Below are 72,089 nucleotides of genomic sequence, written 5' to 3'. Positions count from 1 at the left end.
AAAAGTCTGAGTACATCTCGCTAGGGTTCATAAACTTTGAACCTGTCATTCCGTGTTAGTCTGGGAAGCAGTCAGTAAAAGAATGAAAGCAATATTGCTAGCCGTTATTATGACAATGCTTCCAGATTGATTAAGCACTTAACATTGCACCTGATCTAAAGTGAAAACGAAGTTACATTTTAAAAGCTTCTCTTGCAGTAGCTTTCTGGGTAAATCTCTGGTTGACACTTTGACCTGGGGAGCCTCCTCTGCTTCTTTCTTTCCCTGTCCCATAGAAAACCATCTTGATTTTTTTTAGATGATTTGCATTTCACCAGCTATAAAAGTTAAAATTTCACATTTCCAAGTGCAGTTTGCAAAGGAACTTTCCCCTCCACCCAACTAACCCAGAAACATCACCATCTTCATTCCTCAAGCAATTTATTTTTTCTCTATGTAGGCCTGAACAAAGGCAGGGGCTGCTTAGGCAGTAACATAAGGGCATTTAGAAAAACAACTCCACTAACTAGAGAACATCTTGTTTAGTACTTAACGCTACATGATGAAGAAAAACTTCATCCTGGAGTTTGCTAGGTCTACTTTCTCCCACCATTTCCATCTGTTATCTGGCTGTGATACTGCCAGCAGCTCAGATGGCTAAGTGCTCATCCCGGGCTTCTAGATTAGGGTCCGTCTGTTAACCCATGAGTTTTGATCAGTCACTCATAGACTCCATTTCTTCAATGCCTACAAAAAAGTTTCTTAGGTTGGACATAGTTAACAAAGCAAAGCTTTCCTTTTTCTAAGAAAAAGGACTAAAATTAGCCTATCTCTCCTTTTCCATTGGGCAATGACATGAACCCCCAGATCGGGTAACATCTGGAGGTTCATGTTTACCAGCACTAAGTCACTATGACCTCTTTCAAAAGCATTCTACTAAATTAAATGTCTTTAACCAGGCAAAGTGGCTCATGCCTCTAATCCTAGCATTTGGGGACACCAAAGTGGGAGGATTGCTTGAGGCTAGGAGTTCGAGACCAGCCTGGGCAAAAAAGTGAGACCCTGCCTCAACAAATAATTTTAAAAATTAGTCAAGTGTGGTGGTGCATGCCTGTAGTCCTTGCTATTCAGGAGGCTGAGGTGGGAGGATCGCTTGAGCCCAGGAGGTCAAGGCTGTTGTGAGCCATGATTACACCACTGCAATCCATCCCAGGTGACAGACTCTGTCTTTCTGTCTCAAAAAAATAAATTAAGGCCAGGTGCAGTGGCTCATGCCTGTAATCCTAGAACTTTGGGAGGCCCAGGTGAGTGGATCACCTGATGTCAGGAGTTCAAGACCAGCTTGGCCAACATGATGAAACCATGGTAGAGAATCAAAAATACAAAAAAAAAAAAAAAATTAGTTGGCTGTGGTGGCAGGCACCTGTAATCCCAGCTACTCAGGAAGTTGAGGCAGGAGAATCACTTGAACCCAGGAGGTGGAGGTTGCAGTGAGCCAAGATTGTGTCATTGCACTCCAGCCTGAGCAACAAGAACAAAACTCCATCTCAAAAAAAGTAATGTTTTCATGTATTATTATGCATTATTTATAGATTTATAGATATATGGGTTTATTTTAGATTATTATGATGCTCACAGAAAGAACTGAAAGGCTATTCACCAAAATGTTCACTATGGTTATTTTTAGATGGTGGAATTACCAGTGTTTTTCTTCATTTTATATAATAATATTTTCTAAGCCTTCTACAATGATTACACATTTCTTATGAAGTAAATGGAAAGGCATTTGAAACTATAAATTAAATACCTACTCTTTCTCATATTTCTAAGAAAGTTACAAAAAGGAAAAGAGAAACTAAGACATTTTCCCAGGGTACTCCATAACCTTAATAAATTAGAAAGCCAGGTCAAAAGTAGTCTAGCTTTGGTTAGATCCAATCATTTCCTGCTGCTTTCCTGTGAGTGCATGTATCTTTGTAAATTTCATCTTGCTGTGCTGTCCAATACGCTAGCCACTAGCCACAAGTAGTAGTTAAGTTTTAATTAAATTTAAACATAATAAAAATTCAAAATTTAGTTATTCAGTGTCACAAGCTATATCTTAAGTTTTCAATAGCCCCATGTGACTAATGGCTACCAAATGGACAGCACAGAAATATAAAATCATACAATTGCAGTAGATTTATGGAACACTGCTGGTGTTAGTGCTAGGCTGCTAGCTAAGCACAATGTTACAATCAGCCATGAGCAACTCTTGAAAGGGAAGCCCTCTACACATTTATGTGAAATAGAATGCATGACTCTACTTATACCTGTTTCTTTCTCACACTGCATTGAGAGTGACTAGAAGTATACTCAAGGGACCATGTGCTTAGTACAGGGTTAAGCCACAGACCTTAATTTGAAGAGTCTCTGAGCAACTATGAAACCTAAATAGAAAATACAGGAGTCAGGAGGTTCCAGTGGAAATCTAGACCATCTGCCAATTCCAAATTATAAGTGGCTTTCCAGTTTAGCTATGTCTTAACAGTGCACAACAGTGGAAGCCCATTCCCTTCTCCACATAGCAAAATGCAGACAAGTTTTCATGCACAAAGAATAACATGCAGTACGGTGAGGGGAAAATGCACAAGGAACATAAACATCCTCAGAGATTGCTATACCACAGAGGTGAGAAGAGAATAACTCTTTGAGCATAGAGTAGACTATACTTAGAACTTAGTAATTAAATCTCAGCTTATTTTATGTCATGTATCCTTGGACTGTCATTTCCGTTCTTGCCACACAATATGTGATCCTTGTCTTAGAAACATCAGCATCACCTGGAAACTTAGAAATGCAGAATTTCATGCTCTACCCCAGACCTGCTGAGTCAGAAACTCATTTAAAAGAGATCCCAGGTGAGTTATGGGCACATTAAAGGTCCAAGGTCACTGATTTATCTTTTTCTCAATTTACTTTCAATTTCTAGGTTGAAGAGAAGACTCAGATCTTCTAACCAAATTTTGTGCCATACTCTCGACCTGGCATGTTTATTAAACAGAATGAGGTTTAATACACATTTATTGATTAATTGAACATCTGAGGACTTGACTTTCAAAAAAAGAAACCAGCATACTTTGAATGAAGTGTCAAAAATATCCTTAAGAAATCATGTGAGCACTTTGGTATTTCATTTTGGTTTAAAATGCAAAAAAAAAAAAAAAAGATTATCATATGGTAATACTAATAGCAAATAATAAACCATTCATGATTCCTTTGTTCTTTACATTGTTTTCTATAAGGGTAATCATTTTTAAAAGCTTTTATTGGATAGCTTGTGCAGAATCATGCCCTAATTATAGTCTTCCTTTTTATTTGCCATTGAGAGAAAATGCACCAGATGAAGCTGTTTGAGACTCTATGGTTTGTTCAGCTGTATTAAATGCTTCTAAGTGCTGACTTTTATTGTTCTTAACAAGTCAAGACCAGACTGAATGTCTTTGAGGATAATTGTTTTTATTCATTTCCCTTCTGTATTGCTGAAATGGAGGTATTATGTAAACTAAGGGAAGAGACTTGGATTCAGTACTGCCCAGACCTCTCCTGGTACTCAGAAAGAAGCAAAACCAAATCTCCTCTGCTTAGATTGTTTCATGCCTCCACGATCAGTGGGTTTGCCTGCAAAATGGACTAAATTTCTTCATTCTTCAAGGTGGTCTTCATGCCACTAAGTTGCATAACTGACTTGTGCATAGAATCCATTCCAAAATTTTTTTAAAAAACTGTCTTTTTCTATGTCAATGCTTCTAACATTTTGTTCATATCGATGTAGTCGATGATGCAATTAGTAGGATTACAGTATGGCAATTACTAAAGGCCAGGATTCAGACTTTCTGGATATTATTCTTAATTCTACCATTTATCTTCAGTATGCCCTTGAGATAAAGAAATAAAAACATTTGGCAATGTCTGGAGACATTTTGATTGTCATGAGTTGGGGCAATGCTACTGTCATCTAGTGCATAGACGTCAGGAATGCTACTAAACATCCCACAATGAAAACGCCACAACAAAGAATCATCTGGTCCCAAATGTCAGCGGTGCTCAGCAAGATCAACCCCATACATAAAGAACCTATTATCATCACCACCATTCAGCACTGACATGCTCAAACAAAAATCACAGTCTACCAAAACACCAGAGACTTTGAACTGTGGAATACTCAAATCAATAAACAAGGATTCACTGAGTTCTTACTTTATGCTCAGCACTATGTTAGGTATCATGGAAAACACAAGATTGAAAGGCATGGTCTTTTGCTTATTTTTCCAGGAACTAGAAATTAGAATAAACTATTCAGGCCTAGTAGGACAATTCCTCATTGATCCATTCCAGTAGTTTTTTTCTGCCTCTCGCCATGGTGCCCCGTCTAATTACAGGATGACTCCCTATTCCCCTGGGATGCCACTTTTCATTCTCATTCACTTCCTTGTTCTGAAGGAACAGCAATTTGCCACTGAATGGTTATTAGCCTTTTTCCCTTTAAGAAACTAAGAAGGAAAAAAAGCCCACAGGATAATTTTAAAAGTTGTTGCTCCAGTTTTTCTCCAACTTTAGAAATCTCTGTTGGCTTTTAATTAAGAACTTGCATTTAGACTGTGAGATGAACCAGATTTGAAGGATTGTGGTTTTTTTTTCTTTTAATGAAATGGCACTCATTTCCCTAGGAGGGGTTTTCCCCAGATTCTCATTGTTCTACAAAAGATGATTTACGTGGGCATCTGTGGAAGTAGCTGAATCTTTGATTGGAGTGGGAGGCCAGGGTAGGCACACTGCGACTTCCCTCTGAAAAACTAGGAAATAAACACCCTGGGGACACTGAGCCGAGATCCTCACCAACTTCAGTGTTAAATGGCCTAGAGGTGGAGTAAGTCAGAGTGGCAGCAAGAACTATATGAAATAAGACTCAAAAATATGCCATGAATGTGACTGAATGAGTCAGCTGTTTCAGAAATCTGCAATGCACATTTTCAGCCTACTCCCTCTCCTCACTTGGCCTTAAAATATCTTGCGCAAATTCAGAAGGAATCAATGCTAAAGTACATCTATACATACAATTATTGGGCACTCACATTTTGAAGTCCCTTAAGGCTTTTTTGTCTTCTGAGTCACCTGGCTAACGATCAGGATAAACGGATATTTCTCTTTATTGGAATTAGTAGAAAAAAAATATAATAAGGACAAGATATTTGCAAAGCCTCAAAGTATCTCTCCCAAAGATACTTATGAATTAAAAAAGGAAAATAGAAGGAACTAAAAAAAAGGGTAATTTTATAATAGATAAATTTGGCAGACATTATCTTAATTAAGCAAGTGATCAAGGCCAACATCATCAGTAGTAAGATATATCAATATCTCATGCCATTCCTATGATGAACTGAGGACACAACATCATTTCTATGGTATTCTTATCCAAAAATATGTAATCCCAGGCCAGGTATGGTGGCTCATGCCTGTAATACCAGCACTTTGGTAGGCTGATGAGGGTGCATTACTTGATCTTAGGAGTTCGAGACCAGCCTGGCCAACATGGTGAAACCTCATCTCTACTAAAAATACAAAAATTAATAGGGGCATGGTGGTGGTCGCCTGTAATTCCAGCTGCCTGGGAGGCTGAGGCAAGAGAATCACTTGAACTCAGGAAGCGGAGGTTGCAGTGACCTGAGATAGCACCGCTGGACTGCAGCTGAGGTGACAGAGTGAGACTCCGTCTCAAAAAAAAAAAACCAAAACAAAAAAAAAAAACAGACACACACACACACAAATATATAACGCCAATCTTATAACGAATAAAACATCAGACAAACTCAAATTGAGTAACATTATACCAAACAACTAACCCAAATCTTCAAAGGTGTCAGAATCATGAAGGACATGGAAGAGTGAGAAACTAGCACAGAGTATTGTAGACTAAGGACACATGACAGCTAAGTGCAATGTTCGATCCTGGACAGAACCATGGACCAATAAAGAAGACATTAGTGGGGAAATAATGAAATGTAAATAAGGCTTTCAGACAAATGAACAATAGTCCATTGTATCAGTGTTAATTTCCTGGTTTTCCTAACTTCTATGATTACATCATAATAATATTAATGTTAGAGAAAACTGCATAAAGGATAAACATTCTCTGTACTGTTTTGCAACTTTCCTCTAAATACAGACAAATCTCAGATATAAGGCAGGATTAGTTCCAGGTCCCTGAAATAAAGCAAATTGCAATAAAGCAAGTCACACATTTTTTTTTATTTTCCCAGTGCATCTAAAAGTTATGTTTACACTATACTGTAGTCTATTAAGTAATAACATCATGTCTATAAAAACAATGTGCATACTTTAAATTTCAAATACTGCTTAAAAGTGCTAACAATTATCCGAGCCTTCAGAAAGTCGTGATCTTTTTGCTGGTAGAGGGTCCTGCCTCGATGTTGATGGCTGCTGACCAATCGGGGTGATGGCTGCAGGTAGTTAGAGTGGCAATAGCAATTTCTTAAAATAAGACAATGAAATTTGTCACATGGATGGAATTTTCTTTTCATAAAAAATTTTTCTGTAGCATGCAATGCTGTTTTATAGCATTTTACCCAGTCAGACTTCTTTCAAATCTGAAGTCTATCCTCTCAAATCCAACCGCTGCTTATCAACTAAGTTTATGTAATATTCTAAATCTTTTGTTGTCATTTCAACAATGTTTGCTGCATCTTTATCAGTAGATTCTTCATCTCACGAAACTTACTTTTTTTCATCCACAAGAAGCAACTCCTTGTAGTTCAAGTTTGATGATTAGATTGCAGCAATTCAGTAACATCTTCAGTCTCCACTTCTAGTTATCTTACTATTTTCACCACATCTGCAGTTACTTCCTCCACTAAAGTCTTGAACCACTCCAAGTCATCCACAGGGATGAAATCAACTTCCATCAAACTCCTGTTAAGACTGATATTTTAACCTTCTTTCGTGAATCATAAATTTTCTTAACGGCATCTAGAATGATGAATTCTTTCCAGAATATTTTCAATTTACTTTGTCCAGATCCATCAGAGAAACCACTAGCTAGGGCAGTTATAATCTTATAAAATGTATTTCTGAAATAATAAAACTTAAAAAGTCAAAATTATTCTTTGATCTGTGGTCTACAGAATGGATGTTGTGTTAGCAGGCATCAAAGCAACATTAATCTCCTTGTACATCTCCATCAGGGATTTTGGGTGACCATGTACATTGTCAGTGAGCAATAATATTTCAGAAAGGATCTTTTCTTCTGAGAAGTATGTATCAGTAATGGGCTTAAAATATTCAGTAAACCATGCTGTAAACAGGAATGCTGTCCTCCAGGCTTTGTTTTTCCATATATAGAGCACAAGCAGAGTAGACTTAGCAACATTCTTAATGGCCCTGTAATTTTTTTATTTTTATGTATTTATTTATTTTGAGACAGAGTCTTGCTCTGTCACCAGGCTGAGTGCAGTGGCACGATCTCGGCTCACTGTAACTTTGAACTCCCTAAGTCAAGCGATTCTCCTGCCTCAGCCTCCAGAGTAGCTGGGATTACAGGCACACACCACCACACCCACCTAATTGTTGTATTTTTAGTAGAGATGGGGTTTCACCATATTGGCCAGAATGGTCTCAATCTCCTGACCTCATGATCTGCCCACCTGGACCTTCCAAAGTACTATGCCTGGCCTGGGCTTTATAATTTTTGGAACAGCAAATGAGCATTGGCTTCAACGTCAAGTCACCAGACTCCAAGAGAGTCAACCTGTCCTTTGAAGCTTTGAAGCCAGCTTTGAAGCTTTGACTTCTCTTCTCTACCTATGAAAATCCTCAAAGATGGTATCTTCCTCCAATAGAAGACTATTTCATCTCCACTGAAACTTTGTTGTTTAGTGTGGCCATGTTAATCAATGATCTTAGCTTGATCTTCTGGAGAACTTGCTCATGCTTCTACATCAGCACTTCCTGCTTCACCTTGCCCTTTTGTGTTATGAAGATGGATTCCTTCCATAAACTTCATGAATCAACCTCTGCTAGCCTCAAGCTTTTTCTTCTACAGTTTCCTCACATTCCTCAGCCTTCATAGAACTGAAGAGATTTGGGGTCTTGCTGTGGATGAGGCTTTGACTTAAGGAAGTGTTGCAGCTGGTTTGATCTTCTATCCAGACCACTCAAACTTCCTCTATATTAGCAATAAGGCTATTTTGCTGTCTTATCACTCATGTGGTCACTAGAGTAGCACTTTTAATTTTCTTAAAGAACCTTACCTTTGCACTTACAGCTTGGCTGTTTGGCATAAGAGGCCTAAATTTTGGGCTGTCTCAGCTTAGGACATGTCTACCTCACTAAGATTAATCATTTCTCACTTTTGATTTAAAGTGAGAGACATGCAACTCACCCTTTAACTTGAACACTTAGATCTCATTGCAGAGTTATTAATTGGCCTAATTTCAATACTATTGTGTCTCAGGGAAAGGGAGGCTCCGTAAGAGGGAGAGAGATGGGGAATGACTGGTTGGAAGAGCAATCAGAACACACACAACATTCACTGATGAAGTTTGCTGTCTTACATGGGCATGGTTCTTGACACCCCAAGAATCAAAAATCAGTGATCACAAATCACCACAGCAGGTATAATGAAAATGAAAACATTTGAAGTAGTGCAAGAATTACCAAATGTGATGCAGAGCCAAGAAGAGAGTACAACTTGTTGGAAAATTAATGTGTACTCTCTTAGTGCATGCTTGTGGCAACACAGAGTTTCCACAAGATTTCAGTTCTAAAAAATGCAGTATCTGCAAAGCACAATAAAATGAAGTGTAATTTGTATAAAAGCATTTTAAAATAAATATTTAAAATACATAGGCAGAAAATTGCCCACATCAATGCTTAATTAATGCAGGGATATAAAAGAATCAGTTGGTCCTTCTAGAAAGCCAGAAAATTGGAAGAGTGTAAATGGGAAAAGTAAGTATGTAGAATGGATCTTATGCAGAGCAAGGTGGAGTAAGAAGTAAGGGAAATTAGATTGATGAAAAAATTTACTTCTGAACCAGAAAGAACCAGGGATTTTTATGTTATTTCAGAGTGAAACACAATGCACTAAGAAATTCTTTCTCCAAATCCAAGCAGATCTTTGCTCTGCCTGCATAAACCTTAATGCCCAGTGAACTAGGGTTCTAGGACTCTGCAGGCTTTAGGTAAGCATAGACTCCCACCTTTTGCCCAACCATCATTTCCCAAATGCCAAAACACATAAAAACACCTGTTCAGGATCAGAGTTTTTAAATATAGTTACAAACTAATATTTTGTGCTTGTTTGGCAGCAAACGTTTTTCCCAATGAAATCTTATGGGGAACTACAATAAGTTAACTAACTTTTAATAAGCAAAACAAGAAAAGCCAGAAATAATAGTAATAACAGTTGTGATGGTTAATATTGAGTATTGACTTGATTGGATTGAGAAGGTAAAGTGTTGTTCCTGGGTGTGTCTGTGAGGGTGTTGCCAAAGGAGATTAACATTTGAATCACTGGACTGGGAGAGGCAGACCCATCTTCAGTCTGGGTGGGCACCATGTAGTCAGCTGCCAGCATAAAAGCAGGCATGGAAAGAGGAGACTTGCTGAGTCTTCTGGCCTTCATCTTTCTCCTATGCTGTATTCTTCCTGCTCTTGAACATCAGACTCCAAGTTCTTCAGCTTTTGGACTCTTGGACTTACACCAGTGATTTGCCAGGGTCTCTGGGGCCTTCGGCCACAGACTGAAGGCTGCACTATCAGCTTCCCTACTTTTGATGTTTTGGTAGTCGGACTGGCTTCCTGACTCCTCGGCTTTCAGACAGCCTATTGTGGGACTTCACCTTGTGATTGTGTGAGTCAACTTTTCTAATAAACTCCCCTTCATATATACGTCTGTTCTATTCTGTCCCTCTAGAGAACCCTTACTAATACAACAATTAATATGATTATTAATATAATAAGTTCAAACACGTAGTGGGTACTTACTCGATATGCCAGATACTGTTCTAAGCCTTCTACATGTGTTATTTCAATTAACTCTCAAAATAACCCTATATAATAGGTTTTATTATCAGGTACACATTACACATGAGCAAACTGCAGCAGGGAGATATAATTCCCTGCTCCCACTGGCCCTAGTATATTTTAAGAGAGGTTTATTGACTACCATTACATACAACAAAGTCTACTCTTTTTCAGTGCACACTTAAATGAATTTTGAAACATGTACATGTATATAGTCCTGTAACTACTATCACATAGATATAGACTATGGTCCTATTCCCTAAAAAATTTCCTTTGGGCTCTTTGTAATCAATCTCCCTCCCACCCTAGACTCTAGAAACCACTAATCTGTGTTCTGTTCCTATACTCTTGCATTTTCTAAAATTTTACATAAATGAAATCAAACAGTATGTAATATTTTGTGACTGATTTATTTTACTTAGCATATACTTCTGAAGTCTGTCAAGGTTGTTGCATTTATTGGTTGCTCAATTGCTGAGGAGTAATCCATTGCATGGATTTATTACAATCTGTTCAGCTATTCACCAACTAATGGACAACTGGGTTGTTTCCAGTCTGGAGTTACTGTGAATGACGCTGCTGTCATCAACATTCACATATGTAGCTTTCTGTAGACATATGTTTTAATTTTTCTCACCTAAATACTAGTTTGGTACAAAAGTCATTGAGGTCTTTGCCATTAAAAGTGTGGCATGTGCCTGTAATCCCAGCTACCTGGGAGGCTGAGGCAGGAGAATAGCTTGAACTTGGGAGAAGGAGGTTGCAATGAGCCTAGATTGCATGACTGCACTCAAGGAGAGCAAGACTCCATCTCAAAAAAAAAAAAAAAAAAAAGTATTGTATTGAAAGTAATGCCATTAAAAGTAATGGCAAAAATCGCAATTACTTTTACACGAACCTACCTAATCTAAGAGTGAGGTTGCTGGGTCTTATAGCAGGTCAAGTCTATGTGTAAATTAATAGGAAACTGATTAATTGTTTTTCAAAGTCACAATATGATTTGCATTCCTACCAGCATTGTATGAGACTTCCAGCTGCTTTATAACCTTGTCAGTACTTGGAACTCTCCATTTTTTTACTTTTAGCTTTTCTAGTGGATATTTAGGCATAGCTCAATTTTAATGGATTTTAATTTGCATTTTCCTGATGACTAATGATGTTAATCATTTTTGTGTGTGTTTCTGACCATTCATACATCTTATCTATTGAATTGACTATTGATTTTTTTTAATCAAGGATTTGTCTTCTTACTATTGAGTTGTAAGAGTTCTTTGTATATTCTGGATACAAGTTCTTTATCAAATACACATTTTGTAAATAGTTCTTCCCATTCTATTGCTTATCTTTTTATGTTTTCAACAGTGTTGTTCAAAGGGTAAAATTTTTATAATTTTAATAAAGTCTAACATCAATTTTTTCTTTCATATTTTTATGTCCTATCTAAGAAAGCTTTGTCTAACCCAGATTCACAAGGATTTTCTCTCATACCTTCTTCTAGGTAAACGTCGATGAAGTAAATCAAGCCAAAGCTTAGAGAGATGATTGAGAGGATCTCTCAATAAAAGTAACCTCTCCAAACACACACACACACAAACACACACACAGCCTACATAATCATCAAGTTGAAACAACAATCTTAGTCCTACATTTTCACTCTAGCAATTGATTTTGAATTAAGAAAGGATTAAATTTCTTAAGGTATACTCTATATCAGTCTTGTCCAACCCTCAGCCTAAGGGCTGCATGGGGCTCAGGATAGTTTTGAATGCAGCCCAACACAAACTCATGAACTTCCTTAAAACATTATGAGATTTTTTTTTTGCAATTTTTTTGAGCTCAACTATTGTTAATGTTAGTGTATTTTACATGTGGCCCAAGATAATTCTTCCAATGTGGCCCAGGGAAGCCAAAAGATTGAACACCCCTGCTCTATATTGTCAGCAAAGGATTTGATTACCTATTTTAGAAAAAGAAAGCTTCAATGTGGTAAAAAATTTTTAAGTAGCTCTTGGGGTATCAAGAAAAACATTGTTGAACATAGCATTTCCCAATACAGTTATATAAATTATGAATGATAGTGTGTGCAGATCTGTGCACGTGTGTATGTGTTTCTGCATTCATGCGTGTATATATGTTAGGAAGCACCCAATGGTGTGCTGCCATCAACTCATACAAGCTCTTGAGAGCTATTTTGTACATCGTTGCTTAACACCACATTAGAGACATCTCACAGGTAGTTAGAAATCAGCCATGGTGGGAATATTTACATGACCAACATTGGCAATAGCTACATATTGAGACTTTTTTTCAGGAGATCTGATTATTAAACACTTACCAGCATACAATCTGATGAACCCATGCACATATATTTCTTGAAAGAAAGTATAGCTTTAGTAAATACATTCACATTATTGAATACATCCAGGATAAATATCATAATCTCTAATTTTGTACTGTTGATACTTTAAGAGTTTTATTTGTTCTTATAAACATTGAAACTGGGAATCATTTTTCTTTAAATATAAGAAGAAAAGAAGCAAGGCCTTTTTCTATGACTAACACATTATTACAAAATTAATAAGATGAATAGGAGAGAGAAAATATATTTCTGTTCAAACTTGCTAAGCAGTCCTTTGACATGATATAAGCAAAAAGCCAATATCACAATTCTGTAGTTTGCTGTGTGATGAGTTGCAGAGTACATGGCCCAACACATCCCATGTTCTATATTCAGTACTAAGAGCTAACAACATTGTTAAATGTCTCTTTATGAATTTCAGAGGTCTGGGAGAAAGGAGTACAAATGAAGTACCACATGACAAGAAACCAAAAGTTTCAGACCTAATTCATCAAGTATATATAATATTTACAAGTCTTATATATATTATTGCCAATTATTTTTGCTTTTACAAATCCTTCTAAAATGAACATGGTTCTCTTGTGATTGGCTTCCATTGGATTTTTTATGGTTAAAAGGGGCTTTTTTACATAGTGACCAAAAGTATTTCTGATAATAAGATAGTTCCCCTAGCTCTCATATACTCACCTTATAAAATGGAATATAAGTCATGCTAAATCTTTATTAAAAAAGATCAAAGATCAACTAACATAATGCAAGTAAGGGTTTTAAAACTGATAATATAAAGTAGTTTGGTTTTATATACTGGGACTGTGAATGCAGGCAACATTCTTCTTATTAAAAAACAGCTTTATTGAGATATAGTTCACATAGCGTATATTTCATTCATTTAAAGTGTACAATTCAATGGTTCTGAACATATTTATACAATTGTGCATTGTCACCACAATCAATTTTAGAACATTTTCATTACCCCCCAAAAAACCCTATACCCCTTAGCATCAATCTCGTCTGCCCAATCCCTACCTTCCTCCATCAGCCCTAGGCAACCACTATTCTACTTTCTGCCTCTATGTATAAATTTTCCCATTCTGAACATTGTATATAAATGTAATCATATCATATGGGGTACATTGTGACTGGCTTCTTTCGCTTAGCATAATGTTTTCAAGGTTCATCTATTTACAGTATTACATTTCTTTATATTGCCACATAATATTCCATTATATGGATGTACCAAATTTTGTTTAACTATTCTTCAATAAGTGGGCATTTTTGTTGTTTTTACTTTTGTCTGTTATGACTAATACTGCTAAGAATATTATGTACAAGTCTTTGCATGAACATATGTTTTCATTTCTCTTGGGTGTAGACTGAGGAGTAGAGTTGCTGGGTAGCTCTAGGTTTAGCTATTTGGGGAACTGCCAGATTGCTTTCTAAAGCAACTGCACCATTACATTCCCACCATGGGTGACATTCTTATTCAGCCAAAATACCCAGGGAAACTATGAAATCACACTTAAAATCCAAATAGTCCAGTCAATTAATATTTTCTTTCCTTTATTCTGCCCATTTGTGTTAATTCAATAGCTGCTCACTATATAGACAAGTTGGCTACCACTAACATGGCTATTCTAACACTTTTGGCTTTCTTTTCAAAACATTCAATATTTTAAGGCAGTTTTAACTTAATTTTTAATGAATGAGAATTTTGTGGTGGTAATCAACATAAGGTTTGATGTCACTAAGTCAAACTCAAACACAATGGCTATAGCTAGGCCAAGAGGCCTCATTTAGAAGATTTCTTCTTCAACATCCATATGTAGAAGACAAAAAAAAAGTGTTATAATTTTTTAAAGGATCACAGTCAACTAAACCTGCATTAGGCTCTACTTCTGGATCTATTTTTAGCGAATGAATTTGAAAAGATCATACCTTAAGAGATGGCTCAACAAACTGAAACTCACATTAAACAAAAGAAAGACTTCGATACACCCATATTCTCTCCTTCTGTTTTGGAAAAAGTCACCACTGCAGTAATGACTACGTATGCAATGCAGCAGACGCATCTCATTATTTTTCCAGTCCATCCAATTATTCACCTCCCCCATGTTTATGTACCACTATCAGCAGTTGTTCATAGAAAGAATTTATGAGCAAATCACAAAAAAAATTTCAAAAGAGTCTATGGAAAAAAAGAAATGGCTTTTATTTTTTGGGGGAAAGAGAGCCAAATGTACCTATTAATATTTGCTTCTTTCAAATATTATAGAGCCAAAGTGAGTGATTGGTTTAGAGAATAGTGAAATTGCTAGATAGAACACTGTTGAGGTAGCCTTATAGATGCACCTGTTTACATCTGCCTAACTTCCCTACAAGACTGAAGCTCCTTGAGGACAGCACTTTGTTTTCTCTTCTTGCAGCATCCCCATAATGACTCACATCCAATGAGAGCCTCATAAATGTTTTCTAAATGAAGGTATATGATAAGACTAAAAGCACAAGTCATTTATAATTTGTACCAGAGACAACACTGCTACCCAATTAGTAATTATTGTCAGTAATGAACACTAATCCTGCTTCTGCCAAAAGCCGAGCTGGCATCTCTGAAATGATGACACATTCACAGAACAACAAGCCAGAGTGCTATATGTCATTGCCAGGTATAGTGGGTGAACAGGAAACAAGGAATATTTGATGCCACTGAAGTGGTAGGAGACGAATTTGAGTGGTATGGAAAAAAATTCCATTTTTTATTTGTTCAACTTCTAGACACCAACATAGATATATATTAAAATTTGTAGGAATGTTTTAGTGGCCCAGAATGTTTAAAAACAAAAACAAAAAACAAAAATAAAACAGCATTGTCCCATCACGAATCATCTTATGTGAGTTGGATAAAAAGAAACTGCAAAAGTACTTTTCATAATGCCTTAGCTTACCATAAAGTACCACTTGAAGCACATTCCCTCTAATCCCCAAAATCCTCGAACAATGCAGAGGGTTGAGACATCAAACCCAATCCTGTGATATTCCAAATTAATTTCAAAAGAATTCTTTGCACATGTCTTCAATACATTTTTTAACATGAATCTCATCCTACAAGGACAAGACAAAGCATGTCAATTTTTGAATTCTAATTCCAGTTTGTCCACTGGGATTCTCAATGAATTACTTAATATCATTCAGTTTGCTTTTACATTTTTACTACAATCAACTTCACCCAATATCTAGGTTACAGAGTTGTTGTCAAGATCAGATGAATTCTGTTGGTGAACCTGCCATCTATATGGGGAAGCTCTTTACAAATACACATTAGTGTAGTCAACATCACGTGTGCATTAGGCAACAATGTACTTTTTATTTTTGTTAGGAAGATAAGTTTCCTATTTAGTAGCTACCTCAAAGATATTAATATATCTTTTTGGACTGCCACTGGATTGCAATGATTATCAAATTCCATAAGAAATATAATAAACACATAAATAATATGTGGGGGAATGGAAAAAATCATTGCCTCTGGAGCAAAGAAAATGGTTTTCCTTAAAACAAATTATGTGGTCTTAATCTTAATTCCATTTTAGACTCAGTTTCTTTAGTTGTGAAAAATGATTATTACTTCACATTTTGGGGCATTATTAAGAAATAAATTAGATATGGCATAAAGGATCTGACATGTAACAGATACCAAATTAAATATAATTTCTCTTCCCTCACCATGCATTGGTTATAACAGTGTAAGCCATAGATCATAAAATCAATGCTTGCATTGAGAGAATTATACAAGGGACTGGGGCCACTCTACAAAATTACTTACATAAACAGAATTCATTTATACATGAAATTGAGTATAAACAGGAACTAAAGTAAAAACTCTAAAATCACCCAAACTCTTCATGCCTTTCCCCAGCACATCATATTCTCTAATCATTTCTCATGGTTAGAAAGGGGAAAAAAATTAAATCTTTTTCATTCATGCTGTTGATGTTGTAAATTTATATTACCACCAGTGACTTTCAATGTTCCACCTCTGCAGAATTTAGACTGCAAACACCACCCTCTCGTAAATCCTGCTGTGACAATAGATTTGATGTCGTTCCTTTCTATTTGAACAGAGTACAGTTTTAGAGACTGTCCCATCACATTCAGGTCGTCACATGACCTGAATTCAACTTGAAGAGGTCTTTGCTTGTCAAGCTTTCTTTCAGTCCCCATGTCTTTTCCTCCTTTCCTCCTTCCCCACTGCCTTTTCTCTGGAACACAATTATTAATAGGCTCTAGAGTTCCAAGTCCCACATCTCAATCACTCTCTAGGCCACAGCATCCCCAAGTGTTCCAGCATTGACACTTCTGGGGTGCTAATGTTGTTGCCATTCTCCAAACAGACTGCTTGGAGCCTTCTGTCCAGAGTTTTAGTTTTTTTGGCTTTTGTAAGCGACAAGGTCTTGTTAAGTTGCCCAGGCTGGTCTCAAATTCCTGGGCTCAAGCAATCCTCCAGCCTCCGTGTCCCAAGTAGGTGGGACTACAGGCGTGAGCCACCATGCCTGGCTTAGCGTTTTGCTAAATGAGCCCTCTGGAAACCAGGATACTTGGGAGCATAGGTATGGAATATCTAGCTCAATGCACTATCAAAGACTTCCTGGAGCATGGGATGAAACACTTTTTGAGGAATAGGAGGAGGTGCTGGAGAGAGAGGCATTAAGGAATCCCAGCCAATTAGGTTTTGTCATGTGTAACTCTCAGGCAGATGTATGCTTTTGTGATGTGCACTACACATGATATTCAGGGAATATCCAATACTAACATGAATTGAAAGTCCAGAGAGTGAACAAAGAAAAGAAAAAGTACAAAATTATATTCTACTTTGCAAAGTAATATTAATTGCACATACTTAAAAAAATCTCACTCTTCCTCCCTAATCACCACTGAGATTGAGAATTAATATAAAAATTATTAAATGTTTTTAATAATTTATATAAATGTTGCTGAACTAGAATGTGTTTGTCAGCCTTCTTAGAATCTTGTTCTTGTAGCATGTTCATCTGTCATAAGCTTGTCTGCTCACAACTTTAAAAAGCATAAAGGAAGATCTTATATAACTAGGAACATGTTTCATGAGACATTAATAATTGAGGTGACCAATTACTTGATTATATAAGTTAATTAGTTAATGTCTCAATATTTATTTTAATTTCTCTACTAGAACTATGTATTTATTGATTTTTCTCCACATGTTTTTATAATATGAAAAAAATGTAAATGAAACAGAAATACAAATAAACACATCTGTCTTTAAATGCATTAAATCACACCGAAAGAAGTGGATCCAAAATTTGTTAAGCTATTATTGCAGTTCTATTTTATTTTTACTTTTAGACACAGTGTCTCACTCTGTTGCCCAGCTGGGGTACAGTGCTGCAATGTTGTCCAAGATGTCTAGAACTCCTGGCCTCAAGCAGTCCTCCAGTCTTGGCCTCCTGAAGCTCTGGGATTACAGGAGGGAGCCACCATGCCCAGCCCTGCAGTACTATTTTAATACATCGATGGTACTTCACATTTGGCAATGAATTGTTCTTCATTTATGATTTGCATGAAGGAGAAGAAAAATCTCTTTGAACACAAGGTTGAATTGGTCAATTTGAAAAGATCGTATGGAGTTGCAAGCACTCTACTGATAAATACTTATCTATGTTCTGCCAGCTATTTCCATGACTCTCCTATATTTTTTTCCAAGTCAGTTTCTTAAATGACCAGAACATCATACCATATACGTGAATCACCGTATACATTAATAAGAAATAAAGGCTCTTTTAGAGTATGGGAGGAGTGAATTTTGATTCTTTAATCAAGGGTGAACAATCTTGCTTTTATCCCTATTATACATGCAGTAAAGCAAAAAGACATTTCGGCCATTATACTTTGCTCTTCTGTTTTTACTTTGGAATGTATGTCTTTCTGTGCTCCCCTCCCAACCCACATTAATTCTCTGGCAGCTCATACATATGGCTGTGTAAGTCAGAGCCTTCATTGCCAATCATTTTCTACCAAAAGGCATGCTTTATTTTTTAACTGGAGTATAGCTAATAAGGCAGATGAAATCTGGGCCTGGTAACATTTGATCTGGCCTCAGATGAGAGGAGCTAGGTGGCATCAGCGTTTTCTGATGTAATCTGTAGCCAAGGAGTGGCACCAGTATACAAGTGACATGCATATCACATGTGTCAAAGAGTAAGCTCAATCTGTAAGGCAATAAGACTCTCTCACATCCCAGCATGGGTGCTGGCCCTAAGCTGCAGTTCCAGTAATTGACATAGTTGCCCAATGCTACAAAACAAACTCAGAAACTATTCTCATTAGACATCCCCCTGCTTTGTGACTCTGTTATTGTAAAACCCAAACACTGAGCCCCATACCAGCGTGGCTCTGTTTTTAATTAGTTCTGATGGCATTGGGCTGTAAGCCAAAGAAAAAATGAACTTCCTGTGACTGAGGCTTGTTGCTCAGTATGTTGCTTCCTTCTTAGAGAGATTGTTTTCACAACAGTTTATGAAAAGAACTACTGACAGAAATAATATAAGTTTTTACTGCTTTTGATATTTTTTTCAGGCCTATAAAAAGCAGCCAAAAGTCAGATTTGTACAGTTACAATGCCATTATTTAGTCTTTTTTGTGACCTAGTTGATTTGTCTTTTGATTAAAGACATCCTACCCGATTAATTTTTTTTAATGGAGAAAACACAGGCTTCTGTTAAAATTTTAAGACCATGAATGTTTTAGTGTTTCCACTAAATTAATTTGGTGATATATTTTTTACTACCTGGGTCATTGCCGGCATAATGTTAGAATTGAAATACTGATGAGGTCACCTTCAGAAAACAAGGAAGTAAAGGGCAGATGGGAATTTCAGACAGATAAAGAAAAATATAAACAAATGCTGGAATCCTATACAAGATAGGCCTTCCCTAGCCACTGATTTTTAACCCATCTAGGATCTTTTGAAAATCCTTTCAATATGAAAATTTTTTCCAATATCTGAGTCTCTTCTCCTCAAGTTAGAAGCTGGATGTTTGTTTCCCCAGATCCTCTTGTAATTTGTTATGACATGTGACTTAGGCTCTGCCAATTAGACCCACCCACTTACAACTTCTATTTTGAAGAAAGTGAAAGGAGAAAGGAGACACCACATGGAACTCCTTCCTTCTGGCAAGAGAGGCATAGGGATATCTAGCAGCCAGGAGCAGCAGTGGCCCAGGTCTTACTGGCACCTTGAATCAGTGTCAGCAGTACCCTATGCAAAGCTGTGTACAAAGGTGGCAGTCATGGGTTAGTGCAGCAGTGCGGCTGGGTACCCTATCTGGATGCATAGCCTTCAAGTTTGACTCCCGGCTCTCCTAAAGATTCAGTGAGCTAGCCAATCACCTTTAACAATTTACTTTTCTACTTACATTAGCTAGAGTAATGTTTGTTTTTGGCAAACAGGAGCTATAGTACAACCATATTGACTCTATGTTGTGCTTCCAGTAAAAAGGTATGAAGATGGTGTTAAAGAGCAGTAAGGAAAAGAATCTTTGGAGTTAGTAGGACATGGTTTGGAATCCTAATTCTTCCACTTAATGGTTGTGTGAACTCAAGACAATTACTTAACTCCATTGAGCATTTCTTCACCTGAAAAGTGAGGATGTGCAATCCACAATTTATAAATTTCTTCAAAAATTTTAGTAAAATATGGTTACAGTTATTACCACTAAGATGGGCATTTATGTGATTTTTTTTTTCAACTTCTTTTAGGTATGGGTATAAATTTTATTTTAAATAAGTAGATATTTACTTTATTTGGGTTCAGGCTTAGAGAATCACTGAATCATACATAGTCTCAAGAGATCTAGACATCGTTTCAGTCATGACTGTGACTCTAAAAGGTTAATTGTCTACATTTTTCTGTAAAAGACCAGAAGAGATGTCACTATTTTTTATTCAAAGCTATCCATACATACATTTTTTGTTCAAACAATATAAATTCCTACAATGTTTATGCATCTGTTCCTTTTGAGCACATTTAGTAGCCTGTCAAATTTCTATGGATCCTTCAAAGAACATTGTTAATTCCACCTCCTCTCTGAAACCTTTTCCTGATTCTTCTGGTCAATTAGGAGTTTGCCTTCTTTGAACACTGATTGTATTGTCTCTTGTGACTGTTAATACATTCTTGCTTATGTGAAAGTTATTTGTAAATATGCCTTAAGTCCCCTCACTGGCGTAAACTAGGCTCCGCAGAGATGAGAATTCATCTCCGTATCTCCTGTAGCCTTTTACCTAGTGTTCTGCACATGCCATTCCTGTACAATGTATTATAATCTATGCCACTGTAATATTTGTTCTTAGCTCTGTAACTACATTGGAAGCTCCTTGAAGACACTGATATTTCTTGTGCATCCTTATATTCTCCTTGGTGTTTAGCATATATTTGTGGAATCGCATTAATAAACATTAAACAAATTTTCTCTATGTTTTCACCTTTTATTCTTTTTTATTGTTGTTGTTTGTTATTTTTTAGACAGAGTTTTACTCTGTCACCCAGGCTAAAGTGCAGTGGTGCAATCTCAGATTACTGCAACTTCCACCTCTCGGGTTCAAATTATTCTTTTTTTAAATTGCATTTTAGGTTTCGGGGTACATGTGAAGAACATGCAAGATTGGAACAGACACTTTACAAATGAAGATATGCATAAGGCCAAAAAACATATGAAAAAATGTTCATCATTGCTGGTCATTAGAGAAATACAAATCAAGTTATTCTTTTGCCTCAGCATCCTTAGTAGTTGGGATTAAAGGCATGTGCAAATTCACTTTTGGAAATGAGCAATCCAGAGAAAGAAAGCTGCTACTTTAGAATGTCAAAAATATTACCCGTTGGCTGGGTGTAATGCTGTCACAAGGACAGGCATTTGGTGAGGAAATGTAAAATATTTCATTGAGGAATTATGATTTTATTTACACTGATATAGGGCAAGCAGGTAAGCATGTAAGCAAGAAAATTAAACCATCCAAGATTATGGTGAGGGTGGAATATCAGATACAAATACAATACCTATGTTAAGATTGTGTATTATTTTGTAGTACAATTCCTATGAGCAAATATGAAATTGTCATAATAATAAACTTTTTTATAATAGTTCTGCTGTTTTAATTCATTAACTTGGAAGACCAATGAGAATTTAAACTAAGAAAAACATTGTATTCAATCTGCAAAGTTAACTCCAAAGCCTTAGCTTCTAAACCATATCACTTTAAATGTTTTCTAAAGTAACTGTCCTTAGTCTGTGTAAATATACAACATATAATTACATTGTGTGAATATGAATATACATATGTGTATCTGTCTCTGTGTGCATATTCTGTGTGTACATACATTCTTAAAATTGTTTTTGAACTACTCAAAATAATATTAATTGGAATTGTCTTTGCAGCAGGTAAAACCGAGTGTTTAGGGAATGAAGAAGTCATTAACTTTCACATTATGTCTTGCTTTAGTATTTGAATTTGTACCATGAGAATTCATTATATTAACACCTTTATTTTTAAACTAACCTACAATAGGAAGTAGACAATTAGTATATCCTTCAACTAATAAATTCTTCCTTTTAACTTTCTGTTTTCAAGAAATATGTGCACTTGATTAGAAGGTGAACCTATAAAGAAGGATCACCATATCTAAAAACAAAAATTTGGCTGAGGGTCATAACTCATGCCGATAATCCAAATGCTTTGGGAGACTGAGGCAAGAGGATTGTTTGAGGCCAGGAGTTTGAGACCAGCCTGGGGAAGATAACATAGTGAGACCCCATTTCTACCAAAATTAAAACAATTAGCTGGACATAGTACCACGCATCTGTAGTCCTAGCTACTTTGGAGTCTGAGGTGGGCAGATCACGAGCCCGCAAGGTCAACGCATCAGTGAACCATGATCTCACCACTGCACTCCAGCTGGGCAACAGAGCAATTATCTCTAAAAATAAATAAATAAACTTATTTTTTATTATATACTTTATATTATTTTTAATACACATTCCCCTTGTGAAATGAAGATGCATACATAAATAGTATATAAAAATGTTCCATAAAAAGATAAAATACGTTATCTCAAAGAAGTAGGGAATAGAATAGTTGTTACTAGAAACTGGGAAGGGTAGGGGTGGGGGAGATAGGTAGAGCTTGGTTAATGGACACAAAATTGCAGCTAGACATGATAAATAAGCTCTACTGTTCTATAGCATTGTAGGGTGACTACACGTAACAATTTATTGCATGTTTTCAGATAGCTAGAGGAGATGGTTTTGAATGTTCTCAGCACAAAGATAAAATAAATGTGTGAGGTGATGGTAATCCCAATTATCCTTATTTGATTATTACACACTGTATACATATATCAAAATATCATACTGTACCCCATAAACATATACAATTACTATGCATCAATTAAATATATTTTTAAAAATATTCCACAGAAGTGTCTATGGAAATGTTTTATAGAATAAATATATTCCTTTTTTTTTTTGAGACAGAGTTTCACTGTTGTTACCCTGTTACCCAGACTGGAGTGCAATGGCACGATCTCGGCTCACTGCAACCTTCGCCGTCTGGGTTCAAGCAATTCTCCTGCCTCAGCCTCCTGAGTAACTGGGACTACAGGCGTGCACCACCACGCCCAGCTAATTTTTGTATTTTTAGTAGAGAGGGGGTTTCACCTTGTTGACCAGGATGGTCTCGATCTCTTGATTTCGTGATCCATCCGCCTCGGCCTCCCAAAGTGCTGGGATTATAGGCGTGAGCCACCATGCCCGGCCTAGAATAAATATATTCTATAGATAGTATGTAACAAGTAAAAAGAAAAAAGTGGGATAGTGGCATGGAAAGCGCCCCAAGACCTGTCATTAAATAAAAACAGCAAGTTGTAGCACATGACTGACAGTATGATCTGTCACTTTATATGTGTAAATGTACAGATATATGTAGGTTAATAAATAACAGAGGTCTAAAATGATGCATACCAAACTGTGATTAGTGTTCCTGGAGAATCAGGTAGTTATTACAAGGAAAGACGATAAAGAAATTTCACTTTTTAGTCTTATAACTCTTTATCGTTTGAATGGTTAAAAGTTAAAATATTATATTTTCTATATGGAAACTGATTTAAATAAATAGATAAAGTTAACTTTTCTGGAAGATGGAAGAAGCATTAAATTACTATGATAACACTGATTATTCAGTGCTAGGCTTCCAGATAAATAAGCACGTTTGAAAACTAAAAAGGAAATTTCTGGAACACTGAATTTTCTTAGAATAAAACTACAAGGATGCAGTCGGTTACCATGGGATTTGGACTCTGTGCTGACCAACAAACAAGAACACAGATCAAAGCAATTTGACTCTATCTATGTATACATACAATGCTTTCACTAAAAATTTAATGCCTGGTTTCAGAAACTGTTCTTCTCAATTTACTTTGAGATTCTTACCCCAAATTATTTGTTTTGGTTTATTTGGTGTTTCAAGATTTGAAAGAATAATTATTCGATATGTCTTAAAGCATGAAGACAAACACAGAAAATTTTTAAAAGAAAACTTTATTAAACAATGTTGTATTGGCAAATGCACAAGTGGCTGTCCTTGCTCAGTTGCCAAGTTGCAGTCTTTTGGAGACAGGGTAAAATACTATCTACCAAATCATCATAATGAGAGGCACAGGTGGCCTTGCTTTTATACTTCCTCATAAGGATACTTGCTATCCACTTGCTCTCTGTTCCCCACTAAACATCTGTCAGCATAGTCTTTTACAGAAATACTGGTATGTGGATTGATTTTACCTATATGAAAATTTTCATTTATGAATATCCTTGGGCAGCCAATCCTTCACAGTTGCCACATTATTACAACTGGATAAATAGACTTAAATACATCAACTAAGTACACAAAAACAACAAAGAAGCTATTTCCAACTTCTGCCCTCTCCTGTTTCTCCTCAGACCTCACCTCCTACTGGTCTCTCCCTGCACTCCTTGCTCTCACTTTGCCAGGTACACTCCTGGCATCAGGACCTGTTTCTCTATCGGTCTATCTGCCAGGGAGGCTCTTCACTCCATACTTCCTTCTGGCCTCTGCTCAAATGTCACCATCTCAACGGAGGCCTCTGTTCATTATTTTTCTCAGTAACACTTACCCACCATCCAACATACCACACATTTTATTGTTTTCTTGTTCACCACAACTTTATTTATAATAGCTAAACAACTAAAATCAACTTAAATGCTCAAAAATGGGAGACATGATAAGTTCACTAAGATAATGATACCTAGAATACTGCTGAGCAATACAAATAAAGAAATGTTAGATACACACAATTGTAGTAGTTTTCTGTTGGTGCCATAACAACTTATCCTTAACTCGGCAGCTTAAAGTTATCATCATGTAGTTCTTTTATATGTATTTTACTTATTTTTTACATTTATTTTATTATTTGTCCCATCCCATTCTAATTGAATATAAGCTTTCTCAAGGCATATATTTTTGTCTATGTTTTTCAATGCTTTATCCTCAGAGCTAGAACAGTATCTGACACATGACTGATGCTCAACAAATAACCCCATAATTATAAGACATCTCATATCAATGGTATTTTTCCCTAAATGTTTGATGCACATAGAAACTAAGATTTTTATATGAAGGGATCAAAGCCACTTTTTTGAAAAACTGATTTTCTAGACCAGAGAAGTTATAGTTCTGAGTTTAGATTAGTAGATTAACTGAAACGACTACTGGGTTCTCAACTCCCTGTGGGAGTAAATAGATCACAGTGCCATCAAAATGTCGATGCCCGTAGAGCAGGTAGAAGGATTTTGACAGCATCAGTACTCAGTCACCACTCTCCCAATCACAATGGAGTTATCAATCACTCAAGAAATCTCAGGAAGTTCCTTGGCCTAGCTCAATAGCTGGAAGAGAAGACACAGGTGGGGCAAGGTTCTACCAATGAGAGAATGTACAGAAAGGAATTAAAGGGGCTCAAACACTACTAATCTGTTTTATGTCACCTTGGCAATGAATAGATAAAATCTTACATTAAAATGCATAGCCATAGAGGTTCCAAAACATTGTAGGTCCTAGTGGATTGAAAAACTGAATCATGCTTAAAGGCGTGATTACAGGAACAGTTGCCTCTCCCTCTGATAAATTCTCAAAAATGTGTAACAACAGCAGTGACATCAGAGCTGAAGCAGAGACTTTAGAGATGAAAGCACAATAAACCAGATCAAAGGGTACTTGAAAAAAAGGTCCTGGTCAGGCATGGTGGCTCACGTCTGTAATTCTACCACTTTGAGAGGCTGAGGCAGGTGGACTGCCTGAGCTCAGGAGTTCAAGACTAGCCTGGGCAACACAGTGAAACCCCATCTCTACTAAAATACGAACAATTAGCCAGGCATGGAAGCATGCACCTGTGGTCTCAGCTACTCCGAAGGATGAGGAAGAAGAATTGCTTGAACCAAGAGGTGGAGACTGCAGTGAGCCAAGATCACGACACTGCACTCCAGCCTGTGATGAAGCAAGACTGTGTCTTGAAAAGAAAAGAAAAGAAAAGAAAAGAAAAGAAAAGAAAAGGTCCAAAAGTGTCTGCAAATGGTATCATTATCACAGCTTCTCTGCTGGAGCTCAGATTCATTAAGTAGTAGGTTAGGAATAAACCACAATATGGCGCTGACCACCATAACCTCAGAACCCAAATTGCTAGCTCATTCTTTTGTCAGAAGGTTGAACTAACCCAGCCACAGCACAGCCAGTTTTAGCATTTTGACTTGTGAGCAAGGTAGCTTCCACTGATCAATTTTGAATCCTGTGATGTCATATAGTGTAAGTCACTAAACTGCTATGCATCACCCTTTTCTACTTTTCTACATGGCACGGAAATAATCATGAACATATACTACAGCTATCCATATGTATTCATTTCCACAATGAGAGAAGTGTGTCCAGGTAGCCTAAAAAAAGGTATCAGGTTTTTGTGTTATTTTTTCACGGCAGAAATGTGATCCCTCCTCTAGAGCCCTCGAAGCCACTTTCAGTCTGTCTTTGTTTTGCATTATGTTATCCAGATCTGTGCCAAGTACTTAGTAGGCCTCATTCAAGTAAATTACCATCTCTGATTAGATGAAATAGATCTAATGCATTGATTAGGGTTTCTTCCTAAACTGCCTGCCAAGCTTCTTGCTGAGTTTCTCTTGTTAATATTATTCTCCTTTACCTTTCATGGCTCCTTCCTAATTGGGCATCCCTTAGATTTAGTAATGATGCTTCATATTATGGTGGCAATCTTTTCCCAAGTAACATAAATGGAAATATTCAACCAGAAAAAAAAAGAGAGAGAGAGCAAGCACTCAATTTGTTGAAACCCAAGTGTACATCGGCATTCTATAATCCCAGGTCCAGTTGATCAAATGATGTTCATAAAAATCAAGTAGTAGCCTCCTTTAATGATATACTTTATTGTTCACAATAAAAATCAGCAGAGATGTACAGAGCACTATTACAGCTTTTTTCAGCAAATGATCTGCATCTGCCATTCTGTAGGCACAGCTAAAGTTAGCCATTATATCTGTTCCAGTGAATTCAGCTAAATCATCATAACAAGCATGGTTATTGTGCTAAAAGACATTAACAGTCACCATTTTTCATTTCCATCAGGGGGTAAAAACTGTTCTATCTTTACTTCTAATAGATGGAAATTGAATTAAAACTGGAAATAGCTCCAATGGCAATGCTAATAGTAAACATGACATCTAAATAATTATTCTAAAATAAATAAATGGGGGAGATATAAAAAGCCCTTTTCTTCACTTTTTTCCTAGAACAGAAGAGAGTTATGAGCCATTATCTTTCAAAATAAATTCAGGTTAAAACTCAAAACGATAATTGGGCTGGTTCTCTAGATTCTATTAAGAGTCAACAACTCTGTTCCTAACACAGTCATTTGTTTCTACTTCAAAAATAATTTTATTACTCATCTATCTGTGAGAGAAAATGATAACAATCAGTGAACTTACAGAACTTCTCACCACTCTATGTCTATACCAATATCAAGTAAAACTAGAATGTATACTATTGATTTTCATTTCAGTAAGTCCTACCAGTTGATCATATAAACCTAGTAAGCTCACCAGCATTTGCTTAAAGAATAAAAGCAGATTAACCTTATATTGCTCTTACGTTAAATATGATAATAATCTTATCTCTTTTATATTGATGTCTTGCATCACAAATCACGATCTTATTATGATATACTATACTTACTGACAATAAGGATTTGAGGATTTTTGATCTGGAATGACCTGACTGCAAAAAGGAATTTTTTTTATGGTGAGTCTGTGTTCTTCACTTAATTCCAGGCACTGTAGCTGGCTGTAATTTATCCAGGAACACATTTCTGGAAATACCAATATTAACATAAAGATATAGATATATTCTACTTTCTGGAATATACACATTTCATATGAAACAATGAAGTATGAAGATCGCTGGACAAATTCTACACAAACCAGAGTGTGTAGAAATCCACTGATAGCCCTGGACTGTATGGTAAGAATGAATCTAACTCAATCAAGAGGCTGAAAGAATTGACTTTGGCTCTGCCATTCAAATTCTCTGCATAGTTGCCTGACTTTGTGACAAAACCTAAATGACTAGTGCAGGTCAAGTGGTTTGAGCTACAGTGCTGCACTGACAAAGTCAAAAAATAAAAGGAAGATTATTCAAGTAAAAAGTGAGGTATTGCCTTAATTATCTGCATGATTACCTCAGATTTTAATTTCTGTATACAGACCCAGCTTTATCTGAATTCAAGTAATTTCTTAAAAAGTATGACTGTGGGTGATTCAGATTTGGAAACTGTCTTAATGAGCAATTTGTGGAGTCAGACACCAGTCAATCAACAAATACTGAGGCACACTGTGTGCTTATTTCCTATCTGGAAGACAACAGAGACCCAGAAGTATGTGGCATGACCTCATCCTTCAGGTACATAAAGAGTAGCCAGGGAGCTAGACCTGCAGCAAAGACAAGCAGTGTCACATGGTGATTAAACACACAGGTCCTAGTGCCCAACTACTGGGGTTTGAATCCCAACTCTGATGTTTACTTCTCTGATGCCTTAGATCAGTCCCTGTCTGTCAAGTCAGCATGACAACAGTGTCTACCTCTTAGGGTTGTATAGATTAAAAGATTGGATCAAAGAAAGTACACTGTCTGTATTTTTGAATGGATAAACAAATGAACAAAATTTTACACACAGTTTTTAAAGTACAGTGATCCGAAATATAAGAATCCTAATGGGTTTTTTTTTTTTGAGACAAGGTCTGATTCTGATACCCTGGCTGGGGTGCATGGCACCATCATAGCTCACTGCAGCCCTAAATGAGTAGCTGATATTACAAGCTCCAGACACCATGTCTGGATTTGAATTCTAGTTCAGGTTCCACAACTAGCTCTTTATGTGAGCCTGAGCCAATAACCAACTTCTCGGACTTTAATTTCCCCTACATAAACATAAGGTTTAGGCCAGATGGTTTCAACACAATATTGTAGCATTGGCTATCATTCTATAACTACACATTCTTAGATATATAGAGAAAGGGGGTATCAGTGTGGGCTGGAATCATAGAAGTTTTCATTAAGGAAGTTAAGGTGATCTACCTAAGGGAAAAAGTAAGAAATAAATTTGCAGGGTCAGAGCCAGAAACAAACATATGAGAAGACACTGAGAAGAAATGGGACAGATTAGAGAAATCAGTAAGAGAAAGTTCTGACCTATTTGGAGTCTTCACACAAGAAAGTAAAAGGAAGTAGGCTTTTATATGATGGATGAGAACTATGTGGGTAGAGAATTTAAAGAAAGTGAACTGGTTCCCTTGTAAGCCGATAAGAACTCAGACCTTTTAAACTTTTTCTGAGAAAGGGGAATGACAGCATGAAAGTAGTGATTAAGGAAGATTAATTTGATAAAGTTATTAGGAAAATTGGAGGAACATAGATAACAGATCCAATTATTCTTTCTAAAATTGACTATTAATGCTCAGAGAAAAAAAATGCAATGGTTGCAATAGCTGCCTCAGAACAAGTTTTATTAGTCTAGAGCTAAAACTCAAATTTCAACCATAGGTAGTAAGGAATTTAGTAAAACTTAAATACAGATAGGTATGTGTATATATATGTATATATGTATTTAGATTAAGTACCATATGGTACATGCAAATAATATCTTTAAATACTATTGCTCTGTCTTCATGTCTCTCCTCAAAGATAAATGTAGTGCAATCAAGTGAAATCTTACAGATTAGAACCTGAAATTTCTGGATAACCCCAATCCTGCCACATGATATTACAGCCATGTGTAAATAAATTATTTTTAAACACTTGCAAACTATCATTTAGCACAAGAGAAAAGGAAGGCATGTGTTAGGGATCAAAAACTGGATTATTCAGTAGCATAAGATTAAGCAATATCCCCAGAACAGGTAGACAAATCTTAGCAATAGAAATGGATAATTCATTTCCTTTTGGACACTCAGAAGGAAACAATGTTTGTGCAGTTTTCAACAGCATGGGCATTCTTTAATCTTCATGAGAACAGAGTGAATTGAATTTGGAATCATGGAACTAATTTAATGAACTCAATGAGTATTTTTTCCACACTATCATGAAGAAAGAGAAGTGAGAAGGGACACGAAAATAGAGATATATTAAATACTAACTATATACCCAACACCATGCTCAACAGAAATTAAATGTTATCATTTATTTCTATCAAGAAAGCTCTGATATTTTCCTAGTTTTAATGACAAAAAAATTAAAGCTCAAAGTACTAAAGAAATGTATCTAAGGTCTCACAGCAACTAAATGACTAAGCCATTCAAAACAATTGTGCCTAAACTTTCATGTATACCTCTATGGAGTAGCAGTGGAAAAGTTTCCTTTCCTGTTTGAAACAACCAAAATATATAAAACATGTAAAATAAGGTTTTCAAAATATATGAAACAAAATATTCAAATCACTTAACATTATACAATGAGGAACAGTGAGAAAAAATGTTTCCTGAGAAGTAGGAAACAAACAATTGAGCAGGGGAAGAACAAAAAACAGCGAGTAATATCAGTGCCTGACACATAGGGTCAGCTAAAGTACCCAGCAAATCTCAGGATTCAGGGGGCAATAGGTAGAATACACAGCAGGCTCTGGCCTCAGTACTGGAGAATCCATTCCTACTCATTAAGTCTTTAAAGCAAAATCTGAAAATATCAAAATGTCAAGTAATTTAACTGGATCCTAAGAACAAAGCTCAAGAATACCCATAGAAATAGAAAACTCTCCAGTAACCAATAAGGTACACTTCACTGTCTCATATAACAATAAAAGATTACAAAGCAAAAGCAGGAAAATATGATTCCCAGTAAGAAGAAAGATTAATCATTCAAAACTGACCCAGACTCTCCACACAAAAACTCACAAAAATCGGGGTGGCTGTTTCAACTGGTGCCTGGAATGCCTGGGAGACAGAGCTACCCATTCAACAAAATAAAAGGAGGCTGAAACAGGGAGCCAGGTGATCTGGCTAGGCAGGTCCTGCCCCCACAAAGACCAACAATTTGAAATGTTCTGAATTGAGTGTTTTGTAGCAAGAGCAGCTGGACCCAGGACAGTCAGCTCTGTTGGGGAAAGGGTGTCTGCCATTACTGGGGCAGTCTGCCACTACTGAGGCATTCCGACATTACTGAAGCAGCCTACCATTACCAAGAGAATCCACCATTACCAAGGCAGTCAACCATTACCGAGGCAGTCTGCCATTACAGAGGCAGTCCACCATTATTGAGGCAGACTGCCATTACTGAGGCAGTTCTAACTGTACCTCTACACAGAAAAATGCAAGGAAGTTCACATAGCAGCTGGACAGAGTCCACAGCAGCTCAGTAATGCCTCTGCTAGCAGACTGTGACTAGGCTACCACCTTGCTGGATAAGGCAGCTCTGAAAAAAGGCAGCAGCACATCAAAAATTTATATATAAAGCCCCACCTTCCCAGGACAGATTACCTAGGAAAAAAGGTGGTTACGAGGTCCACTGCAGCAGACTTAAACTTACCCACCAAGCAGCTCTGAACAGAACAATGGAGCACATAGCTCAGCACTTCAGCTTCTATAAGGGTAAGACTGTCTCCTCAAGCAGCTCCCTAACCCTGGTATATCCAAAGAGTCACCTCATAAAGGAGAGCTCAGGCTGACATCTGGTGGGTATTCTTCTGGGACACAGACAAGAGAAGAAGAAACTGGCAGGAAACCTTACTGTTCTGCAGCTGCTGCAGGTGATCTCCAGGCAAGCAGGATCTGGAGTGGACCTCCAGCAGTCCTACAGCAGAGGGGCCTGACTGTTAGAAGGAAAACTAAAAAACAGCAAGAAATAATATCATCATCAACAAAAAGTTCATCCACTCAGAGACTACATCGGAAAGTCACCAAACTACAAAGACTACAGGTAGATAAATCCACAAAGATGGGAAGAAACCAATGCAGAAAGAATGAAAACACCTAAAACCAGAATGCCTCTCCTCCTCCAAGGGATCACAACTCCTCACCAGCAAAGGAACAAAACTGGATGGAGAATAAGTCTAATGAACTGAAAGAAACAGGCTTCAGAAGTGGGTAATAACAAACTTCTCTGAGCTAAAAGAACATGTTCTAACCCAATGCAAAGAAACTAAGAATGTACTAAAACGGTTTGACCAAATGCTAATGAGAATAAACAGCTTAGAGAAGAACATAAATGACTTGATGGAGCTGGAAAACACAGCACCAGAACTTCATGAAGCATACGCAAATTTCAATAGCTGAATAGGTCAAGCAGAAGAAAGGATATCAGAGATTGAAGATCAAATCAATGAAATAAAATGAGAAGGCAAGAAAAGAGAACAAAGAGTGAAAAGAAATGAACAAAGCCTTCAAGAAATATGGGATTACATGAAAGACCTAATCTACGCATAATTGGTGTAGCTGAAGATGACGGAAAGAATGAATCCAAGCTGGAAAATTCTCTTCAGAATATTATCCAGGAGAACTTCCCCAACCTAGCAAAGCAGGCCAATATTCAAGTCCAGGAAATAGAGAGAACACCACAAATATATTCCACAAGAAGAGCAACCCCAAGACATGTAATTGTCAGATTCACCAGGGCTGAAATGAAGGAAAAAATGCTAATGGAAGCCAGAGAGAAAGGTCTGGTTACCCACAAAGGGAAGCCCAGCAGACTAACAGCGGATCTCTTGGTAGAAACCCTACAAGCCAAAAGACATTGGGGGCCAATATTCAACATCCTTAAAGAAAAGAACCTTCAACCTAGAATTTCACATCCAGCCAAACTAAACTTCATAAGCAAAGGAGAAATAAAATATTTTATGGACAAGCAATTGCTGAGAGATTTTGTCACCACCAGGCCTGCCTTACAAGAGCTCCTGAGAGAAGCACTAAACGTAGAAAGGAACAACCAGTACCTTCCACTCCAAAAACATAGCAAATGGTAAACAGCATTGGCACAATGAAGAAACTGCATCAACTAATGGGTAAAACAACAAGCTAGCATCAAAATGGCAGGATCAAATTCACACATAACAACATTAACCTTAAATGTAAATGGGCTAAATGCCCCAATCAAAAGACACAGTCTGCCAAATTGGATAAAAAGTCAAAACCCATTGGTGTGCTCTATCCAGAAAATCCATATCACATGCAAAGATACACATACGCTCAAAATAAAGGAATGGAGGAAGATTTACCAAGCAAATGAAGAGGGAAAAAAAAGCAGGAGTTGCAATCCTACTCTCTGATAAAACAGACTTTAAACCAACAAAGATCCAAAGAGACAAAGAAGGGCATTACATAATGGTAAAAGGATCAATGCAACAAGAAGAGCTAACAATCCTAAATATATATGCACCCAATACAGGAGCACTCAGATACATAAAACAAGTTCTTATTGAACTACAAAGAGACTTAGACTTCCACACAATAATAGTGGAAGACTTTAATGCTCCACTGTCAATATTAGGCAGATCAACAAGACAGAAAATTAACAAGGATATCCAGGATTTGAACTCAGATCTGGACCAAGCAAACCTAATAGACATCTACAGAACTCTCCAGCCCAAATCCACTGAATATACATACTTTTCAGCACCACATCACACCTACTCCAAAGTTGACCACATAATTGGAATCAAATCACTCCTCAGAAAATGCAAAAGAACAGAAATCATAACAGTCTATCAAACCATAGTGCAATGAAATTAGAACTCAGGATTTAGAAACTAACTCAGAACCACACAACTTAATGTAAACTGAACAATTGTCTCTTCAATGTTGATTGGATAAACAATGAAATAAAGGAAAACATAAAGATGTTCTTTGAAAACAATGAGAATGAAGACACAACATACAAGAATCTCTGGGACACATTTAAACAGTCTCTAGAGGAAAATTTATAGCAATAAAGGCCCACATGAGGACCAAGGAAAGATCTAAAATCAACACCCTATCATCAAAATTGAAAGAGCTAGAACAAGATCAAAATAACTCAAAAGTAGCAGAAGACAAGAAATAACTAAGATCAGAGCAGAACTAAAGGAGATAGAAATGCAAGAAACCCCTCAAAAAATCAATAAATCCAGGAGATGGTTTTTTGAAAAGATCAACAAAATAGACCACTTGCCAGATTACTAAAAAAGAAAAGAGAGAAGAATCAAATAGATGCAATAAAAAATTATAAAGGGGATATTACCACAGATTCCACAGAAGTGGAAACTACAATCAGAGATTACTGCAAACAATTCTATGCACATAAAATGGGAAACCTGGAAGAAATGGATAAATTCCTGGACACTTGCATCCTCCCAAGCCTAAACCAGGAAAAAGTCACAACCCTGAATATACCAAAAACAAGGGCTGAAGTTGAGACAGCAATTAGTAGACTACCAACCAAAAAAAGTCCAGGTACAGATGGGTTCACAGCTGAATTCTACCAGACAGACATAAAAGAGGAGCTGGTACCACTCCTTCTGAAATTCTTCCAAACAATTCAAAGAGAAAATCCTTCCCAAATCATTTTATGGGACCAACACCATCCTGATACCAAAACCTGGCAGAGACTCAACAAAAAAAAAAAAAAAAGAAAACTTCAGGCCAATATCCATGATTAACGTAGATGCAAAAATCTTCAATAAAATACTGGCAAACTGTTTGCAACAGCACATGAAAAAGCTTATCCATCACGATCCAGTAGGCTTCATCCTGGGGATGTAAGGATGGTTCAACATACACAAGTCTATAAATGTAAATTACCACCTAAAAAGAACCAAAGACAAAAACCACATGATTATCTCAAAAGATGCAGAGAAGGCCTTTGACAAAACTCAACAGCCCTTTATGCTGAAAATTCTCAATAAACTAGGTATTGATGGAATGCATCTCAAAATAGTAAAAGCTATTTATGACAAACCCACAGCCAATATTATACTGAATGGGCAAAAACTGGAAGCATTCCCTTTGAAATCCTGCACTAGACAAGGATGCCCTCTCTCAGCACTCATATTCAATAGAGTATTGGAAGTTCTAGCCACAGTAATCAGGCAAGAAAAAGAAATAAAGAGTATTCAATTTGGAAAGAAGGAAGTCAAATTATTTGCAGACGACATGGTTGTATATTTAGAAGACCCCATTGTCTCAGCCCAAAATCTCCTTAAACTGATAAGCAACTTTAGCAAAGTCTCAGGATACGAAATCAATGTGCACAAATCACAAGCATTTCTTTACACCAATAAAAGACTTAAAGAGAGACAAATCAATAACCAACTGCCATTCACAATTGCTATAAAGAGAATAAAATACCTAGGAATACTACTAACAAAGGATGTAAAGGACCTCTTCAAGGAGAACTACAAACCACTGCTAAATGAAATAAGAGAGGACACAAACAGATGGAAAACATTCCATGCTCATAGTTAGGAAGAATCAATACTGTGAAAATGGCCATACTGCCCAAAGTAATTTATAGATTCAATAAATTTATCCCCATCAAGCTACCTATGACCCTCTTCACAGAACTGGAAAAAACCACCTTAAACTTCATATGGAACCAAAAGAGAGCCCATATAGCCAAGAAAATCCTAAGCAAAAGGAACAAAGCTGGAGGCATCGAGCTACCTGATTTCAAACTGTACTACAAGGCTACAGTAATCAAAACAGCATGGTACTGATACCAAAACAGAGATATAGACCAATGGTAAAGAACAGAGTCCTCAGGGGCAATGCCACATATCTACAACCATCTGATCTTTGACAAACCTGACAGAAGCAAGCAATGGGGAAAGTATTCCCTGTTCAATAAATGATATTGGGAAAACTGGCTAGCCACATGCAAAAAACAGAAATTGGGCCCCTTCCTAACACCTTACACTAAAATTAATTCCAGGTGCATTAAAGACATAAACATAAGAGACCTACCACCATAAAAACCCTAGAAGAAAACCTAGGCAAAACCATTCAGGACATAGGCATAGGCAAGAACTTCATGACTAAAACACCAAAAGCATCAGCAACAAAAGCCAAAATAGATAAATGGGACCTAATTAAACTCCAGAGCTTCTGTAGAGCAAAAGAAATAATCATTAGAGTGAGCCAGCAACCAATAAAATGGGAAAAAATTTTTGCAATCTGCCTATCTGACAAAGGGCTAATACCCAGAATCTACAAAGAACTAAAACAGATTTACAATAAAAAAACAAAGAAACCCATCTAAAAATGGGTGAAGGATATGAACAGACACTTTTCAAAAGAAGACATATATGAAGCCAATAAACATATGAAAAAATGCTTGTCATCACTGATTATTAGAGAAATGCAAATCAAAACCACATTGAGATACCACCTCACGCTAGTTAGAATGGCGATCATTAAAAAAAATCTGGAGACAACAGATGCTGGAGAGGATGTGGAAAAATAGGAACACTTTTACACTCTTGGTAGGAGTGTAAATTAGTTCAAGCATTGTGGAAGAAAGTGTGGCGCTTCATCAAGGACCTAGAAATAGAAATTCCATTTGACACAGCAATCCCACTACTGGGTATATACCCAGAGGACTATAAACCATTCTCTTATAAAGACACATGCACAGGTATGCTCATTATGGCACTGTTTACAATAGCAAAGACCTGGAACCAACCCAAATGTTCATCAACAATAGACTAGACAAGAAAAATGTGGCACATATACACCATGGAATACCATGCAGCCATAAAAAATGATGAGTTTATGTGCTTTGTAGGGACATGGATGAATCTGGAAACCATCATTCTTAGCAAACTGACACAAGAACAAAAAATCAAACACCACATGTTCTCACTCAGAGGTGGGTGTTAAACAATGAGAACACATAGACACAGGAAGGGGAGCATCACACACGGGTCTGTTGTGGGGGCCAAGGGAGGAACGGTAATGGGTGGAAAAGTTAGGGAGGGATAACATGTGGAGAAATGCCAGATATAGGTGACAGGGGGATGGAGGCAGCAAATCACATTGCCATGTATGTGCCTATGAAACAATCCTGCATGATCTGCACATGTACCCCAGAACCTAAAGTATAATTTAAAAAATAACAAAAATAAATAAATAAATAAAAAGAAAAAACTGATCCAGAGCAGATGCATTTTTATATTTAGTAGACAAACATACTGAAATTGTTGATAACTAAATTACACAGGTTAAAAAAAAATTAAGTAGAGACATGGAAGATTTTTTTAAAGGCCCAAATTGAACTTTCAGAGATAAAACTACAACATTCAAGAAGAAAAATATACCCATTGAGACTAATGACAGATTAGGCATTGCAGGAAAAAAGATAAGTAAACTTAAAGCCCTAACAGTAGAAACTATCCAAAATAAGTCACAGAATAAACAGAGAATTAAAATAAAGAAATAAAAAGGAAAGAAAGAGAAAAGCAAATAATTGATATTGTTAAAATATCCATACTACCCAAAGCAATTTACAGATTCCATGCAATTCTTATCAAAACCCCAATGGCATTCTTCACAAAAATGGGGGAAAAATCTTAAAATTCATATGGTACCACAAAAGACCCCAGATAGCCAAAGCAGTTCTGACAAAGAAAAAAAGATTGCGCTAGGCAGAGCAGCTCACACCTGTAATCCTGGCACTTTGGGAGGCTGAGACAGGTGAATCACTTGAGGTTAGGACCATCCTGGCCAACATGATGAAACCCCATCTCTACTAAATATACAAAAATTAGCTGGGTGTGGTGGCACCTGCCTGTAACCTCAGATACTAGAGAGGATGAAGCAGTAGAATCACTTGAACCCCAGAAGTGGAGGTTGCAGGGAGCACAGATCACTCCACTGCACTCCAGGCTGGGCAGCAGAGGAACAATCTATCTTAAACAACAACAAAAAAGACTGGAGGCATCACACTTCTTTATTTTAAATTATATTTCAAAGCTTTAGTAATCAAAACAGCATGGTACTGGCATAAAAACAACTTATGAACCAGTAGAATAGAATACAGGACCCATAAATAAATCCAAACATACATGTTCACCAACAGGACACAAGAAAAATTGTCTTTTTTTAATAAATGGCACTGGGAAAACTGAATTTCCACATGCAAAAGAATAAAATTGGACCCATGTCTTACACCCTACACATATTTAACTCAAAATAGACAAAAGACCTTAATGTAAGACCTGAAACCATAGGACTCCCAGAATAAAACAAAGGAGAAAACTTTGACATTGACCTTGGCAATAATTCTTTAGATATCACATCAAAAGCTCAGACTACCCTGGCCAGGTGCAGTGGCTCATGCCTGTAATCCCAGAACTTTGGGAGGTGGAGGTGGGCAAATTGCTTGCACTCAGGAGTTCAAGACTAACCTGGGAAACATGGAAATACCCTGTATCTACCAAAAATACCAAAAAAATAGCCAGGTGTTGTGCTCTGTGGAAAGGAAATAATCAGTAAAATTAAAAGCAACCTATGGATTAGAAAAAAAAAATACTTGCAAACCATAGATCTGAAAAGGGGTTAATAGTCAAAGTTATAAATAATTCATAGAACTCAATAGCATAAAAACTACTGTTTTAAAAAGACAAGAAATAACAAATGCTGGTGAGGGTGTAGAGAAAAATGGAATCCTTGTACACTGTTGGCAGAAATGGAGCTTGGTTTAGCCCTTATGGGAAACAGTATAGAGGTGCCTAAATAAATTGCAAATTAAACCATCAAATGACCTAGCAGTCTCTCTTCTGGGCACATGTCCAAAGGAAATGAAATCACCACCTTTCGAAGGCATTCCCAAGTTCAATGCCTATTCACAATAGCCAAACCTTTAAAAAGATCTTGGCATTTTCCACAACATGGATGAATCTGGAGGACATTGTACTAAGTGAAATAAGGCAGACAGAGAAAGATAAATACTGCATGATCTCATTACATGTGAAATCTAAAAAAAGAAAAAAAAAAGAAAAGTCAAATATACAAAAATAGAGAACAAAAGAGCTGTTATCAGGAGTAGGAGTTAGAGAAGAAATTGAGAGATGTAGGTAAAAGAATACAGTGTCAGATGTGTAAGATGAATGTCTGAAGCTCTAAAGTGTGGCATACGGACTATAGTTAAAATGTAATATTCAGGATTTCTGCTAATTGAGTAAATTTTAGCTAATCTTGCTACATATAGAAAATGATTATGCCACTTGATATATATGTTAATTGCTTTACTATAGTAAGCAATTTACTATCTACATACATCCCATTATACCATGTTATATACCTTAAATATGCACAATAACATTTATTTTAAAAGAAAAAACAATGGTGAACTGGAGACATTAGCAGTCTGATGTACATGTGACTGGAGTTCTCGAACTGAGAATGAAGTAAGTCAGAAAAGTTGAATAAATATTGACCTAAAATTATTAGTATTTGATTAAATTATAAATCCAAAATTCAAGAAGTCCAATTAACACAAAATATTAAAACTTTGAGGAAAACTAAAGTACATTGTAACCAAACACTTGAAACCAGTGATGAAAAATCTCTAAAGCAGCAAGCATAAAAAGCACTTTATATACAGAGAATCAAAAATAGGATGACAGCAGATTTCACATCATAAACGATGCAAGCAAGATGGAAAAGCAATCTCTTTAAAGTACTGCGGGCAAAGGGTCAAACTAGAATGATTCCCCCTGAAAACAGCTTTTAAAAATGAAAGTGAAATCAAGACTTTTTTAGAAATACTAAAGTTGAACAAATTCATCTCCAGCAGACTCATACTACAAGAACTATAGAAGGCAGTTTTTCAGGCAGAAGAAAAATTATACCAGATGGAAATATAGATCTATACAAAAGAATGAAGAACATAAGAAAAGGTAACTACATCAGCAAATATATTGCTTTTTTCTTGTTATTTAAATGCTTTACAAGAGAACTGACTGTTTAAATAAAAATATCAATATAGGCCATGTGAGGTGGCTCACGCCTATAATCCCAGCACTTTAGGAGGCTGAGGTAGGTGGATCACTTGAGGTCAGGAGTTCAAGACCAGCCTGGCCAACATGGTGATCCTCATCTTTATTAAAAAATACAAAAATTAGCCAGGTGTGGTGGCAGATGCCTGTAATCCCAGCTACTCTCAAGGCTGAGGCAAGAGAATCACTTGAACCCAGGAGGCAGAGGCTCTAGTGAATCGAAATTATACCACTGCACTCCAGCCTGAGCAGCAGAGTGTGACTCTGTCTCAAAAATAAAAATAAAAATAAATCAGTGTAGTATCAGGCTTACAATGTATGTAGATATTAACTATTTGAGAAAATAACACAAAATTGGAAGGAGAGAAATTGAAATATATTATTTTAAGGTTCTTAATATACAAGGTAGTATATTATCAGTTAAAGACAGTTTGCAGTAATTTAAAGCTATGTACTATCAACACTAAAGCAACCATTCATACAGCAAAATTTAAAATATGAAGTTAATAGAGCAACAAAAGAGATAAAATGGAATTTTAAAGAAGTATACAAGTAATTCCAAAAAGACAAGGTAATAGTAAAAGAGAATGAACAGATGAGAAAATTATTAAACAGGCAGCAAGTTGATAGATTTAAACCTAATCACACAATAATCACATTAAATGTAAATGGTCCAAATACCCCCATTAAAAAGGAGAAATTTTTAAATAGATAATGAAAAAATTCAAGACCTAATTACAAAAAACACACTTGGAATATAAAGTCACAGATAGGGTAAACATAAAAAAATGACAAAAGATACCACATATGAATACAAATAAAATGTAAGCTATAGTGGCTATATTTGTATCAGACGAAGTAAATCTCTGAGTAGATAATATTACCAGTAATAAAGATGATTATTTCATAATGATAAAGGGGTCAATTCATGAAAAAGACATAATCCTAAACCTAATAACACAGTTCAAAATAAATGCAGCAAAAACTGGAAGGAGAAATAGATCTCCAATTAAAAGAAAGAAGAGATTTCAATCTTCTTTCTCAATAAATGATAGACTAATTAGATAGAAATCAGTAAGGATATAGATTTGAGGAGTATCAATCAGTTTGACCTATAGCCTTCACCAAAAAACAACTTCCTGTGACATGCACACTGAATATTTACCAAGCTGGAACACATTCTGGATCACAAGTAAGTCTCAACAAATTTGAAAGTATTCAAATCACACAGTATATCCTCTGAATAAAAAGAATTAAGTTAGAAATCAATAAAAAACTTTTAATAAATCTGGTAACTATCATTCTACTCTCTAAGAGATCAACATTTTTAGATTTCACATACATACAATTTTATCTGTCAAGTTTTTAAAATAAAAATAAGTAAATCTGGTACTTTTATTAAAAATAAATCAATAACATAAGATATCTGAAAAATTTATCCAAATCATTGGAAACTAAATAACACACTTCTAAAAATAAATAAGAAGGGTTATTGAAAAGCATTTGAAACTGAATGAATTTTTCTTTTTTTTTTGAGACGGAGTTTCGCTCTTGTTACCTAGGCTGGAGTGCAATGGCACGATCTCGGCTCACTGCAACCTCCGCCTCCTGGGTTCAGGCAATTCTCCTGCCTCAGCCTCCTGAGTAGCTGGGATTACAGGCACGTGCCACCATGCCCACCTAATTTTTTGTATTTTTAGTAGAGACGGGGTTTCACCATGTTGACCAGGATGGTCTCAATCTCTTGACTTCAGGATCCACCCGCCTCGGCCTCCCAAAGTGCTGGGATTACAGGCTTGAGCCACCGCGCCCGGCCTGAATGAATTTTTTTAAAGAACAAGTTAAATGTATGCGACATCACTAAAGTAACATCTATAAAGAAATTTATAGCACTAAATGCCTATAATAGAAAAGAAGAAAGCTCTCAAACAATGATCTCAGCTTCAGTCTTAAGAAACTAGAAAAAGAGCAAATAATATCTAAAGCCACTAGAATAAACGACACAATTTTTAAAGAGCAGAAAGCAATGAAAACAAAGTAGAATAAACAATAAAACAAAAATTTTATTCTTTGAATAAAGGAATAAAATTGAAAGTCTTTGTTCAGATTGATCAAGAAGAAGAAAGAAAGAAGAGACAAAAGAAAGAAAGAAAGAAAGACAAAAGAAAGAAAAAGAAAGAAGAAAGAGAAAAGAAAGAAAGAAAGAAGAAAGAAAGAGAGAGAGAGAAGAAAATGCTACAACTTTGGAAAACAGATTAGCAATTTCTTTAAAAATTAAACATACACCTATCATATAATCCAGGCATTCCACTCTTAAGTATTTAGCGAAGAAAAAATGAAAGCATACGTCTCCACAACTACTTGTACATAAAAGTTCCTAGCATCTTTGTAATAGTCAAAATTCGAAATGACCAAATCCCCATTGACAAATATATAAGCAAGCTATGGCACATCCACACGAAGGAATACTATTTAGCAATAAAAAGGAATGAACAATGTTGGTATACACTGAATATGGATGATTCTATTTACAGAACTTTTGAAGGAAAGCAAACTAATATATGAAGAGAGAGAGTAAATGAGTGGATGCTTGGATAGGAGGAGGCAGGAATGGGTGGAGAAGAAGGGTTACAAAAGAAACAAGGTAACCTTTGATTGTATAAATGTTATTATTTTGTTTATGGTGATGGTTTCACAAATGTCTATAAGTTTCAAAATGTGTCAAGCTGTATAACTTAAACATGTGCTGCTTACTGTATATCAATTATATTTAAACAAAGCTGTTTTTTTAAAAGTAATCAGGCTTCAAATACCAACCTTTTCTCTACTGTTCTCCCACATCTGAGATGGAAGTATTCAATTAAATGAGTATTTATTGACACTACTATGTTCCAGATCCTGCACTTGGCATTAATACAAAGAAGAATAAGTGAGCTTCTAGAAAGCTTATTTTTAAAAATAAATTTATATGTAGATCAAATGATAAGCACTGTTAAATCCCTTTTCTGGTTCCACTTTATGTCTCTGTCCTTGCTTTTTCTTATGTTATATAATTATATTTTCTGTGTTTGTGGATTCTTTTTGAATTATCTCTGAAGCAAGATGAGATATAAATAAATATAAATAATTATCCAAATGGCTAAGGCATGAGAGTTGTTCTCAAGAAATTTGCAGCAAAGAATAGCCTGGCTTTCTCTTCAGGTACTTTGCATCCTAGTGGAGAGAGTGGACATGTACACTAAAAATTATGCTACAAGTTTTGATTTGATATTACCATGAATATATTAATACATTTTATCTTTAAATGTGTATAAATTGTATAGGAGAGAGCACTGGAGACACAATGTTTAATTTGGACAATGCCAATACAAGTTTACAGAGAGGAGAGAACTTTCCGTTGGGTTTTGAAGGATCTGCTGATTTTCAATGAGTAAAGGTAGAAGAACAGCCTCAGCAGAGAGAACATCATAAACAAAGGAGTGAATGTGAGAAAGGTCAGCATATATATTTAGGTTAAAGAATATTTTAATTAGATGAGACAGACACCCAACGCTATCACTAGCCTCATGGCATTTGGGGATTATTTAACCTCTTTAGGCTCCAGTGCCCTAACTATTAAGTGGGAATATTTATACTATTATATCTACCTAAAGAGTTTCTTTAAAGGTCTAAAAAAGAAGTGATTAACCTAAAGCACTTTGCATTGTGCCTGGCGTAGACCAAATGCTTACAAAACCAGTAGCAGTTATTATTAGCATGTGGTTAGAATCCAAGGCAGCAAAAGGAAGAAAAAAATTTATCTCAGTCATTTTTTTTTTTTTTTTTTTTTTTGAGACGGAGTTTCACTCTTGTTACCCAGGCTGGAGTGCAATGGTGCGATCTTGGCTCACCGCAACCTCCACCTCCTGGGTTCAGGCAATTCTCCTGCCTCAGCCTCCTGAGTAGCCGGGATTACAGGCACGTGCCACCCTGCCCAGCTAATTTTTTGTATTTTTAGTAGAGACGGGGTTTCACCATGTTGACCAGGATGGTCTCAATCTCTTGACCTCAGGATCCACCCGCCTCAGCCTCCCAAAGTGCTGGGATTACAGGCTTAAGCCACCGCGCCCAACCCTTCTCAGTCATATTTTTATAGTGACAAGTTGTTACCCCTAGTAGATTCATGAATGCATACATTCAATTATACAATGACATCATTCTTTCTAAAACAAAGTTCTGACTTCACCTGGTCTGCTAAAACAAACAACAACAAAAAAAGTATTTACCATGTGAGGCGTGGGAAGGGGAAGCACAGATGGCAATTTCATGCTTGAGGATTCAGTCCTTCTCATTTGAGTTGGCAAGATAAAACAAACCTTATGGATCTCTTCCTCTATTAATATGTCTTTGGCTATTATATATATAATATATATATTTCATAATTTACAGTTGTATAATTCTAAATAATTCTTTTAAGTTTCATAGAATCAGGTTTCTTAAAAGGATCATCTTTTCCAATATCACATTTTTAGGTCAATAATAGAATTAACAAAAAATATTGAACAAGCCTACTAACAAACAAAAGACCATTTGCAACTTGTGGCATACTATCTTGTGATTTTATTTACAAGAGTCTCAGACAAAGAAGATCACTATAACTCTGAAAATGGTTGTGTCATTGACAGTTAAACACAAGTTAAGAATGGCTGCAACAAAAACCTGAATAGACATTTATGTGCCTGGTATGATGAGGTATAATCCAACCTGAAGGGAAGGAGATTGAGTAGATCAGAAAAAGTAACAAGATGTATTTGTTTTAAGACTAACTATATGCCTAGTAAGGCACTGGTATGCTGTTAAAGATTTACATGTTTGCAAAACTAGAAGTTATCATAATCATATTAATTTTCCTTCATTTTTCCCTCTTGGTTTACTCTTGCACTTTTATCCCTAGCTTGTATGATCTCTGGAAACATTGCTAGTTAAATATTCTAAGACTGCCCATCCAGAGACCAGTAATTCTTGCTTAAGCAATTTTTTTCTTGTGAGAACAATGAGTAACATAATTTTTTTAAATTCATGAATAGAGGCATTCAATTTTAAACATAATAAATTTTATAGATAAATATACACTAGAAAATTTAGAGTTAATGAGAAGGCAGGCAGCAAACATGTAAAAAGAAAGTATATTAATAATCAAGCAAACTGATTATCATGATGAGGTTTTTAAAACCTAGAATATTCCACAAGAAAACAAAAAAAGTGTTTCTAAACATAAGTAAAAGCCTTGCTTCCAATAACATTTTTTTTTTCCAGCATGGAACACCTATATAGATAGATGCGATAGAGATGCAGACTTTTTTCCTATCCAGGAAGTTTAAGAAATTTCTCTGGGACTTTCCTTATTGGCAGACCAGCTGAGAGTTTGAAAAATTTAGTGGGGTAAAGAAAATTCCTATAACCCCTTTAACTCAGGATCTATTTCAGTAAAGACTTGAAAAGTAAGAGAGCTGTAAGTTTCATTCCACTTTTTATAAGTATATATATTCCAAAGAGAAGAGGTGAGATAAACAGAATGATATTTTATTAAACAACACATAGTAATTAATTTGTACCAGAAACACATACAAGCATTTTACAAGTACTATCATATAAATGAACCTTTAAGACAACCCTAAAATGAAGTTTCCCTTGTCATCTCCAATTAACAGATGAGAAAAACAAGATACAGAAAAGTTAAAAAAAAAAAAAAACCTTGTTCAAGCTCACATGGCTACTAAATGGCAGAACTGAGTTTTGAACCCAGACCATTTGTCTGCAAAATCCATATATGTAATCACTTCATTGTTGCTTATTTTTCTTTAGAAGAGCTTCTGTTTAGAGATAAGTTTACTGTTTGAAAGTTTCTGCCTGACCTGCAGAACCCCAAAAGAAATTTTACTTGTATGGTAGAGACTATTCTACAAGCAAAATCAGTATTCCTGTGGGAGAATTTCTTTAGCAACTCGCTTAAGATGTCTTTTTAGGCCAGGCATGGTGGCTCATGCCTGTAATCCAAGCACTTTGGGAGGCCGAGGTGGGCAGATTACCTAAGGTCAGGAGTTTGAGACCATCCTGTCCAACATGGTGAAACCCTGTCTCTACTAAAAATACAAAAATCAGCCAGGCGTGGTGGCATATGCCTGTAATCCCTGCTACTCAGGAGAATCTTTTGAGCCCAGGAAGCCAAGGTTAGAGTGAGCCGAGATTGCACTACTGCACTCCAGCCTGGGTGACAGAGTGAGACTATGTCTTTAAAAATAATAATAATAAAAATAAAAGACCTTTTTAATTACTAATCACTTCAGAATGACTCCTCAAGGGGTTAATAATCTCCCACCTCCCTTTAGGAGAGAGAGAGATAGGTGATAAACAAGTATGTAAGCTCATCAATTTTATAAACATTTCTGGGAGGCAGGTGGTATGCCTGCTTTAGAGGTGAAAACAGAGGCATGGAGCCATTCAGTGACTTCTCCATATCACACAGATTCTTTACAGACAGATCTTCACAAGGTGCTATGAACACAGCATAACCATATGTGGCAGCTGTGACGTCTTCTCTTCACCCATCATATTCCAGAAGAAGTAAACCTGGTACAGTTTACTACTCCACAAATGAGACTTCCTACAGCAGAGGAATCGTAAATGACAAGGCCCATGAGCAACAAGAAAGAAGAACAATAAACTTTCTTAAAGAAAGCAGGCCCAGACAGCCCAATGACTGATTGTGGACTAGATAGTACTGGATGTAATTGGCTCCTTCTTCTTGATAAAGGTCAAAGTCATCTTCAAAATGACTGCCCTATGCAGGTTTTTCACAATAGATTGGAAAAATACAACTCATACAAACACCCAGGAAGGCTTGGCTCCTAATTTGTCAGGTTTATTAATGGATAATATTTAAACTTCCTACAAGAAAATACTCTAGCATTTCCCAAAGTGGTTTTATTTTTCTCTCTCTTTCTACCCAAGAAAACACGATAAGCTTGAGAAATCGTGTTATGTGTGCATGCCTACAAATTTGTATAGTCATCCCCTACTTTTCAGCAAAAATAAATCGACCACTAAAAACAAAAGCCAAGCAGAATGGAGCATGTGAGGTTCCATTCAAATACTATTGCACACTGAGGTGAAGGTGAAGCTTAGCAGTCCTTCCTGATTGCTGGTCTTTGCACTAATATCCCTAACTAAATGAACGTCCAGAAGATGGTGCTTACTCAGGATTCCACTTTAGATTTTTACACTGAGGTATCCACATAAAGCATGAGTAGTGGTTATTGCCCTAGGCTTACCATTTCTAATTGTATTGTTTTGCTGTTCTACTTGGTTCAGTAACTTTATGCATTAATTGTGTAATAGCATAGAAAATAAAATATAAAAAACAAGTTTGTTTAAGCAGTGACATCCTGGCTGCCTTCTTTGAATATCATCAAGGCTAACAGTCAGTTGGAATGAGTAGCAAACATTATTTGACTTTCAGCAAGGTGAGGAGTACCTTCTCCCAGTTTCATTTATCCTGCTTTTATCATTACAGAGCAAACCCTGAAATGTTGTCATCGTTTTCCAGTTTCAGATCCCATTTGAGTACTGGCTTCCTTTGACTGTAGAAGATCTAGTTGAAGCAGTATTCAAAAGTGTAGAACTTGTCAAGCTACCTGTAAATGGAATAAATGGATTTTGAAATAAAGGGAATTTCACTACTTTCAGAGTAAGACAAATTGCCAAAAGAGTCATACAAGGCTCTTAATAATGTGGCCACTGAATAGTTGTCCAGCCTCAACATTAACCATACCTTAACCATACCTTCTTCTCTCTAAACTGATCCCAACCCCAAATAAATACATGATAATTATTCTATCTGGAAAAAATTATATGATCTATTTGATTTCCTGTGCTTTTTATTGCCACAATACATTTGCACATGCCATTTGTATTGATAATGATGGACTAACTTACATAAACAAATAACCTTAACATTTTGCCACTCAATGCATTAAGGTTTATTTCTCACTCAATTCACAATCCAACTCAAGTCAGCAGTGGTTCTCTCTGCTCTACTCAGTTATTAAGGAATCTAAGCACCTTCCACCCAGTAGCTTTAGTATCCTCTAGGACAATCTTCAGTCAGGATGCTATGAAAGACTTAACCTGTAATACCCATAGACATTTACTGTATGTGAGGAATCAGCCATCACCTACCCATCTATAATGCTGCTAGCTCAGTATTAGCCTTGCAAGAATTGAGAAAATAATCACTAAATCATGTCCTATGGAACTTATTTCTCTACAAACCCTTTGAGGAAGGTTGCTCCAGGACATGTTCTTCAACATTGGCTACATACTACAATTACCCAGGAGCTAAGGCTAACATCCACTGTTCTGAGGCCTCAGCATTTTGAGTTAAATCAACTGCCTGCATCCCAAAAAAGAAAGAGAAAGATGGTGAAAAAGAATTCATGGAAAATCACCCAGAAGGTGTTCATATGGATTAAGCATGGAAATGGCATAAGTCGCTCTGCCCACAGTTCATTGGTCGGAACCCAGTCACATGGCTCCATGTAACTGCAACCAGGCAGGAAATGTAGTTTCCTTTCATGTAACAGAAGGAAAAGGAAATGGAACTTCCTCTAACAGTATCTGCCATACTCTTCCCTTTACATGAGGAAACATTGCCTTCTCCTTCCTCCATCTCTCTCCAGTTGTTCCTCTTGATTAGGTCCTTTTGTCCTCTGAAACAGTAGTTACCTACTCTTCAAAACCTTCTCTCTCCATCTTCCAAAGCTTCTGGGGTACATCTTTATCAGCACACCTACCACACACAATGATTCTGGTCAGTTTCTCTATCTTCTGGCTCCAACTGTGTGTATTCCTAGTGCCTGTTGATGCTAAAGATACACAATAGGCCCTCAATATGTTTCAAAAATTAATGGATGAAAGTGCCAAAATGTACTTCACATACATATGTATCACAGTTAAAGACTTAATACCTGCCAGGCACGGTGGTTCATGCCTGGAATCTTAACACTTTGGGAGGCTGAAACAGGTGGATTGCCTGAGCTCAGGAATTCAAGACCAGCCTGGGGAACACAGTGAAACTCCCTCTCTGCTAAATACACACACACACACACACACACACACACACACACACACACACACACACAGCTGGGCATGGTGGCATGCACCTGTAATCCCAGCTATTCAGGAAGCTGAGACAGGAGCATCGTGACATTGCACTCCAGCCTGGGTGGCAGTGAAACTCCATCTCAAAAAAAAAAAAAAAAGATAAAAAGAGAAAGAAAGAAAATATTATTCCTATGTCTTAGATTTAAGAAACTTAGAGGCCTTAGAAGTAAAAAACATATCCAACACCACAAGATGACAGGAAATAGACAAGATGACAAGAAATAAACAGGAATGGTCTTATACTTGACTAAATAATCTTTTGCTTAATTGTTCCTGTTTTTTACTTTAGCTGTTCAATCTTAAAAATAGAATGATAAATTTATAGGGAGAGACACTGTGCTCCCGTATAAGTCTCCAAAACTCTTCTTGCTGAAAACAGCATAAAAACACTTTCCCTCTTCAAAGCCCAGTGCAACACTGGAAAAGCAATGGAGAAGAAAGTACTCAGTGTCTTTTCTCCATTAAAAGTTCTACTGCAATGCTTGAACACAATTTGGAGGAGACCTAGGTTTATCAAAAGTATCTGCCATTTCTAAAACAATATACGTTTATTACTTACATCAGATATAACCAAAAAAATCAAGTTTCATCATGTCTTATATAGGATTCTGAAGATCCTCCCTCCCTCCCTCCCTCCCCCCCCCCTCCCTCCCTCCCTCCCTCCCTTCCTTCCTTCCTTCCTTCCTTCCTTCCTTCCTTCCTTCCTTCCTTCCTTCCATATATTATTGCTTACTGTCCTGCAACAGCTAAAATGAAATCACCTGTAGAAAATGGCTAACACTGTTATCTATTTCTCAGTTTCCAAATTAAGAAATTCTATGGAGTTTCTGTTTCAGAAAAAAGAGTTCTATTAAATAAATAAATTAAAACAAAGTAAATATTCATCCAAAATACAGAAGCAAACATTCTAGAGATCAGGAAAAGAAAACATTTCTTAATGCATTATTAATAGTTTACTGACTGTTGGCTTTCCCACAACCATCATTTATTTTGAAACTTGTAAGTATGGGTAGCTGAAAGGAAAGAAAAAAAAAGTCTGTCTGTTTCTTAAATTAGATATGAGAGGTGAGAAAATTCCCAAAATCAAACAAAACCTTTTCTATATTCAAAGGGTCAAGTTTGAAATCAAACTTTGAACATGGAAAGATAAATTAATTCACTTAGAACAGCCTGCTTCTAAGAAAAATAACATGCTGGAGATTTATAAACTCCTAAATGGCCATTTTCAAGCATACTGATGGTTCAGATATGTATAAGTCGATGTGTTGTCAATTAACTGTCTTATAAAATATGCATTGGTTTAAAATTGCTAGGAAGATAAAAGGTTTTGACTTGCAGACAAAATATAAACTATTTGATACCTTAAACTAGGCTTCAAGCCAGGCACAGTGGCTCATGTCTGTAATCCCAGCACTTTGAGAGGCCGAGGCAGGTGGATCACTTGGAGCCAGAAGTTCGAGACCAGCTTGGCCAACATGATGAAACCATGTTTCTACTAAAAATATAAAAATTAGCTGGGCGTGGTGATGTGCCCATGAATTCTAGCTACTCAGGGGGCTTAGGTCCAATAATCACTTGAACCCAGGAGGCAGAGGCTGCAGTGAGCTGAGATCATGCCACTGCACTCCAGCCTGGGTGACAGAGCAAGACACAGTCTTTAAAAAAAAAAAAGCCTTCAAAATTTCCAATATGTTGCATCTGGAAATAGAAACTTGTCTAAATAAACACAAAAGGATTAAGGTGCTGCCATAATGTGGTGGTAAAGGTGGGTCACAGATATGCAATAGCAATACTCAAACCAGGATCAGATCACAAATCAGTACCAGAAAGGCAGTGGAAAAAGTCAGGTTCTGGCCGGTAAGCAAGGAGAAAGAAGCAAAGTGAACGTCTAGATCTAAGGTCAGGATTAAAAAAAAAAAAAAAAAGAACTGAGTGAAAAGGGTTTCAGAATTCAAAATCAAGAAAATGGAGTAATAGGAACCAAATTCAGACAATTCCAAAGGTGAACAAGTTAGCAAAAAATAACAACATGAGACACAACACGAAACCAAATCTTACTTCGTTGGGGACATTCTGAAAGAGACATTATACACCTTCTTGAAGGAATTGTGCAACATTTAAAGATGTGGTCCTGGCATCTGACATTCAGGAACTTAGATTTTTAATTTATGGTAGTACAAAAATTCATGACTTATTTCCTGGGTCAGAAAGTGAACTAAAATCATGAAAATAGATTGAGTGCCTCAAGGATAACTCAACATTTAATTGTTGAGCTAGATATGGTATGTGTATAATGGCCCTCAGCACTTTTTCCCACCTTCTATTTTTTCTTGCTTTATTACAAACATTGGAAAGTTTAAAAGTATATTCCAAGAATTTCTTTGCAACTAACAAAACACATTAGGTTTACAAAGTAGTTTTCACCAATTAAAAGCACTCCCCTGAAATCTGGAAAGCAGAAGTAAAATGAAGATCACATACCTGTGGCTTTCAGCATATTTTCTTCTGACAAGCAAAGCTATAAAGAAGCCAATACCCACAGCTTTATAGATATTGATAAGGAATTGGAGAAATAGCATCTGGGCTCATTTTCCCAATCCTCAGCAGTTACAGATGTAGCAGTGAGAGTGGTGGTAACAGGGGCTATTACAAGCTCCTAAATCCTAGATTTTAGTGAGCTATTGGCACATGGTTCCAGTGGCAGCCTCTTGACTCCCTTATTATGTGTGGCAGAGGAAGCAACTCTCTTGACAGGCCAATTGAATAGTTTTGTTTTCAGAGGATATCCTGGCAGTTCAGCCTAGTGCTTTCTGTCTAGTTGTTTCAACAATTTCATAAGCACATAATTAATCCGTATTAAATATCTTATTATTTAAAATATCCAAAGTGGTTTTAAAGAATCGAATCTTTTTTTTTTTTTTTTTTTTTTTTTTTTTTTTGAGACGGAGTTTCACTCTTGTTACCCAGGCTGGAGTGCAGTGGCACGATCTCGGCTCAACACAACCTCCGCCTCCCGGGTTCAGGCAATTCTCCTGCCTCAGCCTCCTGAGTAGCTGGGATTACAGGCATGCGCCACCATGCCCAGCTAATTTTTTTGTATTTTTAGTAGAGACGGGGTTTCACCATGTTGACCAGGATGGTCTCGATCTCTCGACCTTGTGATCCACCCGCCTCGGCCTCCCAAAGGGCTGGGATTACAGGCGTGAGCCACCGCGCCCGGCCCAATAATTGAATCTTAATTGATATAAACTTCAATATAATCGTGTAGGATTCTATTATTATACATATTTTTTACCAGTGAGAAAACAAAGGCCTGGAAAAGTTAAGTAAAAAGTAAATGGAAACAGAGGCTACAAACCGAGCAAAACATGTCTGATAAAAAAAGTTGTATCTAAAACATATTTTTTTAAAAAACAAACCTCTTAAATCTCATATGAAAACAAGCCAATTTTTAAATGGGCAAAATTATGGAGTGGACAACTCATGAAAGATATACAGGTGGCAGATGAGCCCATAAAAAGACGTAAAACATCATGTGTCATCAGGGAATTATGAATTAAAATAACTGAGTAGTAACACATACCTCTTAGCGTAGCCAAAATCCAAAACACTGATAATGTTACTGCTGATGAGGATGTGAAATGAAGGAGCTCTTATTCATTGCTGGTGGTAATGTGAAACAGTACAGCCATTTTGCAAGGCAATTTGTCAGTTTCTTATAAAACTAAACATACAATCCAGCGATCACATTTTTACCCAATAAGTTGAAAAAATATCCAAAGAAAGCCTGCAAATCAATGTTCATGGCAGCTTTATTTACAATTGCCAAATCTTGTAAGAAGTCCTTCAGTACATGAATGAATAAGCAAACTGTGGTACATCTATACAGTGGAATACTGTGTAGTGATTTTTTTAAATGAGCTATCAAGCAAAAACATAAAGAAAACTTACAAACATATTGGTAACTAAAAGAAGCCAGTCTAAAAAGGCTATAGACTGTATAATATCAAAGACATAACACTGTAGAAAAAAAAAATCTAAAGAAACAGTTAAATATCAGTAGTTGCTGGGGGGGTATGGATGATGCTATAATAGTGGATACATGACATTATGCATTCCTCAGTCCCACAATGTAACACAAAATGTGAACCTTCATGTAAACTATGGACTTCACTAAGAATATATCTATACTGATTCATCAATTTAACAAATGTACAAACCTGAAATAAGAGGTTAATAAAGAAAATTGAGAAGGGAAGATAACATTAAAACTCTATACTTTCCTGGGATGGTGTAAGTGCCAGGAATTTAGCCATTTCTTCTAGATTTGCTGGTTTATATGCATAGAGGTGTTTGTACTAATCTCTGATGGTAGTTTGTATTTCTGTGAAATCGGTGGTGATATCCCCTTTATCATTTTTTATCGCATCTATTTGATTCTTCTCTCTTTTCTTTTTTATTAGTTGGGCTAGCTGTCTATCTATTTTGTTGATCATTTCAAAAAGCTAGCCAAGAGTAAGCCAGGAAGAAGTTGAATCCCTGAATAGACCAATAACAAGTTCCGAAGTGGAGGCAGCAATTAATAGCCTACCAACCAAAAAAGAAAAAAAAAGGAAAAAAAAAAAGTCCAGGACCAGACAGGTTCACAGCCTAATTATATCAAAGGTATAAAGAGGAGCTGGGACCATTCCTTCTGAAACTATTCCAAACAATACAAAAAGAGGGAATTCTCCCTAACACATTTTATGAGACCAACATCATCTTGATACTAAAACCTGGAAAAGACACAACTAAAAATAAAATTTCAGGCCAATATTCATGATAAACATTGAGAAAAACCTCAACAAAATATTGGCAAACCAAAATCCAACAGCACATCAAAAAGCTTATCCATCACGATCAAGTCAGCTTCATCCCAGGGATGCAAGGCTGGTTCAATATATGTAAATCTATAACATAATCCATCACATAAATAGAACCAAAGACAAAAACCACATGATTATCTCAATAGATGCAGAGGAAGGACTTTGACAAAATTCAGTAGCCCTTTATGCTAAAAACTCTTAATAAACTAGGTATCAATGGAATGTATCTCAAAATAATAAGAGCTATTTATGACAAACCCACAGTGAATAGCATACTGAATGGGCAAAAATTGGAAGCATTCCCTTTGAAAACTGGCAGAAGACAGCAATGCCCTCTGTCACCCCTCCAATTATTCAATATAGTATTGGAAGTTCTGGCCAGGGCAACCAGTCAAGAAAAAGAAATGTATTCAATTAGGAAAAGAAAAAGTCAAATTGTCTCTATGTGCAGACGACCTGATTGTATATTTAGAAGACCCCATTGTCTCAGCCCAAAATCTCCTCAAGCTGATAAGCAATTTCAGCAAAGTCTCAGAATACAAAACCAATGTGCAAAAATCACAAGCATTTCTGTACACCAATAAAAGCAAACAGAAAAATTATGAGTGAACTCCCATTCACAAGCACCACAAAGAAAATAAAATACCTAAGAATACAACTAATAAAGATATAAAGGATGTCTTCAAGGAGAACTACAAAATACTGCTCAAGAAAATAAGAGAGGACACACAGACAGATGGAAAAACATTCCATGCTTATGGTTAGGAAGAATCAATATTGTGAAAATGGCCATAGAGCCCAAAGTAATTTATAAATTCAATGACATCCCCATCAAGCTACCATTGATTTTCTTCATAGAATTGGAGAAAAACCAACTCAAACATCATATGGAACCAAAAGAGAGCCCACATATCCAAGACAGTACTAAATAAGAAAAAATAAATAAAGCTGGAGGCATCATGCTGTCTGACTTCAAACTATACTGCAAGGTCACAGTAATGAAAACAGCATGGTACGGGTACCAAAACAGAGATATAGACCAATGGAACAGACTGGAGGCCTCAGAAGTAACACCACACATCCACAACCATCTGATCTTTGACAAACCTGACAAAACAATGAGGAAAGGATTTAATATTTAATAAATGGTGCTGGGAAAACTGGCTAGCCATATGCAGAAAGCTGAAACTGGATCCTTTCTTACACCTTATACAAAAATTAACTGCAGATAGATTAAAGGTTTAAACACTATACCTAACACAATAAAAACCCTAGAAGAAAACCTAGGTAATACCATTTAGGACATAGGCACAGGCAAGGACTTCATGACTAAAACACCAAAAGCAATGGCAACAAAAGCCAAAATAGACAAATGGGATCTAATTAAACATAAGAGCTTCTGCACAGCAAAAGAAACAATCATTAGAGTGAACTGGCAACCAACAGAATGGGAACAAAAATTGCAATGTACCCATCTGACAAATGGCTAATATCCAGAATCTACAAAGAACTAAAACAAATTTAAAAAAAAAAAAAAACATCAAAAAGTGGGCAAAGGATATGAACAGACAAGACATTTATGCAACCAACAAACCATATGAAAAAAAAAACTCATCATCACTGGAGAAATGCAAATCAAAACCACATTGAGACACCACCTCATGTCACTTAGAATAGCGATCATTAAAATATTTAGAGACAACAGATGCTGGAGAGGATGTGGAGAAATAGGAACACTTTTACACTGTTGGTGGCAGGGTAAACTAGTTCAGCCATTGTGGAAGTCAGTGTGACAATTCCTCAAGGATCTAGAAATAGAAATTCCATTTGACCCAGCAATCCCATTACTGGGTATATACCCAAAGGATTATAAAACATTCTATTATAAAGACACATGCACACATATGTTTGTTGTGGGTGGCACTGTTTACAATAGCAAAGACTTGGAACCAACCCAATTGCCCATCAAAGATAGACTGGATAAGGAAAATGTGGCACATATGCATCATGAAATACTATGCAGCCATAAAAAAGGATGAGTTCTTGTCTTTTGCAGGGACATGTATGAAGCTGGAAAACATCATTCTCATCAAACTGACACAAGAACAGAAAACCAAACACTGTATATTCTCACTTATAAGTGGGTGCTGAAGAATGAGAAAACATGGACACAGGGAGTGGAACATCACACACAAGGGCCTGTCAGGGGGTGGGGGAGCTAGGAAAGGGATAGCAGGTATAGGGGGGGATTGGGGAGGGATAACATTAGGAGAAATACCTAATGTATATGATGAAGAAATGGATGCAGCAAACCCCCAAGGCATGGTATACCTATGTAACAAACCTGCATATTCTGCACATGTACCCCCCAGAACTTAAAGCACAATAATTCTTAAAAAACTATATACTTTCTAGAAATTGTGAAGATGGCCGAATAGGAAAAGCTCTGGAGTGCAGTTCCCAGTGAGAACAATGCAGAAGATGAGTGATCACTGCATTTCCAAACAAGTTATTACTGCTCACAGACCAAGAGATTCCCAGGCTGAAAAGTGCCATGAGGTCGCAACACGGGTGTTTCAGCCTATACAGTGGTCTCCGCACAAAAACTCACATAAATCTGGGCAGCCATTTCAACTGGCATCTGGAATGCCTGGGAGACAGAGCCACCCATGCAACTGTAAAAAAGGGGGCTTAAACAGGGAGCCAGTTGATCTGGCTCAGCAGGTCCTACCCCCAACAAAGACCAGAAATCTGAAAAGCTTGGCTTGAGAGTTTCACAGCAAGCACAGCTGCTCCCCAGACAGTCCAGCTCTGTGGGGAGAAGGGTATCTGCCATTACTGAGGCAGTCCACCACTAACAAGGCAGTCCTCCATTAGCAAGGTAGTCCACAATTGCAAAGGCAATCCACCATTACTGAAGCAGTCTGCCATTACTGAGGCAATCTGCGATTACAGAGGCAGTCTGACGTTACTGAGGTATTTTCTTTATAGTTGTATAGTTAGAACTGCAATTACCAAGGCAGTTCTAACTACACTACTATAAACAAAACCACAAGGAAGTTCACACAGCAGCTGGGCAGAGCACACAGCAGCTCAGCAATACCTCTGCAGGCAGATTGAGACTAGGCTACCTCCTTTTTGGGCAGAGCAGCTCCAAAAAAAGGCAGCAGCATGACAAGAACTTATAAATAAAGCCTTACCTTCCCAGGACAGAGCACCTGGGAAAAAAGGCGGTTATGAGGTCCACTGCAGCAGACTTAAACTTACCTGCCCAGTAGCTCTGAACAGAACAACGGAGCTCATAGTTCAGCAATTGAGCTCTGATAAGTTTCAGAGTGTCTTCTCAAGCAGCTCCCTAACCCTCATATATCCAAAGAGACAACTCATAAAGGAGAGCTGAGGCTGACATCTGGCAGGTATCCTTCTGGGACTAAGATAACAGAAGAAGAAACTAGCAGAAACCCTTAGTGTTCTGTAGCTGCCACAGGTGATCCCCAGGCAGGCAGAGTCTGGAGTGGACCTCCAGCAGTCCTACAGCAGAGGGGCCTGAATACTAGAAGGAAAACTAAAAAACAGAAAGAAATAACTTCATCATCAACAAAAAAAATGGTCACTCAGAGACAACATAAAAAAGTCACAAACTACAAAGACCACAGGTAGATAAATTCATAAAGATGGGAAGAAATCAGAGCAAAAAGGATGAAAACACCCAAAACCAGAATGCCGCTCGTCCTCCAAGGGATAACAACACCTCACCAGAAGGGAACAAAGGTGGATAGTGAATTAGTCTGATGAACTGACAGAAACAGGCTTCAGAAGGTGGGTAATAAGAAACTTCTCTGAGCTAAAAGAACATGTTCTAACCCAATGCATAGAAACTAAGACACTTGAAAAATGGTTTAATGCTGACAAAAACAAGCAATGGGGAAAGGATTCCCTGTTTAATAAATGGTGTTGGGAAAACTGGTTAGTCATGTGCAGAAAGCAGAAACTGGACCCCTTCCTGACACCTTACACTAAAATTAACTCCAGATGGATTAAAGATTTAAACATAAGACCTGGCACCATAAACACCCTAGAAAAAAATCTATGCAAAACCATTCAGGAGATAGGAGTAGGCAAGGACTTCATGACCAAAACACCAAAAGCATTGGCAACAAAAGCCAAAATAGACAAATGGGACCTAATCCACAGCTTCTGCATGGCAAAAGAAACAGTCACTAGAGTGAATCAGCAACCAACAGAATGGGAAAAAATTTTTGCAGTCTACCCATCTGACAAAGGGCTGATATCCAGAATTTACAAAGAACTCAAACAGATTTACAGGAAAAAAACAAACAAGCATATTAAAAAGTGGGCAAAAGATATGAACAGACACTTTACAAAAGAAGACATATATGAGGCCAACAAATACATGAAAAAATGCTCATTAGCACTGGTCATTAGAGAGATGCAAATCAAAACCACATTGAGATACCATCTCATGCCAGTTAGAATGGCGATCATTAAAAATCTGGAGACAACAGATGCTGGAGAGGATGTGGAGAAATAGGAACACTTTTACACTGTTGGTGGGAGTGTCAATTAGTTCAACCATTGTGGAAGACTGTGTGGCAATTCCTCAAGGCTTTAGAAATAGAAATTTCAATTGACCCAGCAATCCCATTACTGGGTATATATCCAAAGGACTATAAATCGTTCTGCTATAAGGACACATGCACACGAATATTCATTGCAGCACTGTTTACAATAGCAAAGGCCTGGAACCAACCCAAATGCCCATCAATGATAGACTGGATTGGGAAAATGTGGCACATATACACCATGGAATATTATGCAGCAATAAAAAATGATGAGTTTGTGTCGTTTGTAGGGACATGGATGAATCTGGAGAACATCATTCTCAGCAAACTGACACAAGAACAGAAAATGAAATACTGCATATTCTCACTCATAGGTGGGTGATGAAAAAAGAGAACACATGGACACAGGGAAGGGAGTACCAAACACTGGGGTCTATTGGGGGGAAGAGGGGAGGGACAGTGGGGGTCCTGGGGAGCTGGGGAGGGATAGCCTGGGGAGAAATGCCAAATGCAGGTGAAGGGGAGGAAGGCAGCAAAACAAACTGCCATGTGTGTACCTATGCAAATGTCTTACATGTTCTGCACATGTACCCCCAAACCTAAAATGCAATAAAAAAAGGTTTAATGAAATGCTAACAAGAATAAACAACTTAGAGAAGAATATTAATGATCTGATGGAGGTGAAAAACACAAGAATTTCTCAAAGCATATACAAGTTTCAATAGCCGAATTGACCACACAGAAAAAAGGATATCAGAGATTGAAATCAACTCAATGTAATAAAATGAGAAGGCAAGATTAGATTAAAAAAAGAATGAGAAGAAATGAACAAAGCCTCCAAGAAATATCAGATTATGTGAAAAGACCTAACCTACATTTGATAGGTGTACCTAAATGTGACAGAGAGAATGAATCCAAGCTGGAAAACACTCTTCAGGATATTATCCAGGAGAACTTCCCCAACCTACCAAGGCAGACCAACATTCAAGTCCAGGAAATACAGAGAACACGACAAAGGTATTTCTCAAGAAGAGTACCCCAAGGCACATAATCATCTGATTCATCAGGGTTGAAATGAAGGAAAAAATGCTAAGGGAAGCCAGAGAGAAAGGTCCAGTTACCCACAACAGGAAGACCATCAGACTCACAGTGCATCTCATGGCAGAAACCCTACAAGCCAGTAGAGAGTGGGGGCCAATATTCAACATCCTTAAAGAAAAGAATTTTCAACCCAGAATTTCATACCCAGCCAAACTAAACTTCATAAGTGAAGAAGAACGAAAATCCTTTATGAATAAGCAATTGCTGAGAGATTTTCTCACAAACAAGCCTGCCTTATAAGAGCTCCTGAAAGAAGCACTAAACACAGAAAGAAACAAAAAGTACCAGCCACTCCAAAAACATACCAAATGGTAAACAGCATCAGAACAATTAAGAAACTGCATCAACTAATGGGCAAAACAACCAGCTAGCATCAAAATGCAGGATCAAATTCACACATAACAATAGTAACCTTAAATGTAAATGGGCTAAATGCCCCAATCAAAAGACACAGACTGGCGAATTAGATAAAAAGTCAAAGCCCAACGATGTGCTCTATCCAGGAAACCTATCTCACATGCAAGGACACACATAGGCTCAAAATAAAGGGATGGATGAAGCAAATGAAGAGAAAAAAAAAGCAGGAGTTGCAATCCTAGTCTCTGATAAAACAGACTTTAAACCAACAAAGATCAAAAGAGAAAAAGGGCATTACATATTGGTAAAAGGATCAATGCAACAAGAAGAGCTAACAATTCTAAATATATATGTACCCAATACAGGATCACCCAGATACATAAAGCAAGTTCTTAATGACCTGCAAAGAGATTCAGACTCCCACACAACAATATTGGGAGACTTTAACACTCCACTGTCAATATTAGACATATCAACAAGACAGAAAATTAACAAGGATGTCCAGGACTTGAACTCAGATCTGGACCAAGCAGGCCTAATAGACATCTACAGAACTCTCTAACACAGATTCACAGAATATAAATTCTTTTCAGTACCACATCACACCTACTCTAAAATTGACCACATAATTGGAAGTAAATCACTCCTCAGAAAATGCAAAAGAACAGAAATCATAACAAACATTCTCTCAGACCACAGGGCAATCAAATTAGAACTTAGAATTAAGAAATAACTCAGAACCACACAGATTCATGGAAACTGAACAACGTGCTCCTGAACGTCGACTGGATAAACAATGAAATGAAGGCAGAAATAGAGATGCTATTTAAAACCAAGGAAAATGAAGACAAAATGCACCAGAATCTCTGAAACATCTTTAAAGCAGTCTCTAGAGAAAATTTTATAGCAATAAATGCCCACATGAGGAGCAAGGAAAGTTCTAATATCAACACCCTATCACCAAAATTGAAAGAGCTAGAGGAGCATGATCAAAAAAACTCAAAAGCTAGCAGAAGACAAGAAATAACTAAGATTATAGCATAACTGAAGGAGATAGAAACACACACACAAAAAAAAACATTCAAAAAATCAGAAATTCCAGGAGCTGGTTTTTTGAAAAGATAAACAAAATAGACAGACTGCTAGCCAGATTGATAAAAAGGAAAAGAGAGAAGAATCAAATAGATGCAATAAAAAACAAGAAAGAGGATATCACCACAGATTCCACAGAAATACAATTACCATCAGAAATTACTACAGACAATTCTATGCACATAAACCAGTAAACATGGAAGAAATGGATAAATTCCTGGACACAAGCACCCTTCCAAGCCTAAACTAGGAAGAAGTCAAAACCCTGAATAGACCAGTAACAAGGCCTGAAGTTGAGGCAGCAACTAATAGCCTACCAACCAAAAAAAAAGCCCAGGTCCAGATGGGTTTTTCTTTTTTTTTTTTATTATTTTTTTATTGCATTTTAGGTTTTGGGGTACATGTGCAGAGCATGCAATAGAGTTGCATAGGTACACACAGGGCAGTGTGTTTTGTTTGCTTTCTCCCCTTCACCCACATTTGGTATTTCTCCCCTGGCAGTCCCTCCCCACCTCCCCCTCCCACTGGCCCTCCCCTTTTCCCCCTATAGACCCCAGTGTTTAGTACTCCCCTCTCTGTGTCCATGTGTTCTCATTTTTCATCACCCGCCTATGAGTGAGAATATGTGGTGTTTCATTTTCTGTTCTTGTGTCAGTTTGCTGACAATGATGTTCTCCAGATTCATCCATGTCCCTATAAACGACACGAACTCATCATTTCTGATTGGTGCATAATATTCCATGGTGTATATGCGCCACATTTTCCCAATCCAGTCTATCATTGACGGGCATTTGGGTTGATTCCAGGTCTTTGCTATTGTAAACAGTGCTGCAATGAACATTCGTGTGCATGTGTCCTTGTAGTAGAACGATTTATAGTCCTTTGGATATATACCCAGTAATGGGATTGCTGGGTCAAATGGGATTTCTATTTCTAAGGCCTTGAAGAATCGCCACACCATCTTCCACAATGGTTGGACTAATTTACACTCCCACCAACAGTGTAAAAGTGTTCCTTTTTCTCCACATCCTCTCCAGCATCTGTTGTCTCCAGATTTTTTAATGATCGCCATTCTAACTGGCGTGAGATGGTATCTCAATGTGGTTTTGATTTGCATCTCTCTGATGACCAGTGACGATGAGCATTTTTTCATATGATTGTTGGCCTCATATATGTCTTCTTTCGTAAAGTGTCTGTTCATATCCTTTGACCACTTTTGAATAAGCTTGTTTGTTTTTTTCCTGTAAATCTGTTTGAGTTCTTTTTAAATTCTGGATATCAGCCCTTTGTCAGATGGGTAAACTGCAAAAATTTTTTCCCATTCTGTTGGTTGCCGATTCACACTAGAGACTGTTTCTTTTGCTGTGCAGAAGCTGTGGAGTTTGATTAGGTCCCATTTGTCTATTTTGGCTTTTGTTGCCAATGCTTTTGGTGTTTTGTTCATGAAGTCCTTGCCTACTCCTATGTCCTGGATGGTTTTGCCAAGATTTCCTTCTAGGGTTTTTATGGTGCCGGGTCTTATGTTTAAGTCTTTAATCCATCTGGAGTTAATTTTGGTGTAAGGTGTCAGGAAGGGGTCCAGTTTCTGCTTTCTACACATGGCTAGCCAGTTTTCCCAACACCATTTGTTGAACAGGGAGTCCCTTCCCCATTGCTTGTTTTTGTCAGGTTTATCAAAGATTGTATGGTTGTAGCTATGTTGTGTTGCCTCTGATGCCTCTGTTCTGTTCCATTGATCTATATCTCTGTTTTGGTACCAGTACCATGCTGTTTTGATTACTGTAGCCTTATAGTATAGTTTGAAATCCGGTAGTGTGATGCCCCCCGCTGTGTTCTTTTTGCTTAGAATTGACTTGGCTATGCGGGCTCTCTTTTGGTTCCATATGAAGTTCAAGGTGGTTTTTTCCAGTTCTGTGAAGAAAGTCAATGGTAGCTTGATGGGGATAGCGTTGATTCTGTAAATTACTTTGGGCAGTATAGCCATTTTCACAATATTAATTCTTCCTAACCATGAACATGGAATGTTTCTCCATCTGTTTGTGTCCTCTCTGATTTCGTTGAGCAGTGGTTTGTAGTTTTCCCTGAAGAGGTCCCTTACGTTCCTTGTGAGTTGTATTCCAAGGTATTTTATTCTTTTTATAGCAATTGTGAATGGCAGTTCGTTCTTGATTTGGCTCTCTTTAAGTCTGTTATTGGTGTAGAGGAAGGCTTGTGATTTTTGCACATTGATTTTATATCCTGAGACTTTGCTGAAGTTGCTTATTAGTTTCAGGAGTTTTTGGGCTGAGGCGATGGGGTCTTCTAGGTATATTATCATGTTGTCTGCAAATAGAGACAATTTGGCTTCCACCTTTCCTATTTGAATACACTTTATTTCTTTTTCTTGCCTGATTGCTCTGGCTAGAACTTCCAGTACTATATTGAATAGGAGTGGTGACAGAGGGCATCCTTGTCTAGTGCCGGATTTCAAAGGGAATGCTTCCAGTTTTTGCCCATTCAGTATGATATTGGCTGTTGGTTTGTCATAAATAGCTTTTATTACTTTGAGATACGTTCCATCGATACCGAGTTTATTGAGGGTTTTTAGCATAAAGGGCTGTTGAATTTTGTCAAATGCCTTCTCTGCATCAATTGAGATAATCATGTGGTTTTTGTTTTTGGTTCTGTTTATGTGGTGAATTACATTTATAGACTTGCGCATGTTGAACCAGCCTTGCATCCCTGGGATGAATCCTACTTGATCATGATGAATAACTTTTTTGATTTGCTGTTGCAATCGGCTTGCCAATATTTTATTGAAGATTTTTGCATCTATGTTCATCATGGATATTGGCCTGAAGTTTTCTTTTCTTGTTGGGTCTCTGCCGGGTTTTGGTATCAGGATGATATTGGTCTCGTAGAATAATTTGGGTAGGATTCCTTCTTTTTGGATTATTTGGAATAGTTTCAGAAGAAATGGTACCAGCTCCTCTTTGTGTGTCTGGTAGAATTCGGCTGTAAACCCGTCTGGACCTGGGCTTTTTTTGTGTGGTAGGCTCTTGATTGCTGCCTCGACTTCTGCCCTTGTTATTGGTCTATTCATAGTTTCAGCTTCCTCCTGATTTAGGCTTGGGAGGACACAGAAGTCCAGGAATTTATCCATTTCTTCCAGGTTTACTAGTTTATGCGCATAGAGTTGTTTGTAATATTCTCTGATGATGGTTTGAATTTCTGTGGAATCTGTGGTGATTTCCCCTTTATCATTTTTTATTGCATCTATTTGGTTGTTCTCTCTTTTCTTTTTAATCAATCTGGCTAGTGGTCTGTCTATTTTGTTGATCTTTTCAAAAAACCAGCTCTTGGATTTATTGATTTTTTGGAGGGTTTTTCGTGTCTCAATCTCCTTCAGTTCAGCTCTGATCTTAGTTATTTCTTGTCTTCTGCTGGGTTTTGAGTTTTTTTGATCTTGCTCCTCTAGCTCTTTCAATTTTGACGATAGGGCGTCAATTTCGGATCTCTCCATTCTTCTCATATGGGCACTTATTGCTATATACTTTCCTCTAGAGACTGCTTTAAATGTGTCCCAGAGATTCTGGCATGTTGTGTCTTCGTTCTCATTGGTTTCGAAGAACTTCTTTATTTCTGCCTTCATTTCATTGTTTATCCAGTCAACATTCAGGAGCCAGTTGTTCAGTTTCCATGAAGCTGTGCAGTTCTGGGTTGGTTTCTGAATTCTGAGTTCTAACTTGATTGCACTATGGTCTGAGAGGCTGTTTGCTATGATTTCAGTTGTTTTGCATTTGCTGAGGAGTGCTTTACTTCCAATTATGTGGTCAATTTTAGAGTAGGTATGATCTGGTGCTGAGAAGAATGTCTATTCTGTGGATTTGGGGTGGAGAGTTCTGTAAATGTCTATCAGGTTTGCTTGCTCCAGGTCTGAGTTCAAGCCCTGGATATCCTTGTTGATTTTCTGTCTGGTTGATCTGTCTAATATTGACAGTGGAGTGTTAAAGTCTCCCACTATTATTGTGTGGGAGTCTAAGTCTCTTTGTAAGTCATTAAGAACTTGCCTTATGTATCTGGGTGCTCCTGTATTGGGTCCATATATGTTTAGGATCGTTAGCTCTTCTTGTTGTATCGATCCTTTTACCATTATGTAATGGCCTTCTTTGTCTCTTTTGATCTTTGTTGCTTTAAAGTCTATTTTATCAAAGATGAGGATTGCAACTCCTGCTTTTTTTGCTCTCCATTTGCTTGGTAAATCTTCCTCCATCCCTTTATTTTGAGCCTTTGTGTATCCTTGCATGTGAGATGGGTTTCCTGGATACAGCACACTGCTGGGTTTTGGCTTTTTATCCAATTTGCCAGTTTGTGTCTTTTGATTGGTGCATTTAGTCCATTTACATTTAGGGTTAATATTGTTATGTGTGAGTTTGACACTGCCATTTTGATGCTAGCTGGCTGTTTTGCCCATTAGTTGTTGTAGATTCTTCATTATGTTGATGCTCTTTAGCATTTAGTGTGATTTTGGAGTGGCTGGTGCTGGTTGTTCCTTTCTATGTGTAGTGCCTCTTTCAGGAGCTCTTGTAAAGCAGGCCTGGTGGTGACAAAATCTCTGAGTGCTTGCTTGTTCGCAAATGATTTTATTTTTCCTTCACTTCTGAAGCTCAGTTTGGCTGGATATGAAATTCTGGGTTGAAAGTTCTTTTCTTTAAGGATGTTGAATATTGGCCCCCACTCTCTTCTGGCTTGTAGAGTTTCTGCTGAGAGATCTGCTGTGAGTCTGATGGGCTTCCCTTTGTGGGTGACCCGACCTTTCTCTCTGGCTGCCCTTAGTATTTTCTCCTTTATTTGAACCTTGTTGAATCTGACGATTATGTGCCTTTGGGTTGCTCTTCTTGTGGAATATCTCTGTGGTGTTCTCTGTATTTCCTGCATTTGAGTGTTGGCCTGTCTTGCCAGGTGGGGGAATTTTTCCTGGATAATGTCCTGCAGAGTATTTTCCAGCTTGGATTCATTCTCTTCATCACATTCTGGTACGCCTATCAAACGTAGGTTAGGTCTCTTCACATAGTCCCACATTTCTTGGAGACTTTGTTCATTCCTTTTTGCGCTTTTTTCTCTGATCTTGGTTTCTCGTTTTATTTCATTGAGTTGATCCTCGACTTCTGATATTCTTTCTTCTGCTTGGTCAATTCGGCTATTGAAACTTGTGCATGTTTCGCGAAGTTCTCGTATTGTGTTTTTCAGCTCCTTTAATTCATTCATATTCCTCTCTAAGGTATCCATTCTTGTTATCATTTCCTCAAATCTTTTTTCAAATCTTTTTTCAAGGTTTTTACTTTCTTTACGTTGATTTAAAACATGTTCTTTTAGGTCACAAAAGTTTCTCATTATCCACCTTCTGAAGTCTAATTCCGTCATTTCGTCACAGTCATTCCCCGTCCAGCTTTCCTCCCTTGCTGGTGAGGAGTTTTGGTCCTTTCTAGGTGGCGAGGTGTTCTGGTTTTGGGTGTTTTCCTCCTTTTTTTGCTGGTTTCTTCCCATCTTTGTGGATTTATCCACCTGTCATCTGTGTAGTTACTGACTTTTTGATTGGATCTCTGAGTGGACACCCAGATTGTTGATGATGGAGTATTTCTGTTACTTGGTTTTCCTTCTACCAGTCTAGCCCCTTCGCTGTACGACCGCTGAGGTCCACTCCAGGCCCTGCTTGTCTGGGGTGCACCTGTAGCGGCTGCGGAACAGCGAGGGATGCTACCAGTTTCTTTTTCTGCTATCTTTGTCCCAGGATGATGTCTGCCGAATGTCAGTCTTATGGATATAGAGGGGTCAGGGAGTTGCTTGAGGAGACAGTCTGTAGGAGCTCAAGTGCTGAGCTGTGAGCTCTGTTGTTCATTCAGGGCTGCTAGGCTGCTATGTTTAGTTCTGCTGCAACCTAACTCGTAAGAAAACCCCTTTTTTTTCCTCAGATGCTCTGTCTGGGGGGGGTTGGGGCTTTCCTTGTGAGTGTCCGCCTCACTGTCCTGCCCAGCTAGGAGGCAGTCTAGTCACTTTTTGCCTGCCGAGGCTCCGCCCTGCTGGTGTGAGGTTCGCCCTTTTCCTGCAGGCTCCGCCCTTCTGCTGTGGTCTCCGCCCTGTTGCCTCAGGCTACGCCCTGCAGTGGAGTCTCTCTGTTGTACCGGGTTTTGGCAGCGGCAGGCTGTGTCACAATGGGCGTGTACCTCAGTAGGGGCTGATTGCCTCGGTAATGGCTGACGCCCCTCCCCCGCGGAGCTGCACTTTAAAAAAAAAACCTATTCACTGGGAGCGTTTGGAATCGCCGTTTTGTTTGTCGCACTGCGCTCCCCCAAACGCTGACTCCCTGGGATTTCCTGGGCTGGGTCACAGTTCAAGACCCGTTCAGTCTCAAGTTCAGCCCTCTCGGGTCTTAGTTTGCCGGTTCAACAGGGCACCCGTAACAGTGCGCTTTTGTATGGAGCGCTGTGGAGCGCCTCTGCGCTCCGGCGCAGGCCGGAGCCACACCGGCTGCTGGCTACGCCAGCGGAGACCTCTGCCTGGCGTCCCGCATCTCTTTTATACCTGGGAATTTCCCCGTTCTGTGGGCAACTAAGATCCGTCTGGAAATGCTTCCCCGACTCACCCTCTCTGTGCGTCCAGCGAGAGCTTCAATCCTGGGTTGTTCTCCCCAGATGGATTTTTCTACCAGACATACAAAGAGGAGCTGGTACCACTTTTGAATCTTTTCCAAACAATCCAAAAAGAGGGAATGCTTCCCAAATCATTTTATGAGACCAACATCATCCTGATATCAAAACCCAGCAGAGACTCAACAAAAAAGAAAACTTTAGGCCAACGTCCATGATGAACACAGATGCAAAATATTTACTAAAATACTGGCAAATCAATTGCAACAGCACATCAAAAAGCGTAGCCATCACAATCAGGTAGGATTCATCCGGGGATGCAAGGCTGGTTCAACATACGCATGTCTACAAATGTAATCCACCACATAAACAGAACCAAAGACAAAAACCATATGATTATCTCAATAGAGGCAGAGAAGGCCTTCAACAAAATTCAGCAGCCCTTTCAGCTAAAAACTCTCAATAAACTAGGTATCGATTGAATGTATCTCAAAATAATAAAATCGTTTTACAATAAACCCACAGCCAATATCATACTGAATGGGCAAAAACTGGAAGCATTCCCTTTGAAATCTGGCACTAGACAAGGATGCCCTCTCTAACCACTTTTATTCAATATAATATTGGAAGTTTTAGCCCAAGCAATCAGGCAAGAAAAAGAAGTAAAGGATATTCAATTAGGAAAGGAGGAAGTCAAATTGTCTCTATTTGCAGACAACATGATTCTACATTTAGAAGACCCCATCATCTCAGCCCAAAGTCTCCTGAAACTGATAAGCAACTTCAGCAAAGTCTCAGGATACAAAACCAATGTGCACAAATCACAAGCATTTCTATATACCAGTAACAGACTTAAAGAGAGCCAAACCCAAAATGAACTGCCATTCACAATTGCTACAAAGAGAATAAAATACCTAGGAATACAACTAACAAAGGATGTAAAGGATCTCTTGAAGGAGAACTAGAAGCCACTGATCAAGAAAATAAGAGAGGACACAAACAGCTGGAAAAACATTCCGTGCTCAAGGTTAGGAAGAATCAATACTATGAAAATGGCCATACTGCCCAAAGTAATTTATAGATTCAGTGCTATCCCCATCAAGCTATCTATGACCCTCTTCACAGAACTGGAAAAAACCACCTTAAACTTCATATGGAACCAAAAGAGAGCCCACATAGACAAGACAATTCTGAGCAAAAAGAATGAAGCTGGAGGCATCATGCTACCTGACGTTAAACTATACTACAAGCCTACAATAATCAAAACAGCATGGTACTAGTACCAATACAGAGGTCCATAGACCAATAGAACAGAACAGAGGCCTCAGAGGTAATGCCACACATCAACAACCATCTGATCTTTGACAAACATGACAAAAACAAGCAATGGGGAAAGGATTCCCTGTTTAATAAATGGTGTTGGGAAAACTGGCCAATAGTGTGCAGAAAGCAAAAACTAGACCCGTTCTTGACACCTTACACTAAAATTAACTCCAGATGGATGAAATACTTAGAAATAAGACCTAACACCATAAAAACCCTAGAAGAAAACCTAGGCAAAACCATTCAGAACATAGGCATAGGCAAGGACTTCATGACTAAAACACCAAAAGCATTGCAACAAAAGCCAAAATAGACAAATGGGACCTAATTAAACTCCAGAGCTTCTGCACAACAAAAGAAACAATCATTAGAGTGAACCAGCAACCAACAGAATGGGAAAAAAATTTTGCAATCTACCCATCTGACAAAGGGCTAATATCCAGAATCTACAAAGAACTAAAACAGATTTACAAGAAAAAAACAAACAAACCCATCCAAAAGTGGGTGAAGGACATGAACAGACACTTCAAAAGAAGATATATATGAGGCCAACAAACATGAAAAAATGCTCATCGTCACTGCTCATTAGAGAAATGCAAATCAAAACCACATTGAGATATCATCTTACACCAGTTAGAATGGTGGTCATTAAAAAATCTGGAGACAACAGATGCTGGAGAGGATGTGGAAAAATAGGAACACTTTTACATTGTTAGTGGGAGTGTAAATTAGTTCAATCATTGTGGAAGACAGTGTGGTGATTCCTTAGGGACCTAGAAATAAAAATACTATTTGACCCAGCAATCTCATTACTGGATATATATTTAAAGGATTATAAATCATGCTATTATAAAGTCATATGCATATGTATGTTTATTGAAGCACTGTTTATAATAGCAAAGACCTCGAGCCAACCCAAATGCCCATGGATGATAGATTGGACAAGGAAAATGTGGCACATATATACCACGGAATACTTGCAGCCATAAAAAACAATGAGTTTTTGTCCTTTGTAGAGACATGGATGAATCTGGAAACCATCATTCTCAGCAAACTGACACAAGAACAGAAAATCAAACACTGCATGTTCTCACTCATAGGTGGGTGTTGAACAATGAGAACATATGGACACAGGGAGGGGAGCATCACAGGCTGGGGTCTGTTGTGGGGGAATAGGGTTGGGACAGCAAGGGGTAGGGAGGTTGGGAAGGGATAACATGGGGAGAAATCCCAGATACAGGTGAAGGGGGAATGGAAGTAGCAAACCCCATTGCCATGTATGTACCTATGCAACAATTCTGCATGTTCTGCACATGTACCCCAGTACCTAAAGTGCTATAAAATATATATAATTAATAAATAAATAAAACTATATACTTCCTACTCAATTTTTCTGAAAACCCAAAGTGAAATTAAGAAAACAATTTCATTTAGAACAGCATCAAAAATAATATTTAGGAATAATTTTTTTAAAAAAAGAGTGCAAGAATTATACACTGAAAGCTGCAAAAAATTAATAAAAAGAAATTTTAAAATACATTAGTAAATGGAAAGTCTTTCCAAGTCCATGGATTGAAAATTTTAATATTAAAGTGGTAATACTCCTAAATTGATCTCCAGATTTAACACAATTCCTATGAAAATCCCAGTTACCTTTTTGTATCAATTGACAGTCTCATCATAAAATTCATATGGAAATTCAGAGACCCAAAGTAGCCAAAACACAGGGACTACTAGACATGTTCAGGCATTATGCACCTCCACCTTTCAGCTCCTAGAACAGCAGAATAGTCTCCAGAATCACTCTGACACTGTAGATGGCATGTTCAGGATACCCACCAGGTTTATTCAGTATAGCCCTATTATCTTGCAGAGGAGCCAAGGAATCATCCTCATCTCACAGTGGGTCATTGCCTCTACTTCCCTGGACCACTGGGATGCCAACTGTAGAATCATGAGGTTCCCACCAGACCTTACCCATACAGGGGTAGCCAATGATCATGAGGAAGACTTTGATTTACAGAAAGAACCAATTGGGCAGGTGATGAACCAGCTTAGACAGGAACTTGTCAGCCAGTTGCTCCACACATGCTGCTTTTGTCTCCTCCCCAACATATCCTGCCAGATGAGGCTAAAGTGCTCTAGGAGGTCATGCAGGTGGACAGTCCAGTTTTTTTTTTTTTTTTTTTTTGTCAGTGGTTAGAGAATTCCTTGAAAGGATTGCCAAAGGAGGCAACCATGGGAGCCCATCACAGTGACACACAAACAACTTACAGACTTCCACAAGCAAGTCACTAGTGCTGAGGAATGTAAGCAATTTTGCTGGGCTTTACAAGACTTCACCAGATTGTTTCAACAACTCACACTCCTGCACTGTTCCTGTCATCCAGGGATGTCTTTTAAATTAGAAGACACGGAGAAAGCAAAAACCAGACTGTGTCCCTCAATCAGAAACCTCCAGTGTGGCAGAGAGGACTTCACCACCAGCAGGGGGTCCGGCCAGACACCGAGAGACTCCAGCCTTCTGAGGTCATCCTGTGGAGATCCTGTTTGGCGGTATGAGGGAAAATCAGAGAAATTTAAAAAACGATATCTGCAGCCTGCTCAGTGTGGTGGGTGGGGAGCTGGTTTCCTGGTGAACTTGTTTCTAAAAGGAAAAATAATTTGAAAAAAAAAATTTTTTTAAAGGGCCAGGTGTGGAGGCTCATACCTGCAATCTCAGTGATTTGGGAGGACAAGGCAGGTGGATCACTTGAGGTCAGGAGTTCAAGACCAACCTTGCCAACATGGTGAAGCCCTATCTCTACTAAAAACATTCCTTGAAAGGATTGCCAAAGGAGGAAATTTTGTTTTTAAACAAAAATTAGCCAGGCATAGTGGCATGCACCTGTGATCCCAGCT

At 37.5% G+C, this 72,089-nt stretch overlaps 1 pseudogene; it reads left to right on the top strand.

Moving 5' to 3' along the window:
* The first annotated feature begins 14,984 nt into the window (after positions 1–14,984).
* LOC100409848 (transportin-3 pseudogene) lies at positions 14,985–71,856 on the top strand (annotated as a pseudogene).
* The last annotated feature ends 233 nt before the right edge of the window (positions 71,857–72,089 follow it).

This window comes from Callithrix jacchus, chromosome 4 (genome assembly GCF_049354715.1).
Source record: "Callithrix jacchus isolate 240 chromosome 4, calJac240_pri, whole genome shotgun sequence".
Lineage (NCBI taxonomy): Eukaryota > Metazoa > Chordata > Mammalia > Primates > Cebidae > Callithrix > Callithrix jacchus.
Note: the sequence above shows the minus strand (reverse complement) of the source record. Positions and strands in the feature narration are given on the sequence as shown.